At 47.8% G+C, this 62,053-nt stretch overlaps 2 protein-coding genes across 2 annotated transcripts; both read right to left on the bottom strand.

Annotated features, from left to right (window-relative positions):
• Window positions 1-19,065: 19,065 nt before the first annotated feature.
• DCANP1 (dendritic cell associated nuclear protein) lies at window positions 19,066-22,681 on the bottom strand. Its single transcript, XM_032246939.1, is given in 3 exon segments — window positions 19,066-21,301; window positions 21,304-21,846; window positions 21,849-22,681. Coding segments are annotated over 3 exon segments (744 nt in total). The 5' UTR covers window positions 21,979-22,681; the 3' UTR covers window positions 19,066-21,230.
• Window positions 22,682-23,686: 1,005 nt separating this feature from the next.
• Window positions 23,687-26,395, bottom strand: TIFAB (TIFA inhibitor). Its single transcript, XM_032247061.1, has one exon. It carries the CDS (start codon window positions 24,885-24,887, stop codon window positions 24,246-24,248), a length of 642 nt encoding a protein of 213 aa, XP_032102952.1. The 5' UTR covers window positions 24,888-26,395; the 3' UTR covers window positions 23,687-24,245.
• Window positions 26,396-62,053: the final 35,658 nt, after the last annotated feature.

Here is a 62,053-nt window from a genome sequence, read left to right as displayed (position 1 = left end):
AAACTCTGAAAAAAAAAAAAAAAAAAAAAAAGAAAAAGAAAAGAAAAAGAAAAAAGAAAGAAAGTAAGGAAGGCAGAAAGAAAATTGGGCTTCCTCCTTCTCCCCTAGATCTTGCTTCTCCAGGTCTTTCATTGCTCTTCAATGCCATCACAGAGATTAAATGAAATATTTTTGTCCTTTTCTAGTTACTTTCAGCCAGAGGCTTGGTCTGGAAAAAAGCTAGCTCCCCATTCTAGGAAGCAGAACTTGCAACGTATGGTTTTAACCGGAAACCACAGGGTAATGCTGGAGAAACTGCTGTTTTCTTGTAGACTCTTGCAGGCCCCAGGCCCAACAGAGAACAAAAGTGGCCTGTTCCCTGGTGTGCCTGTCTTCTTCTTTCTGTTTTTTTTTTTTTTTTTTTTTTTTTTTTTTTCAGTGTCTTCATTTTCTAACAGCTCTGCATGTTTGGATGTTTTGGTAGAAGGTAGCTGGAGCACATTTTTTTCCTTGCCTTATGTGATCAGGTATTTCAGCTGGAGAATTCATATACATGCGGGAAAAATACAGGCAGAGTTTAGATGTGAGGACAATTGCAAAGGAGATGGTAGCGGTGTGGTAAATGTGAAAGGAGATTCCTGTGCTGTCTCCAATCCTATTGCCCAGGAACCTGTCCACAGTTTTGGCGTCTGCCTCTGGTCCGTTTCTATAAATGTTGACTTGGTTGCTCACTGTCATAAGGATTCTTCTATTGTGCATCAGCTATTACATAGTATCGCCCTCTGGTGGTATAGAACTGTTAGCCCCTGTATTAAAGGGGTCCAGAACGTTGCTGTTACAGGCTCTTTGTCAACAAGGAAGGAGACAGAACAATTGTATTTTTAAAAAATGACCGCCAAATCTCGCATTTTATAAGAATGAGTCTTTCTCCATTGATTTGCTGCCCTGATGACCTGGGAAACAGGTGAATTGCCTTTGTTAAAACTGTTTCTGATTTATGAGTCAATAGGTAACAGGCAAGAGGCCACTGTAGCTTCTTAGATTTTAAAAAATACTTTGGAGCTGACTTAGGTTGAGAAAATGATTCGCCTAATTTTAAAATGGCTCTTGTATTATTCAGAGTAGGCTAACTGCTGCCAAAAATAAGCTATACACTTCAATGCTTTGCATAATAAAGTTTATGTCTTGCTCATGCACTGACCCATCATAAGTCCTCCTGGTCAGGTAACTCTCCTACGTTGCTCTCCTCCAGCTGATGTCACAGGGACATAACCTCCTTCCATCTAATGGCACCACCCTCCTTAGGGCCTCAGAGAATTTTCTATTTACTCAGTAGATTGAAAAAGGCAATCAGGGGGTGTACAAGGGAGTGTTTATGGGCCAGACTTAGAATGTGCATCCATCACCTTGGGCATTCTATTGGCCAGAATTCAGTCTTTTTTTTTTTAGACAAAGTCTCTGTCACCAGGCTGGCATGCAGTGGTGTGATCTTGGCTCACTGCAACCTCTGCCTCCCGGGTTCAAGCAATTCTCTTGCCTCACCCTCCTAAGTAGCCGGGACTACAGGGGTGCGCCACCACGCCCAGCTAATTTTTGCATTTTGAGTACAGATAGGGTTTCACCATGTTAGCCAGGATGGTCTTGATCTCTTGACCACGTCATCCGCCCTCCTCAACCTCCCAAAGTGCTGGGATTAAAGGAATGAGCCACTGCGCCCCACCAGAATTCAGTTTTATGACTGCACCTACCTGCAAGGGAGGCTGGGAAATGTAGTCTAACTGGTTGCCCAGGAGAAAGATGTAAATAGTTTGTAAACAACTATCAAGTCTCTGCCACAGGTATCATTGGTGTGGGTGCATTTCTGCCTTCTGAGGTAAAGTAAAAGGAATGTCTCAGCTTCCATCAGAACTCTCGAACCTGCTTGGTCTTTTCCTCTCCAAGTCTACTTAACTCCTGAGTTGACAGCAGCATTGGATACCGTTTTTTCAGTGTCTTAAGACTAGAGGAAGATACCTTTCAATTAAAACACAGGAGTATTTTTCTGGTCTTGGGAGAGGTGTACAGCCAACATTATCTTTAAGTAAGCTTTCTTTCTTTTTTTTTTTTAATTGAAGCATGACATAATACAGAAAAATACAAAAACAAAGTAAGTATCCAGCCCAATGAATTTTCACCAGTTCAGCATAGCCAAGTAATTCTGACCCAGATCAAGAAATGTCTTAGAAGCTGCCAGCAAAGAAGGGCAGGTGGAGGAGTTCTTGGCGATGAGAGGAATTCAAGTGGTGTTCAGTGTCTGGCCCATTATTTTGGGCTATAATGCCTCTTTTTAAAAATGTTAGCACTAAAATTGAAGAGAGGATGAAGAGACCTGGGGTCCGCCCTCCCCAATCCCAGCCATGGGAATTATCTTTGGCAGGGGACCTTCTTAGAGTCTCTGCTTCTCCGTCTGTGCTATGGGAGGGTTGGATTAGCAAACCATTAAGATTTCTCAAGTGGAGCAATGTGGTTTCAGGACTTGCCCCAGGTCTTACAAGACGTGGTACAGTGGGCAACTGCATGATGCATGTGGAAGGAATCACTGGTGGAGAGAGATGGTCTAGCCCTAGGTGGTTCCCAAGCCTGCTAGAGCCCACTTCCCTGAGTTCTCCAGAATGGAGTCAGTCACTGAGGCTCTGCCACAGGCAGATTCTACCCAGCTGGTGGTCGGCCTTTTTGGACTAGTCCAGGTTTCTGTGTGCTCTCCGAGGCTGCCAGAACTCGTAAGGTCAGGGAGGTATAGACATGGCCAAGGGCTAAGAATATGGACTGAAACAGACTCAGGTGCCAACTCTGGCTTTCCCACAGATGGTCTGTATGACATTAGATAAGTCATTCAACCTCTCTGAGACGCAATCTCCTCATCTATGAAATTTGGAGGAGATAGTTGCCTACTTCATATGTTGTTGTGTGGATGAAATGCCCTAATCCATGGCACCTAAGTGCCAATAAGACTAAGCTGTGGGTGTTGCTTTTCCATGCTTGCCCTTCAACAACGATGCTGTAAAGCTCCCCAGGCTGCCCATGGCTGGGGCTCAAGAACCTGGAGCCTGGAACGGGGATCCAGGGGAAAACAGGTTTGCTCTGAAGCTAAATCCAAACTAGTCCCTTTTATTTTCTCTCACTGCTCCCCTTTTTACCCTCTCTTCCCTCATACTGGAACAATTCATTTCTCACAATGGCCAGAGTCATTATCTCTAAAACTCAGAGTAATCCACTGGGAATTTAATCTGAGATCACATAAAAACCATCCAATGTAATTATACTTAAAGGGGATACTTAAAATATGTAGAATTCTCTTTTTCCTAACTTCTCTGTAAAGCAATGGGAAGATCAGTCTTCAGAGTCCTACAAACCTGGGCTGAAGTAATGGCTCCACTACCAACTGAGTGACCCTGAGCAAATGACTTAACCTCTCTGGGCTCAACTGAATTCTCACTTCTACTCTCCTTCCTTGGGCAGCCTGGAAAGCTTCCCAGACTCCCTTGCAGCTAGGGCTCTGGTTAGAAGTAAATTCCACTAGTCATTGTTCTTATGAGAGAGGTCTGGAAGGCAGAGGTGAGGGACACCTTCTTCCTCCCTCTGAGGTTGCTGGTAAACTTGGTTGTGGTGAGTTTATAGGCAGCCAAGGAAGGTGGTCACCAGCTTCAAGGGTGGGAGAAGTAGTCATGACAGTGGCTCTGGTGGCAGCTACAGCACCTTCCTGATATTTCAGCTGTGTGATGTGTCCACATATCCAACTGCTCATCATCACTCCAGACCTAACCACAATCTTAAAAACATTTGATTCCCTCTATGAAAATCCCCTTTTGCTTGAAAGACTTAGAGTGACTTCTGTTTCTTACACTGAACTTGACTGACACAGGGTGATAATACTACTAATTTTTCAGGATCATGAGGATTAGGCAAGCTATTAAATGTAAAATACCTGTTGCAGAAGAAACGCTCAGTTGATGGTAGTCACTAATCATTACAGGACGACTAACAGTGTACAGAACCAGTCCTGTAAATTGTGTCTTGCTGCCCACCAGTGTTAGCAGGATTTTTTCCCTTCTATAACAAGAAGAAAATGATCCTCCGCTAATGTTGCTTTCCCCTTATGTTCTCACCAACAATTCATGTTGCCTTAAGAGATTAGGCCTTTTTATTGCTTGCTTCACTGCCCCGCTGGCTGTCTGCATGAAAGTTACATCATGGCTGGCTGGGCGTGTCCTTCTGATGGAGTCCAGGCCTGCTGCACAGAGAGTTATTTGATCTCTTGGCTGTGGCTCTTACAAGTCCCATTGAGAGTGCTCTTACCCACAGAGCTCTGCTTTGCTAATTGTCCAGTGTAGCCAAATAAGCACAATCACACCTAAGCCAATGAGTGTTTCTTCTGGCAGGATTTGGCATTTGGAAGAAAGCAGCCTCTACAGGGCTTTCAGGTCAGCTCTGGGTACCACCCAACCCTTCTCAGACCCTCAGAACCCCCACGACTAATGGGAACCTGCTTCTTGGTCAGGCTGATGCAGGGTCATAAGGAGGCATCCCCCTGCTTCCAGAGAGATTTATTACTCAGCCTGGACCAGAGTCCTGGAATACAAGAAAATCCCTCTATTTGATGTCTGTCAAGATGGGCCTGAAGCCTGGTATCTTCCCCTCTGAGTCCTGTTGCACAAACCATTTTGGTGGGAAGGCAGGGAAGTTATTCTCTCACCCCTGCCTCAGATGACTTTATTAAAAAGCCAGTTGGCACTTTTCCTATTGTGCATTCTCATTACAGTGCTTCCAAAAAAGCAAAGTTATCCCACAAAGCCGACTCATAAAATTATTAGACCCTGGAGAGATGCTCCGACTCAATCCTTTCCACTGGCAAAAGCTTAATGAGCTTGCAGCCCTGCCCGTGGGCTTCCACAGAACCACTGTCACCTGCGCTGGCCCGCTGCCCCGCTCACTCAAGCCTGCCTGCAGCCTCACAACTCTAAATCCAGTCTTTGCAGCCCCCAAACTCTTCAGATTCACTTCAGGACTATGAAGTGCTCATGATGGGCCACTGAACTCGGCATTAGCAACCAGCATCTGTTAAAAAAAAAAAAAGAAAAAGAAAAAGAAAAAAATGAATTCTTTGAAAAGTGGCAAAAATCCCCTTCCCTTTACCCTGGGTCCCTCTCCGCTGAATGTTCTCTTTTATTGACAGCAGAGTTCTCCAGATTCAGCGTGTGTGAGAATGATCTGAAAAAAAACCACAGTGAGACTCCTCTTCACACCTACTGAGATGGCTACACAGTGGGTCCTCCGATAATGTCCGTTCACCCAATGTTGTTTCGTTATAACATTGATGAGAAAAAAAAATCAGTTCCTGCCTGGGGCCACTGTCTGTGTGCAGTTGGCACATTTTCCACATGTCTGTGTGGGTTTTCTCTGGGCACTCGGGCTTCCTCCCACATCCCAAAGCTATGCACATTAAGCAGAAAAAAAAAGGGAAAATAACGAGCATTGGTGAGGATGTGAAGAAATTGGAACGCTCATGCATTGTGGGTAGAAATATAAAATAGTTCATCCACTGTAGAAAACAGTATGGCAGTTCCTCAAAAAGTGAAACATAGAGTTATGACCCAGCAATTTCACTTCTAGGTATATACATACACAAAAAAAGGAAGGCAGAGACTCAAGTAGATATTTGAACACTAATTCTCATAGCAGGATTATTTGTAATAGCCAAAGGGTCGATATATCCCAAGTGTCCCTAGATGGATAAGTTGTTAAACAAAATGTAGCGTGCATGTATATAATAAAATATTATTCATCCATAAAAAGAATAAAGTTTTGATACATGATACAACATTGGGAACTTTGAAAACATCATGCTGAGTGAATTAAACCAGAGACAAAAGAACATACATGGTATGATTCCACTCAGATGAATGTCTAGGCTAGATAAATTCAAAGGGACAGGAAGTAGATTAGTGGTTACAAGGGCTGGGGAAAGGGGAAAACATGAAGCTATACTTAATGGGGACAGGGTTTCTGTTTGGGGTGATAAAAATATGTTGTAAACTGGCCAGGTGCAGTGGCTCACACCTGTAATCCCAACACTTTGGCAGGCTGAGGTGGGCAAATCGCCTGAGGTAAGAAGTTCGAGACCAGCCCTAACAACATGGCAAAACCCTTAGCCAGGTATAGTGGTGGGCGGCTGCAATCCCAGCTACTCGGGAGGCTGAGGCTGGAGAATCACTTGAACCCGGGAGGTGGAGCTTGCAGTGAGATTGCCCCATCGCACTCCAGCCTGGGCAACAGGACGAGACATTGTCACACACACACAGAAAAAAAATGTTGGAAATAGTGAAGATGTTTGTGCAACAATGTGAATTGTAATCACAGTGACTTGAATATTTAAAATGGCTAAAATGACATGTTTCACGTTGTGTGTGTGTGTGCGTGTGTGTGTGTGTGTGTGTGTGTGTGTGTGTGTATAATCACAATTTTTTTAAAAAAAGAATTACCTGAAGAGCTTATTGAGATGCTGATTCCTGACACTTGCTACCAGGTTGGTTGAGTCGGGAAGCCAAGTGTAGGGCCCAGGATGTGCCTTTTTAACAAGCATCCCAAGTGTCTCTGATGTAGGTAATCCATGGCCCCTTTAGAAATACAGATAGGCTGTGCCAACTGGCTTTCTTTTGTAAAACAAGGAAACAAAAAAGAAGTTAATGCCGCTTTCCTCAGCTTTCCTGAAAACAGAGCACTTTCCACATTGTGAGGAGGAAGGTGTGCCACTCCATGCAGGGGTCCAGGGGTTCACTGAGTCCCAATGAGTCCGGAGGTCACATTAGTTTATCCAGGCTGAGTCTGATTATGGCAGTTTTGAGGTTAAAGGACTAGCAGTGACTGAACAATCAACCCTGTGGCCCTGAGATTTGGGGCCTTGCAGCGGCATCTACCCATCTCCAGGGTGGCCTCAGAGCCCTGTCCTGGTTCCTTGTCCACCCTGCTTTTTCCAGCCAGCCACCTCTGCTAGGTCCAGCAAAGGCCCGAGGTGGGAGGTGACTCTGGGTTCTGGCTTTTTGTTGGAGATGGCTGTGCCCTAATGAAGAGAGAGAGATGCTTCCCTCTCGCTAATATTCCCAGTGCTAGGGTCAGGTTTGTACTTCTTCCATCGGTGGTATGTGACCACTCTTCCAGTATTCTACTCCCACGAATCAGCATAATATATTGTATATTTTGAATAAATCTTTCCTTGCATGTAAGTAAGCAAATTACTAGTAATGAGAATGTCTTGGGCAATTATGAAACATCTGGGCTCATCTTTGAGAATGTGTGCCAGTGTCTTTTTGTTGCCGGCAACTCAGGTGTTCTTTGAGATTGGTTTGCACTTTCACCCTGAGTCCCTTAGACGCATTTTCAGAAACTATTCTAATATGTCCCGTCCAGTGGAAAGACAGAGAAGAGCCTGGCCTAGAAACTCAAATGTAAGTATAGGTCATCTCACAAGCAAGGGAGGAAGAAGGGAGGGTCGCTCTTTCATCCCACTGACTTTTACTGAACCCAACCAGGTGCCAGACTGGACCAGCTCCTTGGGAAATGGAAGTGAACAAGACACAGCCCTTCCCTGGCCTCTACCTGCTGAATGCTGGTAGTATTCTCTCCCCCAGCCAGAGGTTGTGAAATGCCCCTGGGGGAGGGGCAAAATCCACTCCAGTTGAGAAACACTAAGTTAAAGCATGATGTGTCCATGTGGCGGCATAACATACTCATCAGGATAGTTTTTAGAAATTGTTAAAGATATGTACAAAAACCCTCACAATATAGCACACACACAGAAGTTATACCTATAATTTTACATAAAAGAATAATACTAAAAATATCAAATACATACACAGTACATGGAAAGAGGTGGGAAGGAAATATAATAAAACATTGCCAGAATTAACCTGGATGGTAGGATAAATGACGTGTTTCCAATTTTTTATTGTAAAAACATTGTTTTCAATAAGGGTCAATGTTTTATATTTATTTTATGCATTTTTTTTTTGCAATTTTTAAAACCAGGTGGATCTTGAACTCCTGGCCTCAAGCAAGCCTCCTTGGTTCAGTCAGGAAGCCAAGTGTGGGGCCCCAGGATGTGCCTTTTTAACAAGCATCCCAAGTGTCACTGATGTAGGTAATCCATAGCCACTGCGAATCCCAAAGCTTTGAGATTACAGGCATGTGCCACCGTGCCTAACCCAATATTTTATATTTAGTTATTTGGATATACAATGAGCCTGACTACTTATTTTAAGGAAATTTATTATTGGATATCACAGACATACAGAAAAGTGCACAAGTCGTAAGTGTGTGGCACAGGGGATTTCACTATGTGGACATACCCATGCAGCCAGCAGCAAGATCAGGGAACAACATCCCAGGCGCTCCCACCTCCAGTGTCAGCTTCCAGTCACCACCCCCCAGGGCTGACCCAGTTCCTGATTTAAACACCATAGATTCTGTTTGCCTATTTTTAAGCTTCATATAAATGGAATCACACAGTGTGAACTCATTTGTGTCTGGCTCGCTTTGCTCAACATAGTTGGTGAGATTCCCCCATGTTTTTACTGTATGTACTTGCAGTAGAGCACCAGTGTGTATCATCTAAAAATCATAAAGCTATTTTTAAAAGACAGCAGATTTTGGAACCCTGGGACACTTTTTGCTTCCTGGGGAGCGCTACACAGTCCTTCTGCTGGGAAGTCGGTCCACGGCCTCCAGCCCCATCTGCTGCCCTGAAGATCCCAAAGATTCTCTCGTGCTGTTGCTTCTCCAAAACTAGGGAGAATTTGTGCCAATCCTTCTGACGCTGCCGGCTCGCCCACCATCACCAGTGTCGCGTGTGACAAGGAGGCCAATTAGATAAGATGGAGAAGGGGACGCATGGGTCTCACCATGGTGTGCTGGACACAAGGCTGGTGGGAAGTGGGTACTGGGTGTCCAGGAGGGGCTCAGATCCTCCTGAAAGGAGGGCCATCTCTTCCTGCTCCCATGGTGACTGTCGCTGATATGCCAGGGGCAGAGAAGCAGAAGCTCCGTCTCAAAGATCGATGACCTCTGGCCCCTCACTCATCACATTCCTCAGCGTAAAGCACCCCATGCTCTTATTCTCCTTGCAGCAACCTTGTGAGGAGGGGTGGGGGGGCTACAGTTCTTTCCCACTTTGTGGACCACGAGGCTGAGACTGGGGAAGGTTACCCTGCAGAAGGGCACAAGCTGGGCTTTGCATACAGGACTCCGCCACTCCCAAGCCCAAGTTCTTAGCCCTGGATATTTGCCTCTAAAGGCCACCTCCCTGCCCTTCCATATCTGGCTGAGGTTGGGAGATGGGGGTCATGACTCAGTTTCCGGTGATGGGCTCAGCCTGGTGACCCACTCCCAGTCAGCCATGTGGTCAGGCAAGTCATTCTCCCAGAAGATGCTTCAGTTTGACCATCAAGTGGTCAGCTCAATACTTCCCTTCTTCTCACTCCAAGCCCCTCCTCCCCGGGCCTGCAGGAATCTCTGGAAAAATGTTCTGGAAAAAACGGAGGCATTTTTACGACTCTCTCCTCACCTAAACCTGCTGGGCCGGGACAGAGCCCAGACCCTCAGGCTCTGACCGTTATCCTGCACTCTGGACCCGGGCAGCCCCTGGCTTTGATGTTGTCTTGCTAAATGTCCCCGAGTCACTGGCGGCCTCTGATCTCTCCAGCACCTAATAATTCAAACAGTCTGAAGTAGTGAGCAGCTAATCAGCTGGGCAAGCTTGCAGCTGCACAAGGAAGTTGACGGTAAAGGGGGTCCCTTTCATTCTTAGGGTCTCATTCTACAATGATGACCCAGACAGACAGCACCGTCCACTGGCCAGGGGGTGGGGTTAATTCCTGCAAGGACCTGGGTGAGGGTCTGCCCAGCTGAGGCAACCAGTTGCACGGTTTGAATCATGGCTGTCCCAGCCGGGCCATCGGGTGGGAATTAAAATTTAATTTAGAAAGTCCTGTCTCTGCGGCCCTGGTGGCCGTCGTCTGGGTGATTGACTGGCTGGTTTCTTTCACCTTTGCACGTCTTGGGTTTTTACTGGCAGAGGAAATGAAGGCTGAACTGGGGCAGGAAATTCCATGTACACAGGTGTTTCTGATTAGCCCCGTGCACCTCACCCAGGGGCACAACCGGGGGCTGAGATGCCTGCATGAGCCCCGGGCCCCTCTCTGGCCTGGCAATTGTGGCAGCTTTGCATCTAGGGAAGGCTGGCAGGGCACTCGCACTGCTGCAAGGCAGACAGAGGTGCCAACCAGTGGTCCGTTGCCTGGCCCTGGGAACCCGGTGACCTTCTGCCATGGACATGAGATCACACAGCACCCTTGGCCAGAGCCACCCCAGCCTCTGCATCTGCAGTGGGCGGCTGGTGCCACCAGGGCCTGACCTGGAGATTAGCATCGCCCTGAGGTGTGTTTACACATTGTAGCCAGCGCTTCATGTGGCTGACCTGCCCCCATTTTCACATCTTCAGAGGGGCTTAGAGATCCAAAAAGCACCTCCTCCTTTACTTAAAGGGTCTCTGGAGGGGTCGGGGAGGGCGGCCCTGGGCTTGGTTCAAGATGGCCATCTGTAGCAGTGGTTTCCGAGGCTAAAGAAGCAGCTTTCTTCATCCCATAATAGCTCTATGCTGCAGTAGAAGCATCCCACGATTATCATCCATTGCGCTGAGTAAAGTCACTCAGGGCTCCTTTACACTCAGTGTACCTGGAGGGAGGGGCATCCCAAGAAATGCTCACAGAGACACGCCGGCTGGCTCTGGGCAAATGTCCACTCCCGCCGTGCCCACGTTGGTTTTCCCATCTGTAAAATGGGCATCATAGGAACAAACTGCGCTGAATCAGCACATACATTAATGAGATAGTCTGCAAAATGTCAGCACATAGAGGATCCACAGAGCATGCAGCTCCTGGGAACATTCTCAAGGGAATTATTCCAAAGAAAAATTATTTTATGATAATTTTGAAGTATTATATTAACCACTGCAAAAACATTTTAACCAATTAAAATGCTCATTGGTTAATTACAGACTAAGGTGTACTGTGGTGCAATAATGTGTAACCAATAAGATCAATATGACAAGGATGGAGCCATATGAAATGTCCAAGAAATAACTGAAGAAAACGGGTCTGCATAGCCTGATTACAACTGTGAGAAAATGTGTACCCTGAGGAAGACTGGAGGGAGACGTAAGTGAATGTTGTTTACCTAAATATATTTCAGTCATTCACATCGTTAAATGCATATTAAAACACGAAAATTAAATAAGAGCAGAGACCGACAGGAATGTGTCTAAGTTATCAAGTTCCTACTTGGAGGAGACCCCATGTCATCAGTCCAGGACAAAATCCGTGTGGTCCCAAAGGCTGGAGAAAAGCCTGTGGCTGAGCTTTTGCCCCGTGAGGAACAAGGAGGCAGGGTCATCAGAATGAGTGTGGCCAGCACACGAGGCTCCGGGCTCAGACTGAGCATCCTGGGGATCTTGAAAGATATGGTGCTAAGCCACTGTCATAGTCAGCCCCCTCTAACAGCCTAGGGCCTCATGTGTCCCCTTGCCCCGTCACCTGGAGAGAGGCCTGGGCTCCCAAGGAGGGGCTGGGAGTGGAGCCTCACCCACATCCTCAGGACTCTGAGTGACACTCTGCTGACCCTGTTAGCTGCAGAGTAAGAGAGATGTGTTTTCATTGCTGTTACAAGTTCCCAGGCTGGGCCCTGAGCAGCCCCTTTAGAAAGGACCTCTTGTTCTTAGCGAAACACAAATAAATGCCTGCTGTGTGGGGCTATGTGAACTGGGAGGTGGAGGGGGGCTAAATGGAGACCTCAGAGAGCTGGCTACCTTGTTCCTGGGCCCCTGCCCAGTGGGCAGCAAGGCATACAGGGGGGCTGTCCCTCTCCCTCAGCAGACAACCCATCCTTCAACGTATGACTCCAACCCTGCCCCCTCAGAACCCCCTTCTGACCAGTCCAGCCTTTGCCAGTCTGAGCTCAGAGCCCTTCTAGACTCTGGATGTGGCCCTGGGACCCTGGAGGGCAGGAGCCGGGCCTCACCATTTCTGTGATGCACCGCCACAGCCCCCACACCAAGGCTCTCAGGATGAATTTTGGTACATTCTGACTGAATTGCCGTGGATGAAAATAACGGTTGGAATAGCAGCAGTGGTTTGTGAATTTCAATTCCTCTTCTAAAACCACTTGCAGATATTTCTGCTGCTTTCTCCCCCTCTCCCCTCCCACCTCTTCCTTCCCCTGAAACAGGAATTGTGAGACAGTAACATACACTCATTTTGCATTTGCTGCCCCTCCTGCGGTCATCGGTCATCGGTGTGGTTGCTTCAGGGGCTGAGCCTGGCTCTGACTCACCTCCCAGTCCCTGAGGCCCCAGCAAGCGCCATCAGATAGGAGGCTTGTTACCTTGGAGGGAAGGGGGCAAAAAGATGATTTCTAAACATTGTGGCCTTGGTGTTGGTCAAGCATGGTGCAGGGTCCTTCACAGGCACCCCATTTTATCCTTCCAGATACCCTATAAGACCTGTGATAGTCCTGTTTCACAGACAGAAGAAACTGAGGCTGGGAGAGGCTGAGCTCTTGCCTAAGGTCACAGAGCCAGTAAGCGGTAGAGCCGGGATCCAGACTTTGGCTGTCTGACTCCAAAGTCTAGGCTTTTCTTTGCTCTAAATCCCTCTGCTCAACTTCTCTTTTGTCTGAGGAATTCTAGGAAGTGCTGGTTCTGTTTCTCATCAGTGGGGCCTGATGCTCCCCATGGTCTCTGGGTGTTTGCACGTCATCCCCAGAGGCAAACCCTGGGTATGCAGAGCCTCATCCCAGGGTCCAGGATGTTCAAGTCCAGCTGGAATCAGAGGCCTTCTGGCCCCTCACCCTGCCACATGGAAATGCCATTTGTAGTGAGCCGTCTGTGGTTGAAGAGCTGCCTTTAGGTGCAGCGAGTCAAAGGACCACATGGAAATACTTTAGCCGGAGGCGGCACTGGAAAAGCCCTGGCTTGTAGCCATGAATGGCAGCAGGTCCAATCACACTAAGTTCCAGGTATGCATGTTGCCAAGAACGGAGAGGAGTCTGGAGACTGAACAGCTCCTCTGGCTCATGCAAAAGCCCCTACACGGTGCTAGGCACGTGGTACTCAGAAAACATAGATTCCTGTTCTCTGTGAGAGGAGGGCTGTGGCCCTGTGCACTGAGTGTCCAGGTCATGGAATGTTCTACGCTCTGGCTTTCTTGGGTGAGGGGGAAACCATGGGCTTCTGAGGTTGTAGATAAGTTGCGCAAGTTCCTACGTGCAAAGAGAAGCCATAGCTAGCATTTTCTGAAGTGTCCAAGACCCACAAAAAGCTAAAGACTGCACTACTCCAGAGCCTGCAGCAGGAATGAGTGGCTTAAGCCATTCAGCATGTCCACACATGAAAATCACCAGGGACAGCTGACTGAGGGAGACAGGCAAGCTAGCACAAGCAGGTGAGGAATAGGGATGGACCCTCAGGCCAGGCCGGCTCTCTCAGCAGAATGAAGCTCCTTCCTGCCTCTCTTCCCAGCCTGACCACACAGGCTGCAGAGCACAGGGGCCCACGTAAGGCCTTCGGGGAAGATGGCCTCCCCCAGCATCATCTGTGAACCTCATCTCCAAGCTCAGAGCTTCCTCCCAGGTGGGGTTGCCCCTTCTCAGAGCTCCAATTTCCCCATCAGCCTTGGGCCGTATATCTTCCCCTTCTTTCTACGGGCTGCTTTATAGCTTGCTGGAAACACCTTCCCTTAGCACTTCACAATGTATCACTTGAAAGCATCTTAACATTAATCAATGTGATTCTTTTTTAATTTGAAGGGGCTTATTTCTCCAAATGGCTTTCCTGATCTTATAGGAGGGCATGCTCTCTAATATTAAACTTTTTCTTTAAAAAGAGCAAAAAAAATGACTCACATCTGTTTGATATTTAATTCAAATTGAATGGCAGGACAGAAACAAAATTACACTGCAAAAGGCCATAAAGCGTGATGTTTAAAAGAGCCAAGCATACCAAACCTATATGCCAGAAAATTTGAAATGACAAAGGATAGAGGTGGTGTGGCCTGGGCAATGGGGTCTCTCCTAAGCAGAAGCTGGAGGGGTAGAAGCTAAGCTGGGAGAAGGTGGGAGCGGGGAGAAAGGCTCACTTTCCATGAGTGGACTTTGAGAGGGCTGGTTTCCAGCCACATGTGAGTTTGGGGGTCTGGGATCTGAGCCCCAAGCAGAGGTCCTGGAATCCAGTGCTGGCTGCTCCAGGTCAAGGGGTGGGGTAGTTGCCTGTCTGGGGCTCTCCAAGGGGCTGCTGGGTAATGCCTGGGTGGCCAGCCAGGCACTGCCCTGCTCTCGGTGTTCAGGAGGTCTTGGGGTTTGGCTACAGCTCAGAGAATTGAGTTTAAAGCCCCTCTGCTGCCTTCTGATCAGTTTAGCAGAGACATCAACATCCTGCGTCCCGGAGGGCAGAGAAACGGGTGGGGCTCGGAGAGCTGTGTTTTCCTCCAATCTTAGAAGGAAAGCAGCCTCTGAATGCCAGGCAACTTGTCACTGACCCCGAGCTCTGTGACAGAGGACCTAGGAAAGAAGTGAGTGTGGCCTTTTACTTCACATTCCTTTAAAGCCAGAGGGCTGAGTTCAGGCCCGGCACAGGCCCTCCAGTTGTGAACTGTCTGCTGATGCCTGTTAGGTGAGCTTTGACAGTGGTGCGCAGTCAGAGCTTGTGGGCTGGCGTGGGCTGCCCCTCACCAAGCCCAGGAAGGGAGGGGTGGAGACAAGAGAGGGATTTGGAGTAAATCAAATGCTGCGTCCCCCTAACCAGCTGAGTGAGCTTGGGCTCCCTTTCCCTCTCTGATCCTGCCTCTTCTTCTATATCATGGAATAGTTTAACATTCTCAAGGTTATCTTAAACATTTAGTATGATCAATATAAATGAATTCACTTTTAAATAGCCAAATATTTTAGTGTTTCTTAGAATGGTGACTCTGGCCTTTCCAGGGTTTCTGCAGAGGTACCATGCTTATTTCCAAGGCATTCATTTGTTTCTCCAGCCAGCACTTGAGCACGAGGCTCTGGAACTTTCTCCATGCAGTAGTGAGCTGGCGCTGTCTCACGCTGTTTCATAAAAGCTGATTGTTAAATGATTAAATTATATGTAATCACTCACTAAACTATTAAATTTTTAATGTAACTAAATTATGAACAATTATCTGAGCTTACTGTGAAATGATATTAAGTACAAAGTGAATAAATAATCAAAACTCACTGCTTCCTAATTATTTTACTGTACATTACTATATCTATGCCCTTGGGGCTATTTACACCGATTGTATCTGTGTGATGGCAATGCCACGTGATGGTGCACTTACTGTGCGTCTCTTTCCAACTCCACATTCAGTGATGTCATTTTGATACCTTGAAACTGACTATGGTAAGACAATTCACATCACAGACATCAGCAAACACTACAGTCAGAGCTCCCCCGCCACTCAGAGAGCTGCTAAACATTTGCCAGCACAATCCTGACTATAGATATCAGCAAAATGAAGTGTGCAGAGCTCCTGGTGACTTTCTCAGAATCACTTGGCCATGTTAAATGTCCTTTTCAATCCAGTGCTTTCTTCATCAGACTTAGCTGTTCCAGCCTTCCCAGGAACTGGTGGCCAGGTCTTACGGCATGCATCTCTTTATCCAAAACACTCCGGCCTTATCAGCATGCTTCTCTACCATTCATCTGGTGGGGTCACTTCTCTGCTTCTGCTTTTCCCTGAGCTGAGCCAAAACATTCACTCTGGTTTGTAAAGCAAGCTGAGAATCTCAAGCGGCAGTATTTTCCCTTTCTTTGTGGAGCAAAACCCACAGCTCACAATTATTATGTGGTTTTTTTCCTTTTTTTTTTTTTCTTTTAGAGATTGAGTCTCGCTCTGTCACCAGCCTGGAGTGCAGTGGCGCTATCTCAGCTCACTGTAACCTCTGCCTCCCGGGTTCAAGTGGTTCTCCTGCCTCAGCCTCCTGAGTAGCTGGGAAAACAGGCATGTGCCACCACACCCAGCTACGTTTTTGTGTTTTTAGTAGAAGACAGGGTTTCACCATGTTGGCCAGGAGGGTCTTAATCTCTTGACCTCTCATGAGGTCATCCATCCACCTTGGCCTCCCAAAGTGCTGTGATTACAGGCATGAGTCACCATGCTCAGCCCATCATGTGGTTTTCTAACCTGGGGTGTTTGATAGAGCCCAGAGGCAGGGGTGTGTGTGTGTCTGCGTGTGTGTGTGTGTGTGTGTGTGTGTGTGTGTGTGTGTTGGGAAATAGGGAGGGGAAGAAGAAGTCAGATCACATGAGGCTTTCTGATGTTTCAACTTGAAGTCTGCACAGCAACCACAGACCCTGCAGGCCCAGGGGAAGAGGAACGTAAAACTGAAAGACAGAGACCCCCGAGGATTAGCTTCCCGCCTTGGCCTCCAAGAGTGTCCACAGGAGACGACCATGTGTTCCTCAGTAATGAGGCCCAGCGCTGGATCTGGAAGCCTCCAACATCAAGCTTCCAGCCTGCCTGCTTCTAATACTCCCGGGGCAGCTCTCCAAGTCTGGGAGCTCTGGACCTCGTGCGTGTGTTTCTGAGTGGCGAAGGGCTGGGTGGTCGTGTCGCACCGAGGAGATGAGGCCCATTTGGAAACAGGAAACCCTGTTGGCGGGTAGCTGAGGAACGGGGTGTGGGGCCCTGCTGGAATTTACCATGGGCTTCCGGGCTCAGGGTCCCCTGGATGCTGCGGTTCCATTCACTGAGCAAGATCATTGACTATTCTTTTCTCACTCAGAGCACTTATTTATTTAAAGTGCATTTTCTCCTTTTTGTCACCAGCTGTACTGCAGTTTGCCTGAGGTTCCTCTCAGAGCTTTGCTCCCTAGGGGTCTGCTTTCATCCCACCCAAATTCTTCCTCTCAACTCTCTGTGTCCTGCCCAGAGGTCCCTGACTGAGGACCTACTGTGTGTAGGTGGCTGCTCGTCTACAGATGTGTCCAAGACGGTTTCTGCCGCAGGCTGGTCTCTGCCAGTGGGAGGTTCCAGCCAGCTGGCATGTGAAATGGGCCCGACCCTGCATCTGGCACACTTATGTTGTGTTTTTCATCTTCACTGAGGCGAGGGAGGTACTAATAGTATTCTCATCATATAGGTGAGGAAGAAGTGGCTTGGGAGAGGAAGGAAGTTTCCAGAGTCTGTAAGTGGAAGGCAGCAGAGATTTGGGCCTGTTGGCTTCCCGAGGACAGGTGTCTCTGCCCTGCCCCCTGCCTATCTTGGCGGCTGGTGTTCAAAGCAGGGCATCTGCTGAGGGGTGTGTGGGTCCAGCCAGGCTGTGCCTGGCTCTTCTCTCTGCTTCACTGTGTGGTACATGCCCTTCTCCCTCCCTCCTTACAGATGCTGAAGGCCACATAGGTTGGGGTGACAGTGATGGCAAGGATCTGTGTTTGCCCCTCAAGGGTTCCTGTATGGTAGAGTCCTCTGCAGTGTGACCTCCCTTCCCTCCTCTCCCTACTTGGTGGCCGCCCCAGGGCCCCAGGCGAGGCGAGGGGCACTGACATGGCATGCCCCCTGTGCTGGCCATGTGGCTGTTTGTCCTCGGCTCCATGCTCTCTCTTTCATCCTCTGCTCTGTACAGTGGGGAAGTCGATCCCTGCAGCCTGCATTCTCAGGCTTGCTGGTCAGCTTGCCTCTGGCTGGGTTCAGCCGATGGGGTTTGTGGGGCCAGAGAAAGAGAGAAGCCAGGGTATTCTTCCTCTGTCAGCCTCTCAGGTGGAGTCACCTCATCAGCTGCTGGCGGCAGCTGCCTCTGCTCTGTGTCTCCCCTCCCTCTAGGTACCAGCTTCCGTAGGGACCTCCATGGCATTCTAGCCCTGGGCTGGACATTCCCCGCTGTGACTCCAGCCTGGAGTCCGCAGCGGGAGCAATTCTGTTAATCTCTGAACTGCATCCCTTATTTGGCTTCTCAGTGATTCCATACCCAATTCCCTGAATTACATTGCTTGCATACTTAGACTGGTTTTTGTGTTTCTGACTGGATCCTGAATGATGGGCCTCCCTCTAAACAAGGTGACTTAATAGGGTCCATGTTCCCAGCCCATCTGTAGCAAGCTCTCTGAGCGAATGACATCATGACAGCCCTGGAGCCCTCAGAGAAGCAATTATGGAAGCCTAGCGTCTGGCTGCCTGGCTGAGCTCTTGCTCCAAAGGCCCTTGCCTCTGCCTTATTCTGAAGACTCTCATCTCTATGCCCTGCCTCCACATCCATAAAGGAAAGCGAGGCAGACATCGCAGCCCCGCCTCCTTGCAGCAGTTAGAGTGCTTGGCTCGGAGCCTGAGCCCTCCTGCTGGCCTTGCTCAGGACCTGCTGCATGTGAGCTATGTTGTCATGTAACACACAGGAAAGGTCGGAGAGGCAGCAGAGGCGGAAAGGGAGCCTAGAGCCTCCTCCACAGCTCCAGTCTCCGCAGGTTTTCTCCTCGTTCCTGGACTGATTTGCTTTGGATTCAAATCTGCTTGTTCTCAGACTCCTTCCTGGCCAAATGCCTGGAGCTGGACCCTTTGCTGCAAGTACCCCTTAAAGATGTGGGCACGGTTGGGGAATGGAGGGCATTTCCTCTGGAAAGAAAAGGCAGAGGATCTTGTAATGGCCCAGGAGTGGTGATATCCTTGCTGGGGTACACATTTTGGTGAAATGAGCCCCCTTGCCAAATGGACTCTAATACTCCTTCAATTCACATGCCTAGAGAAGAAAATAATCAAACTTTTCCGTCAGGGATCACCTGGCTCCCCATATCCCCTCACTTAGGATGTTTCGTTCCCACTGGAGCGTGTGATTGGAAAACAAAGGTAAATGGGAGCAACTGATTCCCGGATCTTTTTCCCTCAGCAGGATTAAACCTGCGTCAGCCATAACGCGTTTACGAACTCTAAAGAAAGATAATAACTTCCCTTCTCACGGCCCGGTCATCGGGGGGTAATGCATGTTTCCAATCAGCTGAGAATGTACCTGAAATGGTAGGTTTTATTTCACTTTAATCCGCCTGCGAGTTCACGTGAAAGGTAAGAGGAATCACAGCCCTGCAATTCAAATAGAGTTCATTAAACTCAGCATCTCCTCTGAACTGGGCTGTGTTGTTTACTCCTCCCCCATAGTCTTGGACGGGCTTTGAGGGTCTGGGGCGGTGTCCGGCGAATGGCAGGAATGCAGGTGAGGCTGCCACTGTGAGGGCAGCTGGAGGGAGGACCTGTTAACCTCATGGTACTGTGGCAACATCAGCCACCACTGCATGGCATGGGGTGCCATGGGGCGGATGCTGAGGAAGAGAAAACAAAGCAGGGCTGGAGAAGCTCAAACAGTAGATACAGTGGAAGGCAGGTGGCCCAGCTGGCAGCCTGTTGCAGGGGGCGGTGGAGTGGCCATGCGCTGTCCACACCACATGGGGCTTACTGGCTTCCGCACACCTCTTTGCTGGCTGCAGCGTTGCTGCTCAGTGGGCGGTTGGGGGAAGAATCGGTTCTCGGTTCCCATTCCAGTTCTGTTATTTAGACACTGGGAGACCTGGGAACACCCCCTTGACAAAGTCTTGCTCTACACATTTCTGTAGTGACCGTCCATTTGAAGAGGCAGGAACATATTTCCTCAATGGCCTGCTGTGAAACTGTTAATGCCACTCCTTCTATAAAACTCACTCCTTGGGGTTAAGCATTGCCTTCTCAGTCCTTTCTTGTTAGATGGAGTGTTGGCACAGGGAGGTGGGTGTTGCTAGTGGACGCATGGGGTGTGATCTGCGTCAGCTGGCCTGCATAGCCCAGGGGTGGAGAGAGGGGTCAGACTACAGCCTACAGAGACTTGGTGGGCAGCGGGCCTGGGCTCCGTCCAGCCAGCCCGACCTCTGATTACTATCCTCAAAGCGCCTCCGGGGTCTCCTGTGCTGGGGCTGCCCGCTGTGAGCCTCTGCTGGGGACAGGAAGTGCTGAGTGAGAACTGCCTCCCCGTGGCATGCACCCTGTCAAATCCATAAACCTTCCTCAGCAATCGCCACACAGAATCCCAAAATTCTGCTTGGGTTTGAGCTATAGAGGCTCAAGGACTGGAAGGAAGCACCAGCCTTGTTCTGCCCCAGCTAGAGGGTCTGCACCGCCCCTGCTACAGGAGGCCCACAGGAGGCAGAGACGTTCACCTCTACTTCCTGTCTGCCCATGGCTTCGTCGCCTTCTCAACCCAGCTGGCCGACTGACCTCCCACCACCATGGGCCTTGTCTTGTCCATGCTGGGCTGAGGGGCTTGGCTCAGGCTTTAGCATCCAAGGCGACTGCTGCCTTGACCAACCAAGCCCTACCTGTCTGTGTGTCAGTCCCTTGCTCAGCTCGGTGAAGGCCACCAGGCACACAACAGCCAACAACCCATGGCCCTTGTCTGCGAGGAGCCTGAAGTCTCACCGGGCAGACAGACACGGAGCGAGTGCCCCGCCATGGGTCTTTCTTCCTCCCGGCTGCAGCCAGGACCGTGCTGTCTAGCGTGTCTGCTGTTTCTTCCTCATGGCAGAGCCCCACATTATGGCTGTTTGTGGAGCATTTGCATGTCTCCCTTGAGGGAAGGCCGTGTCTCTCACGCACAGCTTGAGAAGATTGACATTCTTGCAAAAGCAGAGGAATGTGAGGGTTAAAATGCCTTAAAGGGCAAGGAGATGATTTCCAGATTTCCAGACAATGTCTCAGAGAATTGTAGTGCTCTGGTATATGCCTGAATGTAACCAACGTAGCTCCTTTTGTGCCTGCGAGTAGACTGAATCCACGTGTCCACATGCCTTCAGCTCATCCGCCAAACTGGACAGTGATAGCTAACGCTGTTGGCCCTTATGTCTGGGCGCCTTACATGTGGTACCTCACATTGACCTTCACAATGGCTCTAAGGAGGTAGGTACTGCCATCTTTCCCAGTTTCTACAGGAAGAAACTGTGGCACAGGGAGATTCAGTCACTTGTTCAAGAGCACAGAACTAGGAAGTGGTTGGGGGGCGGGGGTGAAGAATTCTAACCCAGGCAGCAGTCTGACCAGAGGGTCCTAGCTTGGAGCAGTGTTCATGGGCACTGTATGTTCGTGTTTGGTGTATGTCTGTGCATACCTGTGTGTGTGCATGTGTGTGTGTGTGCGCACATGCATGCATGTTCACTCAGGCATATGAGCTGCCCTGCAGTGGGAGCTGAGAGAAGGCAGTGGAGATTGTTGGGAGGAACTCACCGCCTGCTCTGGCTGTCTGAGCAAGTGGAGGAGAGTGATATTAAGTGTGAAGACCAGGACCTGAAGCCAGCCTGACAGTTCCAGCTGTTTGGAGAGAGTGAGGGTGGGTGCCATGGATCTGATGATTTCAGTGATTTTCTACTCAAGAGAAGTGGAGTCTCAGATGGACAGAGCTTAACTGTCTTAAAAACTTGGTACAGGGCAAGGTGTGAGTTTCCCGGGGAGCTTGTGTGAACTGTGAACTGGTGGAGTCTAAAACAGCAAGCCAGATGTTTCCTGGCTCCCTCCCACCCTGGTCTGGCTGTCTTCCTTCAGCTGCTGTGCAGTTCATCCTGGGTACCTGAGGGACTCACAGAGGCTTCGCCCCAAAGGTCTGAGTTGCAAAGTCCCCTGTGGAAGAAACGAACTGCTCCCTCTCGCAGGACCCTAGCTGGGAAGGGTTTACTCCTCACTGGAGGGAAGAGTTGCTCACTGAGGCCCTGGAGCGGGGTGCTCAGGGGCAGCAGCTGGTTCCCAAGTTTCTGTGGTGGAGCCGGGTAACAGCTGGAGACTCTGGTGTTTCTCCACCAGCTCCTCTCTCCAGCCTTTGGTGTTCAGGTGCAGTCTCCAGGCCGTGGCTTCTCAGGTTCTCTATGTGGGCGGCTGCTCTGTAATGCATAGCTGGCGAGGGGACCATTTTGGTCTGTGACAGATCACTGCTGCTTTTTAAATCTGTATGTGAAATATAAAGACTCTTCCAAGATAGTGAACTATATCACACCAAAGTATACTGGCTTCTCCTTGCCAGCCCTACCAGGGCATCTCCCATTACACTAACCCTGCCTATTGGACCTTCTGATGCAAGAAACAGGTTAAAATCCCCTCCCGGTTGCCCACCACATCCATGGCTACAACTAAATCCCTAGTTGAGGAATCATGGAGCCTAGGTAAGCCCTTGGGTTCTGAAGCCAGCTTACTGGGGCGTGAGTCTTCTTTAGCTCCACGTGGATGGTGAGCCCTCCTCTCTCAGGTCTCATGATAGTAGTTAACCTTTATTAAGCGTGTGCCGGGCACCGACTGAGTGCTTTACAGGTACCACATCCTAAGACCCTCATAACTCTAGCAGGTAGTACTATTATCTTACCCATTTTCCAGAGGGAGAAATAGAGGCAAGAGCGGGCTAAATTACTTGCCCAAAGCACACATCTACTGATGGTATGATGTTGGGCAAGATATGAAACCTTTCCAAGTTTCAGTTTCCTAATCTGTAAAGTGTGGTTAATACCATTGTCTATCTGGGATGTTATGAGCCTTAAATGGGGCAATACACATAGCACCTAGCAGAGTGCCAAGCACATGGTAGGCACTCAACAGGCAAGGCCACTTAAGGGAATGTGAACCCAGCTGGAGGGGAGAGAAAAATACAATGACTACAGCACTAATCACAGTGGCGATCGAATAAGTAAGTCACTCCTGAATGCTGACTTTCCTGAGCACAATGTAAACTCCCTGAGGAAGTTTGCCTTATTCACTTCTGTTTCTGTTCCGTGGCTTTGCACACATCTGGCACAAGGTGGGTGCTTGGTGAAGGTTTGCTGAACACATGAGGAACTGCTTGGGGTCATTCACAGCATCGGACAGCCCCTTCCTGGCAGCCCGCTCTCCCTGCCTTGTGGCTGTGGTCTGAGTGTTTTTGCTTCATCCCTGTAAGGGAGGAAGCTTCCCAAGCCAGGGCAAGCCTGGGTCTTGCCCACTGCTGTTTCCTTCGTGGAGAAGATGCTCAGGGCCTGTGAGTGAAGTTGGACCTCCTTGTAGCTTGTGCTGGGTGCAAAACGATCTGCCTTTTGGGCAGAAAATAAATTGTTGGCAGCTGCAGACCCGGGGATTTCAGTCAGCCAGGGGAAAAGGGCCATGCCTTTGGCGCCTCGGACTCCCTGGATAGTGGGGTCTGGGATCATGGTGACCACACAGATCTCTCCCTGCATCACACTGGTAAATGTTGTTTCTAAACCATGCTCTCCCCTTCTCAGCATGGTGTGGCAAGTGGCTGCTCCCCTTGTTCACTGAGAAAATCCTCCCACCCTTGGCACACCTGGCTCTTAACAAGCCTCTTATTTGGAAGGACCACCCCATACCTGTTTGTGTGTGACCCACCCTGAGCGAAATAACTGCTGGACTGAAGTCTCACACAAACCCCCACCCCATCCACTCATTCCCTGAAGATCTTTGTCCTTAGGTCAGCCAAGGCTTTGATGCAGGAGTAACAGAGAATAGGGAGTGTGAGGATGAGGATGATGATGGGGACAATGAATTTCCAGGCAGGCCCAGCTCCCAGCTCCCATCCTCAGGAAACCCTGAGCCCTGCCTCCATCCTTTCCAGAAACGTGAGTCCCACCTTTCCAATTTCCTCTTACACCTCGTCTATTTCCCACTCCCACCTCTGCATGACAACGTGGCGTGCATTTGGCCCATCTGGGGATCAGGGAATCATATTGGGTGTGCCAGCTTAATGAAATACTTGCAGTTTATTAAACTCAGGCTTTCCTAAGCCCCGAGTGCCTGTGGGTATTTGAAAGCTGAAGGTAACCCCAAGCTACCACAAATATAATTGTTACATGTGTCCACGCATTCCTGGTGCAACCTCAAACTCCCGCTCTTAAGCAGCATGCAAAATGAACAACATAAAGTAACTCCTAGTAAGACAAGAGGGGGAAACGTGTGGAAATGCTGAGAGAGCCTCCCCAGAACCCCTCAGGGCCTCTAAAAATATATGAAGTTCCCATTACCTTGCATAGCTCTGGCCACAGAGGGTGCTCCTCCACCCCAGGCTATTTGTTCCGTGTTTGCAGAATTGGTTCATTATGAGCAAGGCAGCCAGCGGGTTTTGCATGTCAACCTTGCATGATGCAGCTCAAATATTTCAAGCCCTGTTTCATCTAGCAGAGGTTTGCTCTAGTGGCGGGGCTAGTAGAGTGCACCGTCTGGGGGTTCCCTCTGGAGCTGTATTTCTGTTCCTCCTCCAGGGCTTGGCTGGAGAGGGCTGTCCCAAGTCTGGGAAGGGACGTGGAGAAACCCCAGGCAACCTGGAGTCTGCTGCCCTGAACCCGGGGGAGGCTGCTCCTGGGAGACGTCTTCCCATTCGTCAGTTTCCTCAGCCTCAGATCTGTAAATCAGCGGTGAAGGGCTGACATGGAAATAGCAGACAAAGGCCTCCAGGGATGTGCCTTCTTCTACGCAAAGTAGCATCTGGATGCCTGAGAAGGAGACTCTGTTGACGGTGCTGAGGGGGACCTGCTCCAGGTACCTCAGTGTCAGACCGTTTACCCACACACAGCCCTTGTGGCTCAGGGTCTTGAGGCAGAAGGCCAGAAGAGCACTGCCTTTCTCCAGGTAGGGCTCCAGGGACAGATGACGCCGGGAGAGGTGGGGGAGCTGCAGCTGGAGGTGGGTGTCCCGCCCCCGTCCGAGCAGCAGGGGACTGGTGTCATGCTGCAGCCGTGGTGGGACATTGGCAAAGGCAGATGGGCCCAGCGTGGGGTGGTACAGGCTCACTCGCAGGACCGTGAGGGGCTTCTCCATGGAAGAAGGACTGGGAAGATGGAACATAGACACATAGGCTCAGCTTGAGCCAGAGACCTCTGTGGCTCCCTCAGCCCAGACACACTGGCCCACCTCAGGGACCCTGCACCTATTCGTACAATCATTCTGCTCAAACCAGAATGGAGCCAAGACTGGAATTGGTGTGGAAGGTCATAAGCTTAGTCTCTCCCATACTCCGAATAGAACATTCCACCTACTCTCTGTGATGTTTGGATTTCTGTAGCATAGGTATGGCTGTCCTTGCCTATGAAAGGGATAAGGCTTGTTGGCTTGCAGGGTGGGGTTTTGGTGATTTTTTGGTTATCTGGAGGCAATTTGGCTTTGCTTCTTGGAAAGGAAAGGGCAGACAGACCGGCTATACCTTCCTTATATCTGACAGTCACACAACAAACCCTTGCTGAGTCCTCCTTTGAGCCAAGCAGGGAGCCAGCTGCTGGGGAGAAGTAGATTCAACAATGAACTGAGCCCTGACACTTGGGAGCATCCACTGGTGGAGGAGAGAGGTGCTTCTAGCTCCAGGGTGTCTGGAGGGACACGGAAGCAGGATGCTTAGCCTGGCCACCAGAAAGGCTGCCTGGAAACCCCAGTGAAGAGTAAACACAGCTAGCACGCTCCAAGTGGTTACTATTGGCACTTGCTGGAAGGCCATTTACAATGGCCAGCTTTGTTCCCGCATGGGTTTGAGGAACACAATCTCTGCCATATCCACCAACACTATGTGGCCCAGGACCTGCCATCACCTTCAACAGAACCAAGGGCTGAGCAGACTTGAATAACTAATTACACCCCCAGGCCTTTGCTCACATTATTTCTCTCCTAAGAATGCTTCTTCCATCCCAAACTCTGTGTCCAAATACTGCCCATGGTTCAAGACCCTGTTCAAATGTTACCTCTCCTAGGAAGCTCCCTTCCCCGGGAAAGGTGACCTTTCATTGCCTTCTGACTCCCACAGCAGGGAGGATCTCCCAGGACACCTGACCATCCTTACTCCCCATTCACTCCATCTTTGCATTTCATGCTCAAGTTCTGTGGGCCCTTCTCCTGTCTTCCCCCAGCTCCTCTCCCTGTCCCTGAGGCCTCCTGATGGCTGGGTGTGGTTGGGGCTGCAGTTCTTGCTGCCCTGTGTCCCACTGCCCAGTACAGATAGAGCCTGGCCACCATAAATGTCCAGGGCACATTTGCCAAGTGGCTAAATGAGAAGCCCCCCCCCCCCCCCCACCACACGGTGAAATCACTCAGAGAGACCACAAATGGGATGGGGTCTCAAAGGCCATGAGACAGGGAGCCTGTTGCAGGTGGCTGGAGCCCAATGTCCCTCCAGGTCTTGAACCTGCTGCCCCTCCTGCCTTTTAGATGCAGTAGGTTAATGGCTGGGACCTTTTCGTCTTTTAGTGAGGGAGCCCCTCAGTGCACTCCCTTTTCCATAAGGCACAGACACACATACGCCTCTGCCCACACCCCATCTGGCTGTAGTCCTCCTTTAAGCCAAGCAGGGAACCAGCTACTGGGGAGAAGCAGATGCAAAAAAAAAAAAAAAAAAACCTTTTTTTTTTTTTTTTTTTGAGATGGAGGCTTACTTTGTCACCCAGGCTGGAGTGCAGTGGCCTAATCTTGGCTCATGGTAACCTTCGCCTCCCAGGTTCAAGTGATTCTTCTGTGTCAGCCACCCGCGTAGCTGGGATTACAGGCTCCTGCCACCACAGCCGGCTAATTTTTCTTTTTATTTTTTTGGATGCAGGTTTTCGCTCCTGTTACCCAGGCTGGAGTGCAATGGCGCCATCTCGGCTCACTGCAACATCCGCCTCCTGGGTTCAGGCAATTCTCCTGCCTCAGCCTCCTGAGTAGCTGGGATTACAGGCACGCACCACCATGCCCAGCTAATTTTTTGTATTTTTTAGTAGAGACGGTGTTTCACCATGTTGACCAGAATGGTCTCGATCTCTCGACCTCGTGATCCACCCGCCTCGGCCTCTCAAAGTGCTGGGATTACAGGCTTGAGCCACCGCGCCCGGCCCTTAATTTTTGTATTTTCAGTAGAGATGGGGTTTCACCACATTGGCCAGCCTGGTCTCAAATTCCTGACCTCAGGTGTTCCTCCCATTTCAGCCTCTCAAAGTGCTGGGATTATAGGCGTAAGTCACCAGGACTGGCCAGAAAGCCTTTTCTTGAGGTGTGGGATATAGACTCAGCCAAGGAAGCTGGGCTGGGCAACCATGCTCTCAGGCCTGGCTGGAAACACAAGAGTTCACTCCCAGAAACTAATCTCACAGCCCAGAGACCCTGAAAGAATCCCTCAGGAAGAAAGATTCCCTGTTGCTGTGTAGCCTTACTCTCTGCTCCACTGAACCCTCCAGAGCTAACAGAAGTCTCCCACCAAAGAGGAGCCCATCCACCAGAGCCTGTCCTGCGTCTTTTGGATCCCAGCTGTTCTGGGCAAACAGAAACCCAAGCCTACAACTCCATCCTGTGGGATGAGGCAGGAGGAAGACACTCCAGAGAGTGTGTAGGGGGAGCCCTCCTCCCAGCCCCACCAGGCTTTCTCCCCTCCCATGGGTTCAAGTCCCTGTGGCTTCTACCTACCTAGACACATCTGGCTCTAGTCCCGCAGCTGTGAGCTCTTGAGAGGGTTCAGTGGGCTGGTCTGGGTCGGGCTGGGGAGGGCTCTTATGGCTGCGGTTCAGGAACATGATATGTCAGAACACACTTCAGTTTTGTCGCATGCTTCCTTTTTCCCTTTAGGAAAGAAAATGGAAGTGTAAGTTTTCATTGCAGAAGTGCAGTTCCACTGCTGGGAGGTTGAGAAACCCCAGTGTGGGGCCCCTTCTGAGATAGATGGCGTGCCTTCCTGGGTTTCAGTTCTACCAGCCTCTCCTACCCCACCCCCAGGGACCTTACAACCTGAACCCAGGGTATCTGCAAAGTTCCTCTCCACCTCCCAGTAGGATGAGACCAAAGCAGCCCAGACATGTTAGAAAAAAGAGCCTTTTGGGACAGAGGGCTACTGGACAGGAAAGCCCCCCGAATGTGGGGGACCGTGGAGAGCATTCTGGCTGGATAGAGGCTGACCGAGGAAACTGTAGGCAACGTGACACTTTCCTGACGGTCTCAGGAGAGGGCAGGGCCTGGGGATGGGGAGGATGGAGGGGGCAGAAAATGGGCACTCATAGAAGATGATCTCTCCTGCAGGACAACGAGAAGGCGGTCTCTCATGCCCACTCCCCACCGCCCGAGCCCTGCTGGTTTGTGTGTAGTTTGGAAGGGGTGAAGATGGTCGCTGGTCCAGCACTGTGGGCTCTGGCTGCCTTGGAAGTGGCTAAATGTGAAGATGCTAACCCTTCACATGGCCCAGCAATTCATAGTCCACCAGTGTGTTCAAATCACCTGCATTATCTCCTAGGAGTTTGATAGTTCTATATGTACTTTTTTTTTTTTTTTTTTTTGAGGTGGAGTCTAGCTCTGTTGTCCAGGCAGGAATACAGTGGTGCAATCTCAGCTCACTGCAACCTCCGCCTCCCAAGTTCAAGTGATTCTCCTGCCTCAGCCTCCCTAGTAGCTGAGATTATAGGCGCCCACGACCACACCCAGCTAATTTTTGTATTTTTAGTAGAGATGGAGTTTCACTGTGTTGGCCAGGCTTGTCTCAAACTCCTGACCTCGTGATCCTTCTACCTCAACCTCCCAAAGTGTTGGGATTACAAGCATAAGCCACTGCACCCGGCCCTACATGTACATTTTAATTTTTGTGACGTGTAAGGTTTGTGTCTAGATTTTTTTTTTTTTTTTTTTTTGCCTATCAATGTTTAGTTGTGTCAGCACCATTTTCTGAAAAGACCATTTTTCTTCAATGCTTTCCCTTTAGCCCTTTTTCAAAGATTGGTTTACTGTATTCATGTGGGTTTATTTCTGGGCTCTGTACTTTGTATCATTGATCTATTTGTCTAGTCTTGATTGCTGCAGCTTTGCAATAAGTCTTGAAGCTAGGTACTGTCAGTCCATCAATTCTGTTCCTCTCTTTCAATTTTGTCTTGGCTCTTTCAAGTTGTCTCTCCATGTTAGAATAAGTTTGTTAATAGCCATAAAATAACTTGCTGGGATTTTGATGAGATTGCATCAAATCTATCAATAAAGGAGGGAAGAACTGACATTCTGATGGATTTGAATCTTCCTATTCATGAACATGGAATATTGCTCCAATTATTCAGTTCTTTGATTTCTTCATCAGAGTTTCATGGTTTTTCTCATACAGATCTTGTACATATTTTGTTAGATTTATACAGAAATATCTCTTTTTTGGATATTAATGGAAATGCCATTGTGTTTTTGATTTCTCCACTTGTTCATTGTTGGCATATAGGGAAGTAATTGATTTTATGTATTAATCTTGTATCCTTCAACCTTCCTTTAATCACTTATTAGTTACAAGAGGTTTTTTTTTTTTTTTTTGTCAATTCCTTTGGATTTTCTACATAGACAGCTTGTCATTTCCAAATAAAGACCATTCTTTTTCTTCCTTCCCAATATGTATACCTTTTTTTATTTCCCTTTTTTATCTTACTTCAGTTGTTAAAACTTCCAGTATGATGTTGTAACAGAATAGTGAGAGGGGACATCCTTGTCTTGTTCCTGATCTTAGCAGGAAATGTTCTGGTTTCTTATCAGTAAGTATGACATTAGCTGTAGGATTTTTGCGAATGTTCTTTTTCAAATTAAGGATGTTTTCCTCTATTCCTAGTTTGTTGAAGACATTTTACTCCAAAGTAACTGCCAACTTAGAATTTCATACCCAGATAAAGAATCCTTCAAAAATGAATATGATGTAAAGGCAATTTCAGAAAAAAACTGAAGAATTTGTCAATAGTACACCTACTCTAAAGTAAATTCTAGTGTTCTTCAGGCAGAAGAAAAGTAATCTCAAATGAAAGCATAGAAATGCAGAAAAAATGAAGAACGATGGAAATGGATTTATTCATATCAATCAAAGTGAATATTACCTATATGAAAAATAATAACAAGACGCTTTGTTTTTTAAACTTTCGTTTAAGTTTCGGGGGTCCATGTGCAGGTTTGTTACATGGTAAGCATGTGTCATGGGGCTTTGCTGTACAGATTATTTCATCACTCAGGTATTAAACCCAGTACCCAATAGTTACCTTTTCTGCTCCTCTCCCTCCTCCCACCCTTCAACCTCAAGAAGACCTCAGTGTCTGTTGTTTTCTTGTGTTCATGAGTTCTCCTCATTTAGCTCCCACTTATAAGTGAGAACATGTAGTGTTTGGTTTTCTGTTCCTGTGTTAGTTTGCTAAGGATAATAGTATGATGACATTTTAAAATGTGTTTAGAATATGTGTATAATTAAAGTACATGACAACAATAACATCAAAGGCAGGAAGAGTAAAAATGTTATTATGGTGTCCCAGGGTTCTTGCATTGTCCAGGATGCAATAAAACGACAAATTTAAGGTAGACACTAATAAGTCAAAGATGTATGATATAATCTCTAGGATAATCAGTAAAAGAATAATAATGCCTTAGTGACAAGCCAATAGATGGGAAGTGGAGTAATAAGTTATCATTGACAATGAAGGCTGAGGGGCCTTGGAAAGGCACCGTGGAATAGGGAGGACATCTAAGTAGGGAGGATGAGGGCAGCCCCAGACCAGGCCTGCATCTGGGTCAACTGAAGGGGAGAAGCAGGGCTCTGGCACTGGCTCTTCTGGACAGATACTGACTCACTCCAGGAGTTCACCTCCTGCCTTCTTCTAGGCTGAGGCATGTGGGACCCTTAAGCATGGTGGCGTTGGAGGCTGTTTCCTCTAAGGATCTCTGAGTCTGCTCCTTTCCTGGGCTACTCCTCTGGGGACATCACTGGTCACTCCTGGGCCTTTTCTGACCACCCTGAGAGTCTCAGGGCCAGGTGCTCAAATAACTGACCTGGAAGCTCCGCGATGGAAAGTGACCAGCTGAGATTACACAGTAAATCTGTAGCACAGCCAGATGAGGACTTAGGTGAGCTGACTCCCAGCCCTCAGGCCTAATTGCATCACACCTCCATGGTCCAGGTAGCTTAACAGCTGTGCCACATACTCCCTCTGGGTCATACTTTGGGGCCAGTGTTACGGGTCTGGAAACAAGCATGGCTCCTGGTTCCTCAATAGCAAGTCAAGCAGAGAGGTGGAGGTCTGGTGAGAGAGGGCAGTGAGGGGCAGGGCTAGCCCCCAGAGCCACAAGATGTTTGCTAGCAGACCAAGCAAGACAGGTGACTGAAGCTCAATGAAGTCTCCATTGCGGTCTTTGTATCTCTCTAATTGCCTTTTCTTGTGTCTTTCCGCCATCCCCTGTAACCTGGCTCTTCCTGCTCTTGGGGAAGGGTGGGGAGCAAAGCTCAGATTACTGAGAAAATCCTCTTCTGACAAATCTTGGAGACTTGCTACGACTCCTCTAGAAATCTAGGGAAGGCAGTAGTAACCTAAAGGAGTGGTTCCAAGAGCATGCCAGACCTGCTGCTTGCCCTGTGTGGGAGAAAAGCCAGGGTAGGCGAGGCAACTTACTGAAAACCTGAATGGTCACTCACTCCAAGGCGAGAGAGAAGCCATGTGCAGGGTAAGCAGCTGGACTCGGCCCAGGCCGCTTGCTGGCACCACACCCCTACTCAGTGCAGTGATAGACATGAATGACTGAAAATCCGAATGGCCACTCCAAGGCACCGCAAGGGCTACAGAGGCACATGGATGAGGCTGAGCCCACTGAGCGAAGGTGGCTGGCCATGCTCCAGAGCCTTTCCTGTCATCAGTCTCCTTGGTCCAAAGACCACCTGGCCTGCTCAGTGTCCCTAAACCCTGGGCAAGGGCTGCCTCTTTGGGACCCCAGTCTGGGCAAGACCTCAGTGATCCCCAATTATTCCTGCCCACCAGTACAGTAAGGTAGTGGGAAGAAACCTGGCAGGGGGCTTTGCTGTCCCTAGATATGTGACCTCAGGCAAGTCCTACCTCCTCCCTCAGACTTAATTTCCCTCTCACTGCCTTAGTTTCTCTCCCACTGCCTTCTGTTGCAATCATGCATAATGAGGGGAGGGCTATGTCCATGCTCACAGCCCTGGTGTGGGAGGGTGACTGGGCAGAGGAGATGTGTTCACAGTGCCTGTGTCCTTAATAACCTGGGTCACAGCAGTTTCCAACAAGAAAGAGAACTGAAACAACCAGGGAATTCCCTGGCAAGGAGAAGTCCTGCCTAGGCTGCATATTTCAGAAGCCAGGAGGAATACCCCAGGTTTGTGGGAAGGAGTCTGCATACACAGTGCTCGTTGTTGGCTTTCTGGAGGTAGAGAGGAGTTGGAAGTCCACGAAGGAAGAGTGAGAGCCCAGAAGGGTGAGAGCCAGGGCAGTGTTGGTTTCACTCAGCCTGGTCCCCTTGGCTAGGACATCTTCTGATTGGGTGTTAGGATCCTGGGGTGTATTACATTAGTCAGCAAATGTACCCCATCATGTGCTCAGGGAGGACCCAGGGACAGAACAATAGCCTCCCCAGGAACCCCCCTGAAACTCACCTCCAGGGCTTTCTCCAACATTAGCCCAGTGAGGCTTCTGTTACCAGGCTGACTTGGGTCTGAGGCTTGGCTCCTACACATAACAATGGTGTGGCCTCAAGCAAGTTAGGCAGCCTCTCTGCGCCTCAGTTTTCTGCTCTGTAAAATGGGGACGCATTGCTGTTGTTGTGAGGACTAAATGAGAAATGTGCAACGTGTCAAGCACGCGGTGAGAATTGATAAGTGAGAACCGCTCTTGGTAGAACTTTTGATGGCAGAGTAAAAAACATACTGGGGACAGGAGCTGTCAGAGGAGACTTAGCAACGGTACACACAAAGCCGCAATTTTCACACAGCTCCAGTTTTTGCTTAAAATAAACATGGCTTTAGAGTTGAATTCCTAATGTGCATGTTTCCTATAAACTCCATTTTAGATTATGATACAGTAAAAGGAAGTCTCCAGGTTATTGCTGGGACCTGTTTCCCTGATGTCCAAGAAGGCTCTCCATCTCACAGATGAGCAAGCTGGGGCTCAGAGCAGGTTGTTGACTTGCTCAGGGTCATCCTTCTGGGAATTTTCAGAACCAGGATTTGAACACAGTCTCTGAGACTTTTGGGCTTAACTATGAAGCTTTCAGGGCTCAAAGGTAGGGCGTCTGTAGAGTCCAGCTGCCTGGCCTTCTCAGAATGCGTGCTCCAGCTGGCTGGCCAGCAATGACACAGCGGAGAGCGCATCGTCCAGCCCTAGCGAGCTAATGCGGCAGGCTAGAATGTGCGGAGTCCCGCTGGCCTGTGGCCACCAGGTGGCAGCATTCCTAAACTGGTGATCCTGTCTTGGGGCCCAAGAGGGAGGACAGTTCGAAAGGTTGGGGAAGCCGTGGCAGGAGGTGGGGGGGGGTCCTCCCTTCCCTGACCCAAAACACCCTGAACGGACCCCAGGTGAATCTACAGGCAATCTCCCTCCCACTCATAATGAATATAGAGCTAAAAGAAGGAGTCAGAGCTGAGGCTGGGGAAACAGCCATCGCAGTCACGGGCGCCGGGACAGAAGGCTCAGAAAAAAGGTGGAGCGACCCACCCGAGGATGCAGATTGCATGCCTGCAGAGCAAGGATGCGCAGCCACTACCTGTCACGTCCTCCCCAGAGAGAGGAGCTCAGTGGGGAAATGCACCCCAAGGCTCAGCCCAGGCTGACCTGGTGCATGGGAGGCTCTCAGCATGTGGATGGAGCTGTTGCCACTGTGACTTCAAAGACAAAACACCATACCCTGCTCCAACCAGACCCTCAGGGAAGAGAAAGAGCCTTGGTAACTCATAGGGATGAGGGTTGCCATACACAGGACTGTGGACCTCAGGAGGCGCACCAGCCCTCCAGGATGGGAGGGGTCACCAGGGATGGCCTCCTGGAGGAGGAGAAGCTGGTGCTGGCTCCTGCAGATGGCTGGGAGTTGGCCAGCTGGCACTGCTGGAATGTGGGATGGTGCCTGGTGGAGGGAGCCTCTTGTTTGGAAATGGCTCTGCCTTGCTGCCCTTGCCTGGTAAGAATGGTGACAGCAGTCAGGGTGTGTTTGAATTTGAAAACAACAGTAAAGTCCCACTTAGTGACTCCTTGCTGTGTTCTGGCAAAACCCTTGTAGGAGTTACCTTGTTGAATCCCCATTACAACTCCAAGATTGATTCTGGTAGTAATCTTTTTTCACAAATAAGAAAACTGAGGCACAGTTAGGCAGCTTACTCAGGATAATCCAGATATTAAGTGGTAGAGCTGTGTCTGAAACCCAGATTTGATCTCCAAATCCTTATCCTCAACTCCTGTGCTCCCCAGCCACCTTAAGGGGCAAGCCCTTTCCCCACCTCCTTCTGCTGATGGGGCTGGGGTGGTGATCACTTGGGCTTTGATCAGCTCCACCAGGCTCTGGCTTCCCGGTGGGAAGCATATGGCTATTGAGGTTGCGCTTACTGCTTCATACTGATGCATTCCCCTCCAGAGTGCTGGCTGGGCCTTCTTGCAAAGGTGGGGGCTGGCCAGCAGGACCTGTGTGGCCTCCACCTGCCAAGGAGGCAGGGATGGTGTGGGGAGGAATCCCTAGGAGCTGCTGCCATCCTGGTCCAGGCTCCCTTTCCTATTCCAGGTTTCATTGCTAAGCCCGATTTCATTATAGTTCCAAATTGCTAATCTATGTCAATTTCACTATTAATAAATGCCAAGTCCAATAATGACTGGAGCCCTGACTATGCCTGGGGTAGGCCTGGGGAGAGGATGCCTGAGAATTATCACAGGAATGTCTGGTTTTTACTTAGGGTTGTGGAAGTCAGGCTACAGGAAACTGGTGCCCTTTAGCCCAGCAATGAGCTCATACCTCCTTTTGTCTGTTGAGCTAAAGGCGAGACCCTCAGGCTGCCTGAGGAGCAGGAACTTGGGAGAGGGGGAGGCATCCTAGCACCCTCTACCTTTACCCACAGCACCCAGATCAGCAGAGGGGCCAGAGGGCAGGAAGGGAGTCCTCACCAGGAGCCCAGCTCCGCCTCCTCCGTGGAAGGTACTTTGTGGCAAATGGTTTTACCTCTCTGGGTCTCAGCTTCCTCAACTACAGAATGGAGATAATTGTGCCTGCACAATCTCCGTTGCCCTATAGCCAACATCTCCATTAAACACTTTGAAAGGGGCCTGCTTTCCCTGGTCAAAAGGATTTGCAAAGAGCTTTTTTTTTTTTTCCAGCCAAAAACTTGGACTGAAGCAGCAGCTTGGGTTTGTTTAAGGGACACTGCTGACCAGGAAAGGTGGCCTCAACACAACATAACACACATTAAACACGGGCTTTTCAGGTTTAATTAAGTAAGCTGAAGCCTGGCATCAGTGCGTTTTACTAAAATTGAGGAATAAGGCATATTCTGGAATTAGTGTCTTCAAAGGCAGAGTTCTAACATACCATGCAAGCAATCCCTTCGTGTGGGAGTTAGGTGGTTCCCATGCCTGTAAGTACTGGGTACAGATCTGACAGCAGGAGGAGAAGAAACAACTGTCCCTCTACAAATAGCATCTTTTTGTTTCCATCATGGTAAAATATACATAATATCACGTTTACCATTTTAACAATGTTTAAGTGTGCAGCTCAATGGTAGTAAGCACATTTGCATTGTTGGACAATCTCCAGAAGGTTTTCATACCCATTAAACAACTTCCCACTCCCCCACTTCTGGTAACTACCATTCTGCTTTCTATGAGTTTGACTACTCTAGAACCCTCAGGCAACAAAAGTTAAAAACAGATGAATAGGACTTTATCAAAATTAAAAACTTTTGCATCCAAGGACAAAATCAACAGAGTGAAAAGACACCCACCTATGGAAGAGGAGAAAATATGTAATAGATTTTATATGTAAAATATAATTGGAATCATACAGTATTTGTCCTTTTGCAACTGGTTTATTTCACTTAGCAGAACATCTTTAAGGTTCGCCCATAGTGTAGCAGGTATCAGAATTTCATTTCTTTTCAAGGCTGATAATATTCCACTGTATGTATGGACCACGTTTTGCTTATCCTTTCTTCCGTCGATGGGCCTCGGGCTGCTTCCGCCTTTGGTTATCGTGAATAATGTTATACACATGGGTATACAAACATCTGTTTGAGTTTGAGTCCCTGCTTTCAGTTCTTTCGGGTATATATCTGTAAGTGGAATTATTGGATCATAAAGTAATTCCATTATTAGTTTTTTGAGGACTTTGGGAGGGCAAGGTGGGCAGATCACTTAAGCTCAGTAGTTCGAGACTAGTCTGAGCAACATGGTGAAATCCCCTCTACAAAAAAATAAATGTAAAAATTTACCGGGCATGACAGCGTGTGCCTGCAGTCCCAGCTACTCTGAAGGGGCTGATGCAGGGAGGTTCACTTGAGTCAAAGCTGCAGTAAGCTGAGATCATGCTACTGCACTCCAGCCTGGGTGACAAAGTGAGACACTGTCTTAAAAAAAATTTTTTTTTCTGCGTTAGCAAAAAAGGAAAAAAAATTTTTTTTTCTATAATGGCTGCAGCATTTTACAGCCCCACCAACAATGCATAAGGGCTCCTACTTCTTGACATCCTCATCAACACTTGTTATTTTCTGTTTTTACTTTTTGGATAGTATCCTAATGGATGTAAGGTGATATCTGATTGTGGTTTCGGTTTGCATTTCCCTAATGATCAGTGATGTTTACCATCTTTTCATACGCTTATTGGCAATTGCACAACTTCTTTGGAGAAATATCTATTCAAGTCCTTTACCTATTTTCTAATTAGGTTATTTTGTTATTGTTTTTGAGCTGGAGGAGTTCTTTAGATGTTTTGAGTATTAATCCTTTATCAGATATGTAATTTACAAATATTTTCTCCTATTCCATCAGTTGCCTTTGAATTATGCTGATTGTATCCTTTGATGTACAAAATTTTTTAATTTGGATAAAGTCCTATTTATCTATTTTTAACTTTTTTTTGCCAGTGCTTTTGGTGTCATTTTTAGCCAGGGGGGAATTATGGCTAAGCACAATATCATGAAGCTGCTCCCTCTGTGTTTTCTTCTAAGAGCTTTATGGCTTTAGGTCTTTAACACATTTTGAGATAATTTTTGTATATGGTGCAAAGTAAGTGCTATGGTCTGAATGTTTGTGTCCCCCGAAAGTTCATATGTTGAAATCTTAACCCCCAAGGTGATGGTAATGTTGATAGGAAGAGGAACCTTTAGAAGGTGATTAGATTAGTGCGCTCGTAAAGGAGACCACAGGCAGCTCGCTGCTCCTCCCACCCTGTGAGACCACAGTGAGGAGCTGCCATCTCTAAGCCAGAAAGCTGGCCCTCGCCAGAAACAAAATCTTCCAGTATTTTCGTCTTCTTTCCTTACAGCTCCAGAGACTGGGATGGCAGAGACAGGAAGACAAGCTAGGTGACAGAGGTCTTTGTTGTCCTGTCTGCTGTTCCCAGCCTCTGGAGCTGTAAGAAATAAATTTCTCTTGCTCTAAGTCACCCAATCTATGGGAGTCCAAATGGACTAAGTAAGGGTGCAGCTTCCAGTTTCCCTATGCATAGTTATCTTAAGATTTATAACCGAGAATCACCATTTACCATATTTGACTATATTTGGTTGAGTAGAATATTTTATATACCTTGGCTACAATGCAAAATAAAAAGCATTCAAATTCACCTTGCAGGTTTTGTTAATTTTATATTTCTATCTTTATATTGTTTAATAGGTATGCTCTTTCGCAGTCCACACTCAGCACTGTGGGTTGTTTGTAACAATGTAAATCTCAGAGAAGTGTTAATGAGAGGATTGATGAATCATCTATGCCATGAGCTCCCTGCCAGGCTTGGATTCTGCCATTTCCTGCCCGTGAGCTGGATTCTGTGCGAGCGAAACTTTCCCAAGTATTCCTGGTGTCACATATTTTGAGGGCAAGGGTCATGTGATTGTTCTGTCCCCTCCACCACCGTGGGCTTCTACATAAACCTGTGGCCAGACCATCACCACCAAACACTGTTTCTAAAGAGTTTGGGTGGCAGACTCCGAGCCCATGAGCAAAGTTCCGAGTTCCCAATATGGTAGATGCACAAAACCCAGAGGGTCCAAAGCATTTCTGGACTTTGTATCTGCTCATCATTTAAAACTCTTTCCGGAAGGCCAATTCATTACCATGCTGGCTAATACCCACAGGAACACTGAGCTCTGCTGTGTGGGAACTTGAGGGGCATGTGCTGACCACGCCAGTGTCCACCACCTCCCACTGCCTCTAACACCTTTAAGCCATCTCCCGGATCTGGAATAGTCATTGTGAGCTGGAGACTTCCTCAGAAGAACCCTAAAATCAAGGGGGATTCTGGTGCCAAGAAAAATAGCCCAGCCCAGATTCACAGCTGTGAGCCTCCAATGCACCCCAGGAAACCGCCATCACCAAGGGTAACACAACCTGGTTTGATTTTGCCAAAACAAAGGAAAGTCCCCCTAGCAATTTCTGAGAATTTGTTTTGCAAAATTGAATTGCCTGCTTTTAATTCCCCTATACCAGTTAAATAAAAATTGAAATTTAAAATCCAGTGAATGACAGTAACCTCACTTTGGAGTGGATGACAGACCCCATGTGACCTGGAGTCTGGGGTAGAGAAGTGAGACGCTGGGACCTTCCAGGGAGTGGCGGCTTTGGTGGTAGGCTTTGGGGCTCCTGGGCCACCCCCTCGTGTACATGTGCTGTGAACCCATGGGGCTAATAGCTGACCATGAACAGAATAGCAGTGGGGCAGGAGCCCGATGTGTGCCAGATTTCAGCTTCAAGACTCTGCCCCACATGCCTCTAAAGCCAAATTCCTGTGCGTTTATTTGTGTTTCTCGTGGGGCTCCTGGATCTCTTCCCAAGGAGGAGGCTGGGCCCATAGGGACCCCGGCTTCCTCTGCACCCAGCCCTGGGTGGCTCTGCACCAGTAGAACAAGAGCCATGGGAGGAGTCCTGGTGAGCTGCCAAGCACGTCTGGGGGTGGAGGAGCGCTTCCTTGAGGAGCTGATGCCAACGGTGAGTCTTGAAAAACCAGTAGGAGTGGCTAAGTTGATAAGGAGAAGAGGGCATCCCAAGAGGGGAACACGCCCGTGCAAAGGAGCAGAGGTGTGAGAGAGCCAGCGAACCCAACAGGGAGCTGGATCAGGCTGCTTCTTCCTAAGTTGCTGCAGAGGCACTGGGGTTTCTGCTGTCATTAGTCCTGGGCCCTCTTGGCTCTTCCCTCCAGTGTCTCCCCCGACTCTACCAAAGCCCTAGAAGCTGGACGGTGTGGCATGTTGAACTTCATCACCTAGTTTGTTTTCCTGTCTCTGCTGTTCTGCTGAGCGTCCTACACCTTAGGGCACAGCCACAGCCCTTCATAAAAAATATGCAGTCTCTGCCCTCAGGACGGGGGAGGCCATTGAAGTGAGGAGGCCAAGTGTCCAGCTGTAAGCTCGAGACGTGTCACATTCAGAGAACCTGAAGCCCAGGTCTTTGGGAGGCAGCGTGGCTCAGTGGCCAAGATCATGGGCTGTGGGGTCAGGGAGACTGAGTTCCAATCCCAGCACCACCACTCATGAGCCTAGGGAATTGGGCAAGTCATTTCACCTCTTGGAGCCTGTTTCTCATTTGTAAAATGTTGAGAGAATAAAGATTAAATGAGACTGTGCTTCTAAAGCACAGAACGTGGAGGCTGCTAGAGTGAGGGCTTAATCCATTTATGCCTGAGGTTGCATTTTAAAAATTTTTGCAATGAGACCTTGGCAATGGCCTTGAGCAGTAGGATGTAGATAACTCCCACATGCTTAGCATTCCAATAATGGAACACTAGGCATAAGTGGGTCAATAGTAGGTTGGTACAAATGTAATTGTGGTTTTGCCATTACTTTCACTGGCAAAAACTGCAATTACATTTGCACCAACCTAATAACTATCCACTACTGTGATCTGTGTTGACTGACTGACTGCACCTGGGTGAAGAGAGACAAAGTGGCAATCTACTATTTTGTCTTTTCTGCATTCATTACATTATTTCGTTTTACTAAATTTTTCTTTGCATATTCTGTCTTTCTCTCTCTGTTGTAATGAAGACTTGGATCTCAAGCCGTGGCTTAAACAAGGGTCATCTAATAGGCCAGGTGTAAGCAGGCCAGGGCTCCAGTGGCAGCTCCACAGTGTCAGCAACCCAGGCTCCTTCCCCCTTGTGACTCTACTGACCCTAGATTGCTGCCCTGGCCCACGTGGCCCCACCATATCCACATCCAAACAGAGGGAACGGGCAGGGGGCAAGTGTGGAGCACATCCTTTCCTTTGGAAGACCCGTCCTGGAAATTGCCCAGTCCCTTCTGCTTTCATCCTGTCGTCCTGGTCTCAGTGAATGGGTAGTCCTATCTCTCAGGGTGGCTGGGAGCTGTGTGTTCAGTGACAAAAGGAGGAGTCTATTATTATAGGGGAAGGGGACATAGATATTGAAAGACAACCAAGTCTCCTTTTCCCAGCCCAACTGCAAACTCTTCAAGGGTTGGAAAGACTTCTCAGGCGTGCACCTCACCCCGTTAGGCTCCCTGGCTGCAGATTTGTTCACCAAGAGATGGATTGCTGAGCCGGCTCCACAGAATTGCTGCATTAAGAAGCGCCATGGTCAGCCCTCCACGTCCTCAGCGCAGAACAAGAGCCAAGAGCCAAGGACAGCAGCATGGGGCTAGGTGCTGCTGTGGGTGCTGCTGTGGGGAAGATGGCCCTGAGACAGAAGACTGGGAGCTGGAGAAGCAGGTCACCAGCAGTTGGAAGTTGGCTGATGGATAGCCTTTGGATACAGAGAAAGGGATGGCTAGAGGGAGGGAGTTTAGTTTTTGAGATTTTTTTTTTAATGTTTACAATCAAAATATGCTCTGAACATTTTAGCTGTGTTCTGTGATTCAGACTTCCAAGGTGAAAAGCTTTGTTTGTTTTATTTTTATGTCCCATTTTGAAAAGGTAACATATTCACATAGTTCACATATATTTTTCAAAATTAAAAGTAGAGAGGAAAGCCTCTCTCTCACTCCTCCCCACAGGTCACTGCTATAGTGGTGTCCTGTGTATCCTTCCAGAGAGTCTTATGTGAGTACAAGCGTGCATGAATCTATATACCAACCACCCCACCGTGTCCCAACACTGTCTGCTGCCTTGCTGTGCGAAGGTGTCCTTAAGGCCAGCAGCTCCCGCTCTCCCCAGCAGTTTCTCACTTTTAAGAGTTTTCTCCCTGTCCTGTGATATATCACAAAACCAACCAGAGCCATGACAATAAATATTTCATACCCTTCGTGCATGACATTTTTCACATACGCTTTACAAATGTGCGTCTTCATTCAGAATCGAATGTTGAGGGAAATATGTCTTTTCCACATGGCCACTACTATAATATAAAAAGTGTTTTCCTCCTCCCTCTGCCCCAGGGGGGGATCTATATCATGAAAATGGAAACATGATGAGAAAACGAGCAATCCTGCCTACAGACTTCTCTCCAAGTAGTTTTCCAGAAGCTCCCTGGGACTGTATCACCTCATGAACTGTAAATCACCAACTGGTCCTGGGGAACTTGTCACCCGGTGGTTCACTGAGTGACCTTGGCTATTTTTTTGTTGTAGTTGGCCATTGACCTGAAGGGTCTCTGCTGTGTACGAGTTGAGAACCTAGTTCAGAACCTGTCATTGGTGTTCGGCCTTTGGCTGTCTGCTGCCCTGGCATGGGATGGGCACATACTTCACTATGGACCCATCTGCAGCACGAAGTGGCTGGTAGAGCTGCAGAGGTTCTAACTGAGGCCTGGAACCATTTGCAGGTAAGTTCTACGGCTAATGGGATTGCCACAGACCACGGAATGCCTCCAACACCTCTTTAAATCAAGCCTGGGGGCTCTCAGCTCAACCTTGACAAGCCTTAAGTGTGTCTTCAGTGTGAGCCATGATCTGGTCAGTCTGGAAACAGAGAACCCTGGCTAAAATGCTAGGGCAGTGCTTGATAAATGCCACCCTTAATCTGCCTTCCCTTCCCCCCATCCTCTGCTGTCTTCTACTCCCCAACCCCAACATACCCGCATGTTATTGGCAAGTCTGACTTGGAGAACCTGATTTTTCCCTAGTTTCCTCTCTCAGATAACTTTTTAAAAGCTCCTAGGCCTTACTCTAAGATAAGAAGGTATGTCATCATGAGTGCTAGGGGGCACTGTTGGGCAACTTTTGTGCACTCAGAAATTGCCCGCGTGTGTGTCTTCAGAGGACAGGATGCTCGGTGGGGACAGCTGACCCCACCCTCCGTCAGCTCTCAGGGACTCGGCAAAGTTGCTCCCCTGCAGGGCCAGAGCTCCCTCCATGCCACCTCTTCAGCCTGATGGCTCTCGGAGGCATTAACTCTGCCCACCTCAGCTCATGGGGAGAGCTGCCCTGGGAGATGTGAGTAGACCTGCCTTCCCTCTTCCCCTTCTCATTCTTTTTTTTTTTTTGAGATGGAGTTTCACTCTTGCTGCCCAGGCTGGGGTGCAATGGCACTATCTTGGCTCACTGCAACCTCTGCCTCCCAAGTTCAAGTGATTCTCCTGCCTCAGCCTCCTTAGTAGCTGGGATTACAGGCACCTGCCACCACTCCCGGCTAATTCTGTATTTTTAGTAGAGGTAGGGTTTCTCCATGTTAGCAAGGCTGGTCTTGAACTCCTGACCTCAGGTGAACCGCCCGCCTTGGCCTCCCAAAGTGCTGGGATTACAGGCATGAGCCACTGCTCCTGGCCCCCTCTCTCATTCTTTAGTTGATAACTGTTAGGCCTGGATGTTTTTTTAGATAGAAGCTGTTTCCACCTGTCCTCCAACAACAGCACCCAGGAAAACCAAGGACACAACTTTTTATTCAATTCTGGTATTTGCTGTCATTGTTGGAATGGTGACTGCCGCAACTCTATTATTTGTTGGAAGTGTTTGTAGCAAACGTGCAGCTGCATTGGAATTCAACTGAGTTCTGATGTTTTAACTTGGGAGAATTGAATTCCCCCATGGATCCTGCAGGGAAAGTGGTCCTAATGTTCAGGTCAGGCACCCCAGTCAAGCTGGCAGCCACTGGGACTTGGCACCTTCTGCCTCACTGGGTCCCCATCCACAAAGAAGAAACTAGCAGCTATGATGGGCCACACAGTATGGCATTTTATACATTCTGTCCAAGTTGTCAACACTTTAAAATCAGAAGCCTGGAAATGAAACCCTCAATTCACAGCTTCAGTTGAGAAGTCAGGAGGTGAGGCTGGCCTGGGCTGGGGTTCACGCAGGGCACTCGTCTGCTAGTGCACGTGCTGCCCTTGGAATGAGCTGGGCGCTCTGTCCTGTTTGCCTCAGTCCCCCCAGGCCTGCGCCACATATTTCTGTTCTGTAAACCTTTGAGTTTGCAGTTCTTTTGCGAGGTGTGGTAACCTTCAGTTGGCCAAAATGTGATTTTTTCCTTAGGACATGAGCCCCCTGAGACCCAAATGACAGAAATCACACGAAGGAGCCAAGGTCTACAAGTGAGTTGGGGTGTGGGCAGACAGCCTGGGTTTCTGGTGCTGGTTACAGATAGACTGGAGAGCTCAGGGTCTCTCTACTGGGGCAAACCTCTCTGCTCCATCTTCCCGCGGGCTTCTCCTCCGAGTGTGAAATCTCCCACCACCTTCTTGTCACAAGGATGCCGCTGTTGTGTTTAGGGTCAACCCAGGTAATCTAGGCTAATCTCCCCACCTCAAGAGCCTTAATTTGATCACATCTTTTGCCATAGGAGGGGATATTCACAGCTTCCAGGGTTAGGAAGTGGGTGTGTCTTTGGGGCCATTACTCAGCCTTCCTTCTGGGAGCTTGCATTCTAGAGACAGCCCAGAAAGGAAGGAGGAAACAAATAGGAGTGGTGAGCATGTAGCTGTGGTGGGGGCTGACGGTGCATTCAGAAACCCCCCTGGGAGATTCTGGTTCACCAGAGGCTGAAGGAAGTAAGGCAGCAGGCCCAGAGGTCCTGAGGGCAAAGGCCCCAAAAGCAGCAGCCTTGGCTAGCAAGGGAACTGCCTGCAAGCAACGGGGAGAGCAGTAACAGAAAGCTGGAAACTAGGTGGGACAGACAGTCCTTGCAGGGCCTTTTAGGCTGTGGTAGAGGGTTTGGATTCTATTCCAAGACAATTAAGGAGCTGTTGAAGGATGCCAGCAGTAATGGAATGTGAGCCACTGAGGATGGTACCTGAGGTGGGGCAAGGCTAACAGATGCCCCTTACTCAGGGATCACTCCTTGGAGAGGTAAGGGAGGCAGGGGAGGCTTTTTCCCTGACTCATCACTGCCTGGCTACGGGCCTTGCCGGACCCAGATGCCCCTCACGCTGGGCGCCTCCCATGCTGCAGCTGCAGCTGTGCTGCGGAAAACTCGACACCCACGTTTGTAACAGGGTGTTCCAGCCAAGACTGGACTCCAGCATGTTTGAAAACTCAGGTTCTGTGCTTTTACCTCTCTGTGCAATGCTGCCTACCTGAAGCTTTAAGAAGCCACATTGCCTGGGTTTGAATCTGGAGACAGACACTTAACTATGTGAATATGGGGGAGCCCCATAACCTCTGTGCACTTATTTTCCTCCTCTATAAAATGTGGGCAAAATGGTGACTGCCTTGCAGTGTTGTTGGGAACAGGTGAAGGGATAAACGGGCACACGGCTTAGTGCAGGATGGTGGACTAGGAAACAGAAAATCGGTGTTAACTGTTGCCATTTTTAAGATTTTACTTTATTGTCTTGAGACACAGTTTCACTCTGTTGCCCAGGCTGGAGTGCAGTGGCGTGATCACAGGTCACCGCAGCCTTGACCTCTGAGGCTCCAGCCATCCTCCCACCTCAGCCTTCCAAGCAGCTGACACTACAGGTACATATCACCACACCTGGCTAATTTTTGTTTCTATTTTTTTTGTAAAGACGAACCTATGTTGCCAGACTGGTCTTGAAATTCTGGCCTCAAGGGATCCTCTTCTCGCCTCCGCCTCCTGAAGCGCTGGGATTATCATACACATGAGCCACCACACCCGGCACATTCGATTTTTAGTTTCTGTAGGAGACATCTTTAAGAGCAGGCTATTCTTTGTGTTTTGAAAAAGAAAAAAAAAAAAAAAAAGCAACACGGCATTTGATTTTACATAGAAAAAGCCAAGCTGCAGCTCCGGGATGAACAGGTCCAGGCAGCAAAAGAAAAACACTTGAGAGTTTTATTTTGCAGAATCACAGCAAAGGTTGTCTTCACTCAGGGCAGAAAGGTGAGAAATTGCAGAAATAGAAAGGAAGGGATTTTCTTCAAAGAGCCTCAGAAAGCTGGAGGTGTGTGGCGTTGGAGAAGGGGGCCATACGGTTGGGGCTGTCCCTCTTCGAGGGGATGCTAACCCCTGTGCCGGCTGTGGCTTTAGGACTTTGAGCCTGGTCGCACCCAGGAGCTAGTTTGCAGGTTCCCATCATGCTCTGTTGTTCCCTCCTAGCATTCTCCCACTCAAGTGTGGTCCTACTTTGCTTTCAGATGCCGGAGCAGCCTTGACCACGTGTGAGCCGAGGCCTTCTGGGGAGGATGGGGCCTGGGAACGCTTGCTATGGATGTAAGAGATCACGCGAGAAAAGGAGAGTGGGGTGCTTGTCAGGGCGTGGGAGGAGGGAATGGCAGCCGCCAGGATTCGAGGGGTGGGCAACCTCAACCTGATTCCCAGAGGCACAGAGGGAGGGGAGCTGGAGGAAGTTGGCCATGCTATGACCAAGGAGGATGAAGGCTGGGTCTCTGCTGCTGTCGGACACTAAAGGGCAGCCGGACCTTTGGGAACAGAGGGTGTCTGGCATCTGAGTTACATCCTTACAGGGCTCTCCTCTCATGCATGCGGTGCTATCATGGGGCTTGCTTCACAGATGGGGAAGCTAAGGCGCTGAGAGGGTCACTTGCTGTCAGTCACACAGCTGTTAAGCGGCAGAGCTGGCATATCCAGAGTCTGTGTAACCCCAGCGCCTGCTGGTCCCCCAGGGAGCAGACCCTTGCCCCACTTCTGCAGTAACTGCAGTGCTTGGCTCCTGCTCAAAGCCTCCCAATACAGAGAATGCTGGGGAAATTCCTTTTCCGGGAGAAGCTGGCGAAAGACAAGCCCCCTTCCTGGATAGTCTCAGCGCAATTCAGGACTTGCTAATCACTCCTGGGCCCCACCTTTCTCTTCTCAGGGAAGGGGCCAAGTTTACTGGTGATCGCGAGGTGATTGCAAAGCGGTCGACAGTGGATCCGGATCTGCGTCGCAAACAGCGCGCGGGCGGGCGGGCGGGCGGGGCCCATCCCGCCGCGGGGCCAAGGCCTTTCCTGCCAGTCTGACGACCTGCCAGTAGATGGCGCTTTGAGCCCGTTCTCGGCCCCCTCCACGCCCTGGACCTGCCGTCAGCGCTCGTGCCTGACTCCCCCGGAAGCGCCTGCGCTTTCAGAGCAAGAGCTCCTGCGCTGCTCCAGTGCTGCATTTAACAGACGCTGGCGGAGCACCTGCTGAGTACCAGGGCCAGTCCTGTGTGCTGGGTGTTCAGCCTTCCTAGGAGAGGATATACAAGGCCATCGCAAGGCCACTGCAATTCAGTGTGACCGCAACTACAACGGGAGAGCACTTGATTTCTGGACTAGGTGGCGTTGCACCCTTCTGGGAAGAGGGCTAGAGTTAGGGTTCTCGCAGGGCTGTGCCTCTGAGGACAAGACCCCACCAAGCACACAGGTGGTGCTCAAGAAATGAATGGGAGTAGACGAAGGCATTCTGCAGGCTGCATGGAGAGCTAGGGCCTGCCGCAGCAGCAGCACCACCAGCAGTGGCGATGGCAGCAGCGGGGTCGTGTCCCGGAGACTTGTTCTTTCCCGTTCCACCTCTAGGCTCTGTGGAGTTTAACGACGAAGCTCAGCCCGGGCACCTCCTCTGGAAGATGGGCGCCCTAGATGTGAAGGCGTCCACCGCAGCCAGGCCTCAGGGCTGGACCCCGGCCTTTGCAGGGAGCTTCAGCTGCAGGCAGCCTCCAGAGGAAGCAGGGGCGGCAGGGAATGAGTGGAGGGGGGTGGGGTCGCCAAAAGGGGGAGGTGCTGTCTGCATTCAGCACCTATCAGGTGGCTGGCACCTTACTGAGCCTGAGCGCTGCCTCCTACGCTGACCTCACAGCAACCCTTTCAAGAGACGTTCTCTTCCCCGTTGGGCATATGGGATAATGGAGGCTCAGAGGAGGCGAATCTCAGGCATGAGATGAGCAGTGGCCCATCAGGAGAAGCTGAGCTGTGGGCACATGGAGTAGGTTGCCTAGGGAAGACCAGGTCAGGCCCCCTCCTTTGCTGGAGATAGACAGGGGCCTCTCTATCACTTGTGAACATACCAGTGCAGAGAAGCCTTCCACAGCAGGAGCGAACACCCTCCCAGAGTCAGGCCAGCTTCTGAGCACAGGCACCGCCAGGCTACACCCGACTCAAGCCCCCAAGACTGGCTCTCGTTTCCCAGCAGAGTGCCTGGCTACCCAGGCTCATGGCCTCCAGAGACCACAGGGCATAGGGTGCAGAGTGTAGGGTGGGAAGGAGGGTCAGCAGGAAGCCTCCTCTTAGGACCTGCCACGCTTCCGGGCTTCACATAGGGTCATCCACCTTAGAAGCCTTCTGCGATGCCATTGGCCTGGTTTCTGGTTGAAGTACTGTGAACAGCCTGATTCTGAGCCCAAGTCAACCAATGATGACTGCAACCCACCCCATCTCTAAACTCCACTCCCAAGAAACTTCTCAAAAAAGGCACACCCAGCTGCTTGAATACTCTCCTAGGCGCACTTCAACTCCTTTTCCTTTTTTTTCCTTCCTTCAAATAGTTCATTATTTTGCACGGAGATTTTTCTATTCTTTGACTATTTTTTTTTCATATATAACCTGATAAAAGGCCTACCGTTATTTCAGAATATATTCTGGGCCCTATTCTGTGCTCAATTACACACCATCTATAGTTGATTTTCATGAAATTTAAATAACAAAGAGGGACGCTTATGTCATTTCTTCCTTATAAAAATACACCCTTGAAATCCACTCGCACTGGAAAGCTGCAGCCTGTCTGCTGTTTAACAGCTTGTGTGTCCGGGGGTACGGGCCGCCTCATTAGACGTGCATGCAGAGGGAGGAGTGTCTGAGTAATAAGAGCTAAATTTCACTCACTGTCCCCAAGTGGAAACAGACTGCCCAGAATGCCAAAGTATGTCCTTCAGTGCTCAGCAGCATCTGCTGGTCTCTGCAACACTGACAGCCGTGGTGGGCTGAGGGGACACCAGAGAGGCATCCTGTGGGCCATGGATTTTAAAAGGGTATGTGTCTGGAGGGACCTGGAGTGGGGGCTGCCAGTGGACCGGCAGGAACACTCAGTGGCAAGACATTAAAAATCCAAACTGCGCCTACCCCTCCTGAGCCCCTGAAGGCAGTCAGCACCTCCGGGTCTGCATGCCTCATAGCCCAGGCAAAGGGAGAGTGGGAATCCTCCAAAGCTTGACCAAAGTCTTGGGAACCAAGGTGGAGGCTAAGAAACAAGAAGGACCCCTGTGATGGGGATACTGTTGGAACTATGGGGTGATGCTATTTAACATTTAACTCTAAGTTCCCCTCTTCTGGGTTGTGTTCTCCATGTGGGGTCAGCAGAGGGGAGCAGAGGGCATGTGTCCTGATGGGGGCTGCCCAGTGCTGCTGAGAGCACAGGTATCTGGACTTGGGGGTGTGTATGTATCGGTAGAGGGGGATTCTGCCCCAGACCTTAGCCTTCAGATTCCTACATCTTGGAGCCACTGCCTTTCACCCTCTGGGATGGACTTTCCACAGAGGAACTAAGCTGGTTTGCTCTCATTTATAATGTCAGGGCTCTGACAGTGGGCCCACTCCCCTTTAGCCTCTATTCACAGAGTAGTAAGACTTGGTTAAATGTGCGAATTTCACAAGAACTTCCTGCCTCTGGGTCTCCCCTCAAAGAAACCAAGGCAGAACAGAACACCCACAGTCACAGGAGCCACTCAGTGGCACCTTAGGGCCTGGACATGACCCAAGTCCGCTTGGTTTTTCATTCACAAGGGCTCCCCCACCTCCTTGGGCCCAGCCTATGATCCTAACCATGTTGGGTTGGGGTCTGGTTCTCCTAAGGGTCCTCGAAAGCATCTTGGAGGAGGTGGAATTTGGGCTGGGCCTTGAAGGGTTTGGCACCTAAGAGGACACACTGGACACATGTAAGGTGAGGACCAGTATGGGCAAAGGCCAGGAAGTGAGGTAGCAGGACTCCAGTTTGGAAGAAGAGAAGGTGGCTGTGGCAGGTACATTTGGAATGGATGGTTAGGAATGTCTCGCAGAATTTTAATCAGGGTGAATATATGTGATGTTGTAGGACTGGGAAAACTAATTCTACAACAACCCTTAACCACTAACCATTGTTATAATTATTGTTCAGGTGTGGGCCGAAGTAGTATGGGCAGTGTGGGGGCAGCCACAAGCCTTGTACTACCTGGACCCACAACTGAACAAGAATTATAACGATAGTTAGTGGTTAAAGGTGCAGCCTCCTTTAAATCAACGAGGAGGGCGAAAACATCAAAATGAAATACAAACAGAAGCAAATAAACCCAATTTGTATTTCCAAGGAGCAGAATAACCATACTAAAGGGAGAAAAGAAAACCCAAGTAACTGTTGGACCAAATACTTTGACTACATACCCTCAGTGTAAATGCAAAGAAATCTGCACACCAATATTGAACTCTAGGTAGGTGTGCCTTCACAGTGGTGTGGGTATATAGCCATATACTACATACTGTAGGATTGAGCAAATGAATGAATATATTAAAATCTCAAAATAGTGAACCGAGGAAGGTTACGAATAATTCTATGGAGTTGGATTGGAGTTGGAAGATTGGACAGATGCCTATGCAAACACAGATACACACACACACACACACACATATACATGTATATGTACATATACACATACATATATTTCTTAGCTTAGTATAATGGAATGGTCTAGAAACAATAAAACCACAGTAGCAATGAGCACACTTACTCAGATTTCAGTTTCTAAATACCATTGATGAAAAGAACCAGGGTTCCTTATAGGCTGTCTGGTTTCAGGGCTGGGACAGGAAAAGTACAAGTTGAGCCTGCAGCATCTGGTTACATCAGAGAATAAGGGAGTGTTCAAAAAAGGATGGTTCCATGAAGGGACAGGAAAACCAGCTTGAAGAGGATCCCGCAGGCCACATCTGGAACCATTTAAACATCAAAATAAATAATGGTCGTAAAGGACTGTAACCCAGCCGAATAAAAGAAGAATCTATGAGTTCAAACTGGCATAAATAAATTAATAATTAATCCATGAATAGAAGGAAAAGCAGTTCTTCATAGTAAAATGCCAATGAATAAATGCAGAAGGAATGATGGAATTCAAAAATCACCATTTTGCAAAATTAACTTATTAAATAATAATATTATTTGCGAAATCAATTATTATTGATTCAGGCAAAATCATCAACAAATGCTAAAATGAATGGGTGAAAGTTTGATGAGGACCAGGATATTTATGGTCTCAAAATGTCTTTCCACTTTATTAGTTACAAAAAAAAAAGAGTAGCTTTACAGTGGAGAGTCCTGGCAGACTCTCCCTTAACTAAATGATCAAAATTAAAATCCCCAACATGGAACAATTCGGCATCGAGTACCTTCTGCCATGATACACGTCACTCTTTAACATCCCCAACGTGGAACAATTCGGCATCGAGTACCTTCTGATATGATACACATCACTCTTTAACATCCCCAGCATGGAACAATTCGGCATCGAGTACCTTCTGATATGATACACATCACTTCTTTGGTACTCTTGTCCAAACATATAACCTGGATGTCATTAGGAGGAAAGAATAGAAAAGTCATCTTGATGAGGATTAGGAGCATTACACAAAATAATTGGTCTGTACTTCCCCAAAATGTCAAGGTCATGAAAAACGAAGAAAGGCTGAAGTACTAATCCAAGTGAATGGAGATTAAAGAGATGACAGCAAATTATTTTATCACCAAGACAAGAGAATGGGAGATCGAAGATAGGACAGCCTCCAATCCAGCTGCGGGATCCTGAATTAGATTCTGGCCTGGGGGAAGTAGCTGTGAAGGACATGACCGGGACAGTGGGATGGATAATCTTGAATATGGACCAGGTGTGAGATGATAGCATTGGGTCTGCATTGTGTGTTAAATGGCCTGATTTTGATCATGGTACTAAGGTTATGTTAAAGAATGCCCTTTTCTCAGGAAATACACACTGAAGTATTAGGGCTGAGTGTCATGCTGTCTGCAGCTTCCTCTCACATAGTTCGGTCTTTTTAAAAGTGGGCATCTGTCTGTCTGTCGGGAAACAGATAGAATAATAAAGCACAGGCAGGGAAACGTGAACAACTGGGTATTTGGGAATCTGGATATTTAGGAATTCTTTTTACTACTCTTGAAGTGATTTTGAAAGTTAAAACTTATTAAAATAACAAGTTACCAAAAAAGAAAACCCACAACCTATACACACTTGTGTGGGCTCTTAAATTGCTATGGAAATAGTAATATCTGCCTCTGAATGAAGGAGGTTGGGAGGAAATGCCCGGCATTTTGTTAGAACTTAGTAAAGGACATAGATTCTTATTACTAATGCCTACTTTCACTTATAATTATTTATAAGGAAGGGGGGCTCACTCCTTTGTCCTTCTTTTGGATCAGGGAATTTGTGCTATGCTCCTGGTCATGTATTGGGCCCCCGTCCCGCTCCCTGTGCCCATGTCCCAGTTCCTCCCCACTGGTCCTAAGGGCAACAGAACTGAGTCTTTGATGTCCTGGAGTCTCTGGGGGAACATCCCAGGAACCGAGAATAAGGCTGAAATTCTCCCTGACTCATCTTTTGCAGTTGCTTTGGGGAGTATCTGAGAAGGTCCACCACCCTCCAATGAGAACTTAGCAACTGACAAATAAATTTACCAGAGAATGGTGTGGAGATGTTTAAAGGTGAAGACTGTTCTAAGTGTCTAAGTGGGCAGAGCAGGAGGCTGGTGTTAGACGCCCAGATGCCCCACGTTCTGCTCTACCTGGCGCAAGCTGTAGAAAGTGGCCAGTCATTGGCTTTCCAGTTCCCTTGCTCTCTCTGGCCTTCTTGCCTAGCAGAGCCTCCGAAGAGCCAGGCCCCAATTCAACAAGGTCAGTGGTTTCACCCTCGCAGCCCGGCCTCTCTTGACCCATGGTTTTCAGTCTACCTTTGCCTCCGGGTTGGGCAACTCCACTCTAGCTGCCAGTTCTCTCAATATTCTTCGGCCTAGGGGTTCTAAAATGTGTTACAAGAACCCCTGGGGGGAGGGTCCCTCGGATCCTCTAAGGAGGTTTGTACAGTTCTTGTTTTTTCAGCTACATATCTATGTGAGAGTGGCTCTTTGAGTACTTCAACAACATAGCAGAACAGCTTGAATGCAGAAGCAGACAATATGAATCTCTCTGTTGTTGTCTAGGAAGCCCTTTATTTCAAGTGATTTGCAAGAACATAAAGCAATGTCACTCTTCTAACTAATTTTTTGTTTTGCAAACTATGTTTTTCATAAAAATTTTATATGTTAACATACAATGGTGTTATTTTAAAATAAATATTTTTCTTTTGATTTATAAAAGAAGTTTTATTTATTTATAATATTTATTGATAAATGCAATTCACAAAAACAAACGCTCTCTAGGATTCTCAGTAATTTTTTTTTTTTTTTTTTTTTTTGAGACGGAGTTTCACTCTTGTTACCCAGGCTGGAGTGCAATGGTGTGATCTCGGCTCACCGCAACCTCCGCCTCCTGGGTTCAGGCAATTCTCCTGCCTCAACCTCCTCAGTATCTGGGATTACAGGCACGCGCCACCATGCCCAGCTAATGTTTTTGTATTTTTAGTAGAGACGGGGTTTCACCATGTTGACCAGGATGGTCTCGATCTCTTGACCTCGTGATCCACCCGCTTCGGCCTCCCAAAGTGCTGGGATTACAGGCTTGAGCCACCGCACCCGGCCTATCAGTAATTTTTAAGAGATCAAAATGTTTGAAAACTGCCACTCTGGCCCCTGACAGTGTTTTAATAGGAATAGGCTACAGGACCAGGCGTGAGATCCCAGTGCTTTGGGAGGCCGAGGCAAGAAGATCACTTGATCTCAGGAGTTTGAGACCAGCCTGGGCAACATAGTGAGACCTCTTCTCTACTAAAAAAATTTTTTTAATTAGCCAGGTGTGGTGGTAGCATGTGCCTTTTGTCCCAGTAACTAGTGGGGCTGAGGTGGGAGAATTGTTTGAGCCCCGGAGATGGAGGCTGCAGTGAGCCCTGATCATGCTGCTGCACTCCAGCCTATAGTGATAGGCTGGAAATTCTAACTCAAAAGAAAAAGAAAGAAAAGAAAAGAAAAAGAAGAATGGACTAGGCTATGTGGCAGTAATTACCCCAAACCCCAGTGGCTGAATGCACAAAGAATATTTTCTTGCTCATGCTATATGTCCACCGTGGATTGATGGAGGGCTGTTTTCCACCTTTTCCCTCAGGGAACTAGGCTGAATGACAATATGTTCTCTGGAGCATATTTGGGTCACTGTGCCCATATTGTGAGTCACTGTGACAGAGGGGAAGGACAGCTAGAGGGTCTCACACTAGCCATCAGTGCTGCAGCCTAGAAGTGGCAGGGATCACTTGGACTCAGCTCACTGGCCATTTCTAGCCTCATGGCTCTGCCTAACTGCAGGTGGGGGAGAATATGAGCCTCTCACTGGTCAGTGCCCTTAAAGAGAGAACTGGTAGTGGCTGAGCACCAGTGGTCTCTACTGCTCCCGACGTTGGAGTTTTTCATAGCACCTATTGCTTTCTGATAGCCATATTAGTCTTATTAGCTATCTACCAAATGCTCTCTGCTATGTAAGCTCTTCTTGGGCAGGTTCCTTGTCTCTTGTTCCCTTCTATGTCCTCAGTGCCTAGAACTGAGTTTGGTCAAAAATGAATGGGGTAAGGGTGCTGACTCCTGGTCTCTCTGGATGGTTGAAGGCTCAAATAGGGCTGCATCTCAAAGTGCTTCCTGGCGCTACATTGTAGGATGTGTAGTAAGTAAGCACAGAGGGCTCCTTTCATCCAGATACACTGGGCACAATTCTAGATGCTGGTGCTAGCCAAAGCCAGGTGTACCTGGAGAGCCTGTGCCTGCAGGTGGAGACTTGGTCCAGACTCCCATGATGAGGACCAGGGGTGCAGCCCATTCACGGGGAGGGCAGGCCTGTATTTGGCAGGTCAGGGCTCCCTTTTCTCCTAGCCAGTTGCAGCTGTGGGCAAAGGCTGGGTTGCAGCTTCTGTGAGGGATACTGGAGAACCAGCCCTGGAGGCTCCTACAGAAATGGCCGCATGTGCATGGACGCAGGTGCACTCCATTAGCTCTGCAGCCCTGCCCTTTCCCTCCAGAATGCTGGTCTTATCAGCCAGTCCCCCTGGATCCTGACATCTGATGTGGGTTGGGTTGGGGGTGGCATTTCTAATAGAGAACTCAGCCTGGTTGGAAGTGGGGTGAAGGTCCACATAATTCAGTAGGTGTAGTTGACCCTTGAAAGAGGTTGCAATGCTAGGCCCAGGGCAGAGGCAACAGCACTGGTTGGTCAATCTGCTCCAGGAGGCCCTGAGGCAGAATACATTTTGGGATTTTTATGCCCCTCATTGGAGGAACTGACTCAGACTTAAGGAAGGTTCCTGAGCAGGGGCAATTCTCTTACTTCCCTCAGGCTCTGGTGATTCCTGCACCCTTGGGGTACAAGTAACCTTTTTTCCAAACCACGGGGCCTGTGGCCAGACACAATATTTTTGTTTTATTTCCAGGACAGGAGAGGTAGTTTGGATGATAAAATGCTGTGATTTCTGGACTGTGCAGAGCAGAGAGTTCATGGACAGAAAATTTGAGTGGGGGGCAGTTGCTAATATTTCAAAGCATCTCAATGCCACTGCAGAGTCTGAATGCAGACAATTCATTTCAATTCTGGTTCCCTCTTTTAACCAAATGGCATCAGGTGCTGACTAATCAGAAAATCCCCAAATCTTAGAGCACTTGGCTAATGAAGCTTGAAAAATTAAGTGCAAGTGTCCACTACTTTGCCTAAACACATGTGAGAATAATTGTGAAAACAATTATAACAATAAAAACCGAAAAGAGCTAGATCATTAAAGCAACTTTAGCCAAACTGGGAAAAGAAAAAGAGCAGAGCAGGCAGGCTTTGATGGAGACCAGAGCTGAATGGAATGCGTATACCAAACCAGCTTCAGTAACCAGACCAGTGTCACGGAGAACCCAGGGTTTGTGTCATGCATAATCCTAAATTAAAGCAAACCAAAATAACTAGGACCTGAATTCGAAATGAATCCAAGCATCCATTTTCTAAGGCTATTAGAAGTCATCATCAATATGGTCTTTAAATGACATCTGCTGGGGACTGAGCTGATATTTCCTTCATGTGGAGCTTCCAGACTTCAGATACAAAGAAAAAAACAAAATAAAATTAAACACACAATTACCATATGATATAGCAGTTCTATTTCTGAGAATATTCTCAAAAGAATTGAAAGCAGGGACTGGAACAGATATTTGTATACCTGTGTTCTTAGCACTTTTATTCACGATAGCCAAAAGATGGGAGCAACCCATGTGTCCATCGACAGATGAATGGATAGAAAAAATGTGGTATATCCATACAACTGAATTTTACACAGCCTTAAAAAGGAAAGAAACTCTGACACATGCCACAACATGGATGCACCTATAGAACATTATGCTGGTTAAATAAGTCAGTCACAGAGGACACATACTTTATGATTCCACTTATATGAGGCTACTAGAGTGTCAAATCCATGGACACTGAAAACAGAATGGTGGGTGCCGGGGCCTGGGCAGAATTGGCAACAAAGAGTTAGTGTTTAATGGTTGCAGAATTTCAGTTTGGAAAGATGAGAAAGTTCTGGAGATGGATGGTGGTGATGGTTACACAACAATGTGAATGTTCTTAAATGCTTCTAAAGTGACACTTAAAAATGGTTAAAATAGCTGTGCATGGTGAGGGGACAATCCAAGATGGCTGAATAGGAAGAGCCCTGGAGTGCAGTTCCCAGTGAGAATGCAGAGGGTGAGTGATCACCTCATTTCCAAATGACTTTTTACTGCCCACAGACCAGGAGATTCCCAGGCAGAAAAGCGCCATGAGTCTCTGGCATGGCTGAAACAGCCAGCACAGCAGGTCTTCACACAAAAACTCACACAAATCTGGGTGGCAGTTTCAACTGGTGCCTGGAACACCTGGGAGACAGAGTTGCCCATTCAACTGAAAAAAAAGGGGGGCTAAAACAGGCAGATAGGTGATCTGGCTCACCAGGTCCCACCCCAACAAAGACCAGCAATCTGAAATGCTCTGCATTGAGAATTTCACAGCAAGTGCAGCTGGACCCAGGACAGTCCAGCTCTGGGGGGGGAAGGGCTTCCGCCATTAGTGAGGCAGTCCACCATTACTGAGGCAGTCTGCCATTACAAAGACAGTCTGCCATTACTGAGGGAGACTGCCATTACTGAGGCAGTTCTAACAATACCTCTATAAACAAAACCACAAGGAAGTTCACATAGCAGCTGGGCAGAGGACACGGCAGCTCAGCAATGCCTCTGCTGGCAGACTGTAACTAGGCTACCTCCTCACTGGGCAGGGCATGTCTGAAAAAAAGGCAGCAGCACATCAGGAACTTATAAATAAAGCCCCACCTTCCCAGGACAGAGCACCTGGGAAAAAAAAGCCGGGTATGAGTTCCGCTGCAGCAGACTTAAATGTACCTGTCCAGCAGCTCTGAACAGAACAACAGAGCTCCCAGCTCAGCACTTGAGCTCCTACACGGGACAGACTGTCTCCTCAAGCAGTTCCTTGAGTCCTGTATATCCAAAGAGACACCCCATAAAGGAGAGCTCAGGCTGACATCTGGCGGGTATCCTTCTGGGACAAAGATAACAAAAAAAGAAACTGGCAGCAACCCTGACTGTTCTGCAGCCACAGCAGGTGATGTCCAGAAAAGCAGGGTCTGGAGTGGACTTCCAGCAGTCCTACAGCAGAGGAACCTAATTGTCAGAAGGAAAACTAAAAAACAGAAAGAAATAACTTCATCGTCAACAAAAAGGATGCCCACTCAGAGACCCCATCCGAAAGTCACCAACTACAAAGACCACAGGTAGATAAATCCACAAAGATGGGAAGAAACCAGCATGAAAATGATGAAAACACCCAAAACCAGAACACCTCTCCTCTTACAAGGGATCACAGCTCCTCACCAGCAAGGGAACAAGGCTGGATGGAGAATGAGTCTGATGAATTGACAGAAGCAGGCTTCAGAAGCTGGGTAATAACAAACTTCTCTGAGCTAAAAGAACATGTTCTAACCCAATGCAAAGAAACTAAGAACATTGAAAAAAGGTTGGATGAAATGCTAATGAGAATAAACAGCTTAGAGAAGAATATAAATGAATTGATGGAGCTGAAAAACACAACACAAGAACTTCGCGAAGCATACACAAGTTTCAATAGCCGAATCGACCAAGCAGAAGAAAGGATATCAGAGATTGAAGATCAACTCAATGAAATAAAACAAGAAGGCAAGATTAGAGAAAAAGGAATGAAATGAAATGAACAAAGCCTCAAGAAATATTGGCTTATGTGAAAAAACCTAATCTACATTTGATAGGTGTACCTGAATGTGATGGAGAGAATGAATCCAACCTGGAAAATACTCTTCAGGATATTATCCAGGAGAACTCCCCCAACCTAGTAAGGCAGGCCAATATTCAAGTCCAGGAAATACAAAGGACACCACAAAGATATTCCTTGAGAAGAGGAACCCCAAGGCACATCATCATCAGATGCACTAGGGTTGAAATGAAAGAAAAAATGCTAAGGGCAGCCAGAGAGAAAGATCAGGCTACCCACAAAGGGAAGCCCATCAGACTCACAGTGGATCTCTTGGCAGAAACCCCACAAGCCAGATGAGAGTGGGGGCCAATATTCAACATCCTTAAAAAAAAAGAACTTTCAACCTAGAATTTCATATCCAGCCAAACTAAGCCTCACAAGGGAAGGAGAAATAAAATCCTTTACGAACAAGCAATTGCTCAGAGATTTCATCACCACCAGGACTGCCTTACAAGAGCTCCTGAAAGAAGCACTAAACATAGAAAGGAACAACCAGTACCAGCCACTCCAATAACATACAAAATGGTAAAGAGCATCAACACAATAAAGAAATTGTGTCAACTAATGGGCAAAACAACGAGCTTGCATCAAAATGGCAGGATCAAATTCACACATAACAATATTAACCTTAAATGTAAATGGGCCAAATGCCCCAATCAAAAGTCACAGACTGGCAAATTGGATAAAAAGTCAAAACCCATTGGTGTGCTGTATCCAGGAAACCCATCTCATGTGCAACGATACACATAGGCTCAAAATAAAGGGATGGAGGAAGATTTACTAAACAAATGGAGAGCAAAAAAAATAAAGCAGGAGTTGCAATCCTAGTCTCTGATAAAATAGACTTTAAACCAACAAAGCTCAAAAGAGACAAAGAAAGGCATTACCTAATGGTAAAAGGATCAATGCAACAAGAAAAGCTAACAATCCTGAATATAAATGCGACCAGATACATAAAGCAAGTTCTTAAGGACCTACAAAGAGACTTAGACTCTTAACACAATAATAGTGGGAGACTCTAACACACCACTGTCAATATTAGACAGATCCACGTGACAGAAAATTAACGATATCCAGGACTTGAACTCAGACCTGGACCAAGCAAACCTAATGGACATCTACAGAACTCTCCACCCCAAATCCACAGAATATACATTCTTTTCAGCACCACATCACACCTACTCTAAAAGTGACCACATAATTGGAAGTAAATCACTCCTCAGCAAATGCAAAAGAACAGAAATCATAACAAATAGTCTCTCAGACCACAGTGCAATCAAGTTAGAACTCAGAATTCAAAAACTAACCCAGAACCGCACAGCTTCATGGAAACTGAACAACTTGCTCTTGAATGTTGACTGGATAAAAAATGAAATGAAGACAGAAATAAAGATGTTCTTCGAAACCAATGAGAATGAAGACACAATGTACCAGAATCTCTGGGACACATTTAAAGCAGTGTCTAGAGGAAAATTTACAGCAGTAATTGCCCACATGAGAAGCAAGGAAAGATCTAAAATCGACCCCATATCATCAAAATTGAAAGAGATAGAGGTGCAAGATCAGAAAAACTCAAAAGCTAGCAGAAGACAAGAAATAACTAAGATCAGAGCAGAACTGAAGGAGATAGAGACACAAAAACCCTTCAAAAATCAATAAATCCAGGAGCTGGTTTTTTGAAAAGATCAACAAAATAGACATACCACTAGCCAGATTAATAAAAAGAAAAGACAGAAGAATCAAATATATGCAATAAAAAGGGATAAAGAGGATATCACCACAGATTCCACAGAAATACAAACTACGATTGAGATTACTACAAACAACTCTATGTATATAAATCAGTAAACCTGGAAGAAATGGATAAATTCCTGGAAACTTGCACCCTCCCAAGCCTAAACCAGGAAGAAGTCAAAACCCTGAATAGACCAATAACAAGGGCTCAAGTTGAGGCAGCAATTAATAGCCTACCAACCAAAAAAAGCCCAGATCCAGATGGGTTCACAGCTGAATTCTACCAGACATACAAAAAGGAGCTGGTCCCACTCCTTCTGAAACTATTCCAAACAATCCAAAAAGAGGGAATTCTTCCCAAATCGTTTTATGAGACCAACATCATCCTGATACCAAAACCCAGCAGAGACTCAACAAGAAAAGAAAACTTCAGGCCAATATCCATGATGAACATTGATGCAAAAATCTTCAATAAAATACTGGCAAACCAATTGCAATAGCACATCAAAAAGCTTATCCATCACAATCAAGTAGCCTTTATCCTGGGGATGCAAGGCTGGTTCAACATATTCAAGTCTATAAATGTAATTCACCACATTAACAGAACCAAAGACAAAAACCACATGATTTTCTCAACAGATACAGAGAAGGCCTTCAACAAAATTCAACAGCCCTTTGTGCTAAAAACTCTCAAGAAACTACGTGTCTGTGGAATGTATCTCAAAATAATAAAAGCTATTTATGACAAACTCACAGCCAATATCACACTGAATGGGCAAAAACTGGAAGCATTCCCTTTGAAATCTGGCACTAGACAGAGATGCCCTCTCTCACCACTCCTATTCAATATAGTATTGGAAGTTCTAGCCAGAGCAATCAGGCAAGAAAAAGAAATAAAGGGAATTCAATTAGGAAATGAGGAAGTCAGATTGTCTCTTTCTGCAGACAACATGATTGTACATTTAGAAGACTTCATCATCTTAGCCCAAAATCACCTGAAACTTCAGCAAAGTCTCAGGACACAAAATCAATGTGCAGAAATCACAAGCATTCCTATATACCAATAACAGACTTAAAGAGAGCCAAATCAAAAATGAACTGCCATTCACAATTGCTACAAAGAGAATAAAATACCTAGGAATACAACTAACAAAAGATATAAAGGACCTCTTCAAGGAGAACTAGAAACCACTGCTCAAGGAAATAAGAGAGGACACAGACAGATGGAAAAACCTTCCATGCTCATGGTTAGGAAGAATCAATATTGTAAAAATGGCCATACTGCCCAAAGTAATTTATAGATTCAACGCTGTCCCCATCAAGCTATCTATGACCCTCTTCACAGAACTGGAAAAAACCACCTTAAACTTCATATGGAACAAAAAGAGAGCTTGCATAGCCAAGTCAATTCTAAGCAAAAAGAACAAAGCTGGAGGCATCATGCTACCTGACTTCAAACTATACTGCAAGGCTACAGTAATCAAAACAGCATGGTACTGGTACCAAAACAGAGATATAGACCAATGAAACAGAACAGAGGCCTCGGAGGCAATGCCACACATCTACAACTATCTGATCTTTGACAAATCTGACAAAAACAAGCAATGGGGAAGGATTCTCTGTTTAATAAATGGTGTTGGGAAAACTGGCTAGCCAGCTGCAGAAAGAAGAAACTGGACCCCTTCCTGACACCTTACACTAAAATTAACTCCAGATGGATTAAAGACTTAAACATAAGACCTAACACCATAAAAACCCCAGAAGAAAAACTAGGCAAAACCATTCCGGACATAGGCATAGGCAAGGACTTCATGATTAAAACACCAAAAGCACTGGCAACAAAAGCCAAAATAGACAAATAAGATCTAATTTAACTCCAGAGCTTCTGTACAGCAAAAGAAACAATCATTAGAGTGAACTGGCAACCAACAGAATGGGAAAAATTTTTTTGCAATATACCCATCTGACAAAGGGCTATATCCAGAATCTACAAAGATCTAAAACAGATTTACAAGAAAAAAAAAAAAAAAAAAAAAACAAAGAAACAAATCCATTCAAAAGTGGGCGAAGGACATGAACAGACACTTTTCAAAAGAAGGCATCTATGAGGTCAACAAACATATGAAAAAATGCTCATCATCACTGGTCATCAGAGAAATGCAAATCAAAACCACATTGAGATACCATCTCACGCCAGTTAGAATGGTGATCATTAAAAAATCTGGAGACAACAGATGCTGGAGAGGATGTGGAGAAATAGGAACACTTTTACACTGTTGGTGGGAGTGTAAATTAGTTCAACCATTGTGGGAGACAGTGTGGAGATTCCTCAAGGATCTAGAAATAGAAATTTCATTTGACCCAGCAATCCCATTACTGGGTATATATCCAAAGGATTATAAATTGTTCTGTTATAAAGACATATGCACACGTATGTTCATAGCAGCACTGTTTACAATAGCAAAGACCTGGAACCAACCCAAATGCCCATCAATGATAGACTGGACAAGGAAAATGTGGCACATATACACATGGAATACTATGCAGCCACAAAAAACGATGAGTTCATGTCCTTTGTAGGGACATGGATGAATCTGGAAACCATCATTCTTA

This window comes from Sapajus apella, unplaced genomic scaffold (assembly GCF_009761245.1).
Source record: "Sapajus apella isolate SASKATOON/1434 unplaced genomic scaffold, GSC_monkey_1.0 scaffold1, whole genome shotgun sequence".
Classification (NCBI taxonomy): domain Eukaryota; kingdom Metazoa; phylum Chordata; class Mammalia; order Primates; family Cebidae; genus Sapajus; species Sapajus apella.
Note: the sequence above shows the minus strand (reverse complement) of the source record. Positions and strands in the feature narration are given on the sequence as shown.

What these genes read in the sequence shown, in the direction of transcription:
- TIFAB (XM_032247061.1), bottom strand. Translation starts at nt 24,887, where the DNA reads ATGTTCCATCTTCCCAGTCCTTCTTCCATGGAGAAGCCCCTCACGGTC.